This window comes from Nicotiana tabacum, chromosome 17 (assembly GCF_000715075.1).
Source record: "Nicotiana tabacum cultivar K326 chromosome 17, ASM71507v2, whole genome shotgun sequence".
NCBI classification, from domain to species: domain Eukaryota; kingdom Viridiplantae; phylum Streptophyta; class Magnoliopsida; order Solanales; family Solanaceae; genus Nicotiana; species Nicotiana tabacum.
In genome coordinates this window covers 125,760,800-125,832,591 of record NC_134096.1, presented here as the reverse complement: position 1 = coordinate 125,832,591, position 71,792 = coordinate 125,760,800, and the positions used below count along the sequence as shown (strand labels likewise).

The 71,792-nt window shown below is 36.8% G+C and overlaps 4 protein-coding genes across 7 annotated transcripts; all 4 read right to left on the bottom strand.

Annotated features, from left to right (window-relative positions):
• Positions 1-19,164: 19,164 nt before the first annotated feature.
• On the bottom strand, positions 19,165-43,676 carry LOC107794635 (oxoglutarate-dependent flavonoid 7-O-demethylase 1-like). Its single transcript, XM_075233800.1, has 5 exons — positions 43,302-43,676; positions 43,015-43,187; positions 36,881-37,223; positions 36,685-36,782; positions 19,165-19,330 (listed from the first exon to the last, which is right to left on the bottom strand). Exons 1-5 carry the CDS (start codon positions 43,557-43,559, stop codon positions 19,165-19,167), a joined length of 1,038 nt encoding a protein of 345 aa, XP_075089901.1. The 5' UTR covers positions 43,560-43,676.
• A 593-nt stretch (positions 43,677-44,269) lies between these two features.
• LOC107794633 (protein SRG1) lies at positions 44,270-47,549 on the bottom strand. 3 transcript variants are annotated; one of them, XM_016617145.2, is made up of 5 exons: positions 47,151-47,549; positions 45,978-46,219; positions 45,105-45,237; positions 44,913-45,014; positions 44,270-44,811 (listed from the first exon to the last, which is right to left on the bottom strand). In XM_016617145.2, the coding sequence occupies exons 1-5, from the start codon at positions 47,403-47,405 to the stop codon at positions 44,548-44,550; spliced, it is 996 nt and encodes a 331-aa protein (XP_016472631.1). In that variant the 5' UTR covers positions 47,406-47,549; the 3' UTR covers positions 44,270-44,547. The 3 variants fall into 3 exon arrangements, with proteins under 3 accessions (XP_016472631.1, XP_016472632.1, XP_016472630.1); XM_016617146.2 differs by having other exon boundaries at positions 44,913-45,237; positions 47,151-47,215; positions 47,308-47,444; XM_016617144.2 differs by having other exon boundaries at positions 44,913-45,237.
• A 63-nt stretch (positions 47,550-47,612) lies between these two features.
• Positions 47,613-54,378, bottom strand: LOC107794634 (protein SRG1). Of its 2 annotated transcripts, XM_075235040.1 has the most exons (5): positions 53,820-54,378; positions 53,257-53,533; positions 49,953-50,200; positions 48,860-49,184; positions 47,613-48,361 (listed from the first exon to the last, which is right to left on the bottom strand). In XM_075235040.1, exons 2-5 carry the CDS (start codon positions 53,512-53,514, stop codon positions 48,098-48,100), a joined length of 1,095 nt encoding a protein of 364 aa, XP_075091141.1. In that variant the 5' UTR covers positions 53,515-53,533; positions 53,820-54,378; the 3' UTR covers positions 47,613-48,097. The 2 variants fall into 2 exon arrangements, with proteins under 2 accessions (XP_075091141.1, XP_016472633.2); XM_016617147.2 differs by lacking the exon at positions 53,820-54,378 and having other exon boundaries at positions 53,257-53,782.
• A 281-nt stretch (positions 54,379-54,659) lies between these two features.
• Positions 54,660-61,378, bottom strand: LOC107794632 (transcription factor GTE12). The gene is made up of 11 exons (XM_016617143.2): positions 61,108-61,378; positions 59,094-60,019; positions 58,897-58,960; positions 58,716-58,814; positions 58,570-58,622; positions 58,418-58,478; positions 58,244-58,327; positions 58,023-58,141; positions 57,867-57,933; positions 55,345-55,466; positions 54,660-55,107 (listed from the first exon to the last, which is right to left on the bottom strand). The coding sequence occupies exons 2-11, from the start codon at positions 60,003-60,005 to the stop codon at positions 54,874-54,876; spliced, it is 1,815 nt and encodes a 604-aa protein (XP_016472629.1). The 5' UTR covers positions 60,006-60,019; positions 61,108-61,378; the 3' UTR covers positions 54,660-54,873.
• Positions 61,379-71,792: the final 10,414 nt, after the last annotated feature.

Here is a 71,792-nt window from a genome sequence, read left to right as displayed (position 1 = left end):
TAGACAAGAGGGGTTGCTCTGATGGTAAGCAACTTCCACTTCCAACCAAGAGGTTGTGAGTTCGAGTCACCCCAATAGCAAGGTGGGGAGTTCTTGGAGGGAAGGATGCCGAGGGTCTATTGAAAACAGTCTCTCTACCTCATGGTAGGGGTAAGGTCTGCGTACACACTACCCTCCCCAGATATATATATATATATATATATTTAAAATGGCACTTGACATATAAAATATATTTAGAATATACATTAAAAATACATCTTAAAATAAGATGGCACTTCACAAATAAATATACAAAAATTATATACATAAAAATACATTTTGAATTAAAGTGATACTTGATATACAAAGTATAAAAGACGTATAAATCAATACATCTTGAATTTAGGTGGCATTCACATATGCATCAGATTTTAAAAAATGGAGTGAATAAGATGAATGTTGGGCTTAATTTTTGTAATATGCTAATAATGAAAAACAAAGTGCTCTTTATGAAATAAATAATAAATAATACTATTTTTTTAAATAATAGTTAAAAAAGGATCGAGTGTGTAAAATTTTAAGCTCGAACACATGATCCCTTAAATCATGGGTCAGTTTTAAGAAATAAAGAATCTCATGGTAACGTATTATTTTAAATATGCTATATATGTAAATGAATCTGCTCTTTTTGAAATAAATCAAAAGTACTATTGTTTATATAATATTTGCTTACTAATTGCTCTACAGAGTAAAAATCTCAAAAAATAAATAAATTATACAACATTTAAGTATACAAGTATTCAGATTTATGTACTACTAGTTCTTGGGTGTACCCATGCTAATTAGTATAAATATAAATTATAATAAATGTGCGATGAGTTGTACAAAAATGAAGAGAAAAAATGCTAGCTCAAATTGATGAACGACGAGCCTATTCAATCGATATTTATTATTATTGAGGCACAATTAATCATACTGAAAAATTGTTATCAAATGAATTTCAATAGTAATATTCGACGACTTCAATTATGCAATTTTATAAAGTTTTTGTAATTTTTTTGCCTTCTTCAAGAAATTATTGTCGGATGAGAGTAGTCTTTCGTAGAAGCTATATATACATAAATTCGATGAATACACCTTCCTTCAGATGGCTAGTAGATCTTTATCAATTTTATAGTGTACACCTACGCATGAGTAGTACTTTATTTGTGATGGAGATGATAGTTAAAATATTTTATCGAAGTATATAAATCATAATTATGCGTTCATGTACCCTTTGTCTCTTTGTTTGATTCAAAATTATAAGTCCTTCCATCTGTGAATTTGACCCAAAAAATATAGGTATTGTATAAATATAACTGTATTATGAAAATTTGACACAATCATGTGTCAAATGATGACAATTTGATGTTTTACTACTTCATGAAAAATATAACACTCTATTATATCAAGAAAAATAATATCTTTTAATTTTAAATTTAATTTTTAATAATAAAAAAGAACCTGAAAAACAAAAAGGCATGAGAATTAATAATATTACAATATGTGTGTAATGAGTAACATGAAATTAAAAGGGTAAAATTACAAGCTTCAACTAAAAACAATAATAAAAACATGAAATACCTATATATAGAATCAGAAATAGTTAATTGGAGTGAATAAGGCAAAAGAAAATAAAAAACTATTAAAAAGTTACAGTCAAATTCAAAACGGTGATATAGAACCTCGGAAGAGTTTAAAGAGAGATCACAAATGAATATGACAAAATTGACACACCAAAAAAGGAAAGAAAACAAACCAAAAAGACTTCTAATAGTATATACGAAAATTACTAAAATTTCACACGCAGCTCGCAAATGTGAAGTTGATAAGGAATGTATTACATCTTGTTTCTCCATGCCTCAAAATTGTTGTATCCATCATTTTCTTATACGGTATCCAAAACGGTATCCAAAATTGTATTTTTGCATTAACTTTTAAAGTATTAGTAAAAGGACTTTCATTTTGTTTCCTTCGATTAAATAAAAATATGATGATATCATCTTTTCTAGCTGCATTGTGGAAGGACTTCATCCAAAAACGGCACATCAAGTTTGTTAATTTGATTACTGTGAAAACAGATTGGATTGAAGTAAGGATATTACTATCGAAAAAACTTATATGAGTTTTAAGATCACAAGTTTCAAAAGTTTCACGATAACACAAATGTTATGATTTATTTAAGATTACATATCTCAAAAGTCTTTCTTCTTTATTAAAGTTTATACTAAGTCAAACTAAGAAAATATTTTTGAAATAAATTAGATGTAATACTCCTATTAAATACCTAAATCTAATTAATTAATCTATTATGATCCAAAACGGACGGGTGGTGGATGGGCATCTGACAAGTCTGTCGACCACCGAGCGAACCTTTGACCCAATCGTAACATAATGATGCAATGGAATATCATGCGAATCACATAAAAAAAATGGGGCAACGGGCGACTCTGTACAATAGTTGAAAAAATAAAGCCATGGAAACGTGACCGCATGCTTTTTGAAGAATGAATCAAGGATTCATAGTGAGTGACTTGGTTAAGGGAACCACCAAAGCCGCGGAAAAAGCAGTTTTATAGGAAAAGTGGCTTGGTTAAGGGAACCCATCGGAGCGGCAGAAAAAGCAGTTTCATAGGGAAAGTGGCTTGGTTAAGGGAACCCAGCGGAACCGCAGAAAAAGCAGTTTCATAGGGAAATTATCATTGCTTATGAATTTGAACCTACGTGATCTACGCATGACCAGAATGAAGCTCGGGTGAAACTAAGTGGAGGTCCACAACGACTTATGTTGAAGAATTTTTCGTCCTTATCATTTTCTGGTTATGAATTATTGACGCCAAGATCGTACCCATTTTCTTATAGGTCCCCAAGGAAAAGGGAAGGGACCTTACTCCTAGTTCAAGAATTAATGGTACAATAGTTGATGGGCAAAGCTGGACCTTTTTCACTTATTTTATTTTAAGACCTCAGCATCATTGGAAAGATCAATGCGATTGTTATAGGGTTAACACTCTTCATCAGATGTATATAGATCAGTATTAGTCCTATCTTTTATACATATTAAATCATGAAAACTATTAGCGAAATTCCTAGTATTTGCCACTGGGTATCAAGGTGTGAGAAAGAGATAGTGAGGAGAAAGGCACCTGAGCTTCGGAGGCAACTTTTGGAACAAGTCCATTCTCCGATCCGCATATGAGGGGCCGGGGAAGAGTAGTTATGGCAAACATATCACTCCAATCGAGCTTCTGCTCCTCTGATACAACAAATAGTTGCCCGAAATCTGTCTCCCTGTTGCCATAGCTTCTTCTTTTTCTTCCATTGGAAGTTTGAACAATTTCATAGCTGTCTCCCTGTTGCCATAGCCCATAGCTTCTTCTTTTCTTCCATTGGAAGTTTGAACAATTCTGTAACCTCTCTCTTGAACTCCTCCACTACTGAAGGTGTCACTCCGTGTTTTATAACCTAAACATTCATCAGATGTGCTAGAAATTGCTCCAACATTTTCACAATAACAAAGCGTAGCTCTACTAGAAAAAAACAACAACAAAACATAGTAATATCATCTCACATGGAGTCTGGGGAGAGTAGAGAGGCAGCTCTACCAGAAAACAAGGTATAAATTTTTTAAGCTAATACTGATACGACAAGAAAGTGAGAAGGAAGTGAACATGCAACCTTATGCTGTTATGCATTTTAGACTCCATTTCTCTGATATTATGCTTTACTTTAGAAGTTAAATATAAGTCACTGTTTTGGAAAAAGAAAAAGTTGAAAATAAGTAGTATGGTCCATTTTTTAACATGAGCTAAATAGACTAAGATAATATTAAGAATCTTTACTCAATAAATAAAAATTTTAAATCAAACAAAAGATAGGGCAAAATATCAAGTTGGCCGATCGACCAAAACTAATTAATTCTCTAGCCAAAAGTGTATAAAATATATATTATAAGTATTTTTTTCGGCTATTATTTTCGGAAGCAGTTAAAAATATACATTTCTCCAACTAAAGGATACACTGATTTGAGGAACAAAGACGTGAGAAAAATTGGTGTAAACAAATAAATTTTTTACTCGATAAAAATTGAAAGGTTTTAAAATTAAAAAAAAAAATACCACATAACAGAAAAGGTAATAGCATCGGTTTCACTGATTGACAAAAAATAAAATATTACTTAATATTTTAAATAAGGGTTCAGGGTCTAGGAAGTTTGAAAGAAAACTCCAAATAAAATACTCCATGTCAAAACCTAGAAGCAAAGAATAGTTAAACAAATTATGAATGAAAAGCAAACCTGGAGGAAACCCCATTGTTGGCAGGCTAAGTGAAGCTTTTGAAGCTCAGAATCCATGGAATCCCCAGACATCAACATCTTAAGATCGATGATTGGGACTGTAGGACCCACCGTTCCGTCGGATATGGCCGGAGATTCCTGTTTTGGACGGACATACCTGGCCGGAATATTGGTAAGGTGCTGTTTGGCAAGCTCTTGAACACTCGGAACTAACAACAACAACAACAACCCAGTAAAATCCCACTAATGGGGTCTGGGGAGGGTAGTGTGTACGCAGGCCTTACCCCTACCCCAAAGGAGTAGAGAGGCTGTTTCCAAAAGACCCTCGGCTAAAAAAAAATAAAAAGACAAAAGGACAAAAAGGAGACAATATTAGTATCACAACAACAATCATATGATAAATAAAAACACCATGAAATCCAGAAGAAGGATGCAAAGCAAAGGGAAACAATATTAGTAAATATTAGTATCACCACAACAATCATAAGAACAATAGAAACACCATGAAATCTAGAAGAAAGATGCAAAGAAAAAGCGATAGCTAGTAAATAGGACATGCACTGAAAAGCGAAATAGTAAGCCACAACATTGCCATTAGCTATCTTAGACAAAAATCTTATATGGCTAGTCCCACAATGGTACGAAGTAAGGCACGACTCAAGTACCTCCTAACCTACAACCCTAATACTCGACTTCCACATCTTCATATCTAGTGTCATGTCCTCGGAAATCTGGAGTCTCGCCATATCTTGCCTGATTACCTCTCCCCAATACTTCTTAGGCCACCCTCTACCTCTTCTCGTGCCCTCCACAACCAGCTGCTCACACCTCCGTACCGGAACATCTAGGCTTCTCCTCTGAATATGTTTGAACCATCTAAGCCTCGCTTCCCGCATCTTGTCATCAATGGGAGCCACATGCACCTTCTCCCGAATATCATTATTCCTAATCTTATTTATCCTAGTGTGCCCGCACATCTTCATTTCTGCTACTTTCATCTTCTGGCTATGTGAGTTCTTAATGAGCCAACACTCAGCCCCATACATCATGGCCGGTCTAACCACCGCTTTATAAAACTTACCTTTGAGTATCGGTGGCACTCTCTTGTCACACAGGACTCCAGATGCTAACCTCTACTTCATCCATCCTACCCCAATACGGTGTGTGACATCCTCGTCGATCTCCCCTCCCCCTGGATAACCGAACCAAGATACTTGAAGCTGCCTCTTCTCGGGATGACCTGCGAATCAAGCCTCACATCCACGCCCACTTCTCCTGGCTCAGCACTGAACTTACACTCCATGTATTCCGTCTTCGTCCTGCTCAGCTTGAAACCCTTAGACTCAAGAGCCTGTCTCCAAACCTCCAGCCTCTCGTTAACACCGGCTCGCGACTCATCAATCAGAACTATGTCATCGGCGAATAGCATGCACCATGGCACATCCCCTTGAATATGGTGTGTTAACGCGTCCATCACCAGGGCGAATAAGAACGGACTGAGCGCAGAACCTTGGTGTAACCCCATTACAACCGGAAAATACTCAGAGTCGCCTCCTACTGTCCTAACCCGAGTCTTAGCCTCATTATATATGTCCTTAATCGCTATAATGTACGGAACCGACACACATTTTGCCTCCAGGCATCTCCAGAGAATTTCTCTAGGAACCTTGTCATACGCTTTCTCTAGGTCAATAAACACCATGTGCAGATCCTTCTTCCTCTCTCTGTATAGTTCCACCAACCTTCTAACAAGGTGTATAGCTTCTGTAGTCGAACGACCCGGTATGAACCCGAACTGGTTGTCGGGTACAGACACTGCCATCCTCACCCTCGCTTCAACCACCCTCTCCCACACTTTCATGGTATGACTCAGTAATTTGATACCCCTATAATTGTTACAACTCCGGATATCACCTTTGTTCTTATACAATGGAACCACCGTACTCCACCTCCACTTATCCGGCATCCTTTTCCTCTTAAAAATAATTTTAAACAACCTAGTCAACTACTCCCAACCTGCTCTCCCCACACACTTCCAAAATTTCACCCAAACCTGCTCTCCCCCCACACACTCGGAACTAACAAATTTCCAAATTTCAATTTTGCCGACGTTGACTCCATTCTCTCATGTTGTAGGGAAGCTGAATATATAAGGGTGGTTCATAAGAATAATGTTGAATATGTTGTATTAGTAATGCTAGCATTAGTTATAGTTGCGTTGGTTATGTTGATAGATTTTTTATTCATTATTTGGTTTGATGTATTATAGCTGGCCAAGTTACAAAAATCAGTTTATTTTGATAATTATTTTTTTTCAAAAGTGTTTTTTTCAAAAGTACGGTGAGAAGCAGTTTGTGTTTGGCTAATTTACTTAAAAAGCACTTCTGAGCACCAATTAGTGTTTGGTCAAACTTTTAAAAGTTGTTTCTTAGTGTATTTTTCTCAAAAGTATTTTTCAAAAAAGTGCTTTAAGAGATAATTTATTTTTTTCTGCTTCTCCAAAACTGCTTCTGCTTTTACTCAATAGCACTTTTTTTCTTCTAAAAGTTTGGCAAAACACTTCAATTTTTGGAAAAAAAGCACTTTTGAAAAAAAAAAGTATTTTTGGCTTGGAGAAGCTTGGTCAAATATGCTATTAGAGTATTACACAATTTTTAAAAGAATTATTTATTTACAAAAATACCTTCATAACCAGTCCATCACTTTATCTTTTTAAAAGAAATATATGTTGAGGAATATTTTTATATGAAAAAGATTTTAAAAAAAATAGTTGATTTGTTTACCTATATTGTACTATAGAACTGAATATTTTTTATTTTTTTAAAAAATATGCTAAGTATTTATTTATCTACTAGGGATACAATTTTATTTCTCACTTTCTTGAATTATTAGACAAAGAAAGTTTGGATTAAAAAAATAAAAGAAAAATGAGTTGATTACAAGTGTATTCTAGTACGTAGTAGTAGAGTACATATTTATAAATTTATAATAAAGGAATTGGCGGAGTATAGATATAAAAAATGGGAGTAATTTTAGTATGAAATTTTACATCAAACTTGCATTAATATAATAATATTTTTTAATTAAGCATAAATTTTGAAGGATAATTTTGTCTTTAACTAAGCTAATGCATGCATTAAATCTCATTGCATTGTTAATATCACAGTTTTCTATGCATTAATTATGCATAGGATAATACCAAATAGAATGTATAACTAACGGTTGTATAACTAATGATAGGTTCAAAAAGTATACCAACCAAGGTATTATATAAAGCTAATGCATCTATTATTTTATCTAATACATCTTACCAAATTACTCTAAATGTTTCAATGAACACAAACAACCCTAAATGTTTCAATGAACACAAACTGTAACGACCCAGCTAGTCGTTTTAAAAGTTGTAGCCCCATTCCCCTATTTACTGCTCATTCTGTACTTTATAACTGATATATGACTTGCCGAAGTAGTTGGTTTAGGCCCGGTGAGGTTTTGGAATGAATTGGAATACTTAGTCTCAAGTTTTAAAGCTTAAGTTCAAATAGTGATCGGATGTCGACTTATGTGCAAACGACCACGGAATAAAATTTTGATGATTTCAACAGCTCCGTATGGTAATTTTGGGCTTAGGAGTGTGTTCGGAATTTTATTTGAAAGTCCGTAGTTAAATTAGACTTGAAATGGCTAAAAATAGGAAATTTAAGTTTGGAAGTTTAACCGGGGAGTTTACTTTTTGATATCGGGATCGGAATCCAGTTCTGAAAATTTTTATAGCTCTGTTATGTCATTTATAACTTGTGCGCAAAATTTGAGGTCAATCAGACTTGATTTGATAGGATTCGACATCGAATGTGAAAGTTGAAAATTCTTAAGTTTCATTAAGCTTGAATTAGGGTGTGATTTGTGATTTTAGCGTTATTTGATATGATTTAAAGATTCGACTAAGTCTGTATGATGTTTTAGGACTTGTTGGTGTATTTGATTGAGGTCTCGAGGGCCTCGGGTGAGTTTTGGAAGGTTAATGGATCATTTTCAGACTTGGGAACAACTGAAGGATTTCTGGTGTCCAGCTCTGGTTTCCTTCTTCGCATTCGCAAGAGAGGTCTCGCGTTCGCGAAGAGGAAAGTTGGGCAAGCGAGAAATTTCTCTTCGCATTCGCAAAGAAGGGACCGCGTTCGCGAAGGGTGATGGCAGCGTTCATCGCGAATGCGTGAAGGCGTTCGCGTTCGCGTAGAAGGGCGAGGCCAGGCTTGGGGATTGGGCATTAAAGCTTCGCGTTCGCGAAGGAGGGATCGCGTTCGCGAAGGCCAAGTTTGGTAAGGCATCGCATTCGCGAAGAGGAAAGTTGGACAACATATTTTTGTGCTTCGCGAACGCGAGGCACTGACCGCGTTAGCGAAGAAGAGACCACTAGACAGAGAGTTTAAGTTCAGAAATTTTTGACGAATTGGAGCTCGGGGAGAGATGATTTTCGGGAAATTTTTATAAGAAATATTGGGGTAAGTGTTCTTAACTCAATTTTGGTTAGATTACCCGAATTCATCACTGTTTTTATCATTTAATTGGTGAATTAAGTTGGAAAAGTTTGAAAATCCTCTTGGATAAATTTGAAGATTTGAGGGCTGAATTGTTATCGGAATTTAGTAATTTTGGTATGGTTAGACTCGTGGTTAAATGAGCGTTCATATTTCGTAACTTTCGCCGGATTTCGAGACGTGGGCCCCACGGGCAATTTTTGAGTTAATTTCGGATTTTATAGAAAAATGTAATATTTTTTTATGAACTTAATTCCTATAATTTTTGTTGACTGTATCGAATTATTATGACTAGATTCGAGTCGATCGGAGTCGGAAAATCGAGGAAAAGGCATACTACTTGATTAAATTGGAGCAAATCGAGGTAAGTGACTTGTTTAACCTTGTATGGGGGAATTTCCCCTAGGATTGGTATTGGTGTGATAATTTTAATGTGATGAAAGTCATGTATACGATGTGACGAGTGTGTACACGGTATAAATGTGAAAAATTATATTTTTAAATTATGTAGATCACTATTGCATATTAATTAAATTATTAAATCTTGTTATATTCTCCCTCATTGATCTGATTTATATACTTTAAATTTGCTTGACTTTCTCCTCCTAATTATTTTTACCTGTTTAGCTGAAACTTGGTTTTTTTTATTCTGTGCATTATTTGAAGGTAAATTTTTTTTAATTTAAATATTATTAATATGAAGTATTTGATATTTTAAATTTGGAATTGTAACGACCCGACCGATCGTTTCGAGAGTTATAGCCTCGGTTCTCCCATTTCTGCTTCCTTTATGCTTTTAAGCTATATTATGATATACCGGGTAAGTTGGTTCGGGTCCGGAATAGTTTCGTAGTGGATTGAGACACTTAGTCTCCTATTTAGAAGTTTAAGCTGGAAAAGTCAACTGGATGCTGACCTATGTGTAAACGATCTCGGATTTGAATTTTTATGGTTCTGTTAGCTCCGTTAGGTGATTTTGGACTTAGGAATGCATCTGGAATGTGATTTGGAGGTCCGTAGTGGAATTAGGCTTGAATTGGCGAATTGAAAATTTGGCAATTTTCGGTCGGCAGTGAAAAATTTGATATCGGGGACGGAATAGATTTTCGAAAGTTGGAGTAGGTTCGTGGTGTCATTTGTGACGTGTTTGTAAAATATGAGGTCATTCGGACGTGGTTTGGTAAGTTTCGGCATTGTTTATGGAATTCATTCCATTAGTGTATATTATTGGTATTGTACTGATTGTGAATAGATTCAGAGCATTTGAAGGCCGAGTCGAGAGGTAAGAGCATCGCGGGGTAGAGATTTGACCGGTTTGAGGTAAGTAACTATTGTAAATCTAGTCCTGAGGGAATGAAACCCCGAATTTCGTATCATTTTACTATTTTAAGGTGACGCACATGCTAGGTGACGGGCGTGTGGGCGTGCACCGTTGGGGATTGTGACTTGGTCCGTCCCGTAGCAATTGTAAAGTTGCATATTTGGTTGAAACTATACGATACTTATGTGTTTTATAAAGAGTTTTCTGTAAATTGGGTTGAATGCCATGTTTGGGCCTTGTGCCAATGCTGTTTGGACCCTTAGGGGTCTTTTCTTACTATCCTCTCACTGTTTTTCGATTGAAAATCTATACTCAGTCATGGTTATACCTGTTTACTGCATAACACAGTTTTAATTACTTTGTTTTGATGCATATAAATATTATTTTGGGCTGAATACCCTTTTTTTTTATTGAGAGCCCGAGTGGCTTGAGAGGTTTATGACTGAGTGAGGCCGATGGCCTGATTTGTGAGGATATTTATGGGATCGGGTTGTACGCCGCAGCATGTTTGATATGGGCCGAGGGCCTGATTGATTTATGCCATGATTTGGCTTGATATAGCGCTTGGGCTGAAGGAGCCCCTCCGGAGTCTGTACACACCCCTAGTGAGCGCAGGTACCTACTGAGTGCGAGTGTCGAGTGCCGAGTGCTGAGTGACTGGGAGGCATGAGAGATGGTGAGGTATGCCCGATGGTCTGTTTACGAGTAATTGTGAGATATGCCCGAGGGGCTGTATACGAGTGATTGTGAGGTTTGCCCGAGAGGCTGTATATGAGTGATGTTGCCCGAGTGGCTGATTATGATTTCATTATTTTTCTCACATTTACATTAAGCCTTTGTTTGAAAAACTATTGAAAGATATCTTTAAATAATTTTACTGGAACTGGATTTAAAAGAGCTGATTTGATTCAAACCCTGATTTTAAAAGTATGTTGTGTCTTACTGAATTTTTGTGATATGAACTTTACTTGCATTACTACTCGTCACTAGTTCTCAGTCTTTATTTACTGTTGTTGCTTACTGAGTTGGCGTATTTACGTTACTCCCTGCACCTTGTGTGCAGATCAGGTGTAGCTGGACACGATAGTGGCTGTTGACTATTTCGGTTGCAGATTTTCTCGGGGATAGCAAGGTAGCTGCCTGGCGATCGCAGTCCTGCTCTTCTCCCTCTTATCTTCCTTTAGTTATATTTAGATATTTTTCAGACTATGTTAGTCTCGATATTATCAGACAAATTATAATAGATGCTCATGACTAGTGACACCCCGATGTCGGGCTTTTCTTTTTCGCACTTTTATTTTGATTTGAACTCCTTTACGAAGGTTTTTATGTTGAATAGCCTTGAAATTTTCTTTGAAATGAAAATATCGGTTTGTTTTGGAAATGAGTCGGCTTTCCTAGTTCCACGATAGGCGCCATCACGACAGAGCTAGTTTGGGTCATGACAGGAACTGAGGCAACGTATTCAAAATTTTTAAATATTATTTTTGCTGAGTTATTTAATTCCTGAATATTTTGTGAGATTTTTGTACTTATTGTGATTGAGTCGTGAGCTCCCTGTTGTGAAAAATATTATTGATGTTGTTATTTTGACAAATTGAAATATTTGGGCACTTGAAGTACAAATTGTGATATATTGTGATATTGATACGCATGCGGTGGTATAAGGTGTGGGTGCTGAAACGCATGCGGTGAGATAAGGGTGGCTTGATACGCGTGGCTAGTAGGGAAACTACTAGAAGTCATGCGGTGTGATAAGGGTGGCTAAAACGCGGGATGCTATTTCGGAAAAAATATTTTTCTTTAAAATTAAATGTGAAGGCTCCCGCGGTGATATAAGGAAATGAGATATTGTGAATTTATTTATGATTTGGGACTACGAGGCGGTACCTCGGGAGTGCCCTTGTTGATATTTATTTATGGCCGTAGTTGCCTTTGATTATTGTTGTGATTTTCTTAAAGTTGAAAAGAATTCTGTTTTGTTTCTACGGAGTATTATTTGCCATTATTTTGCGTAGTTAATTGGTGACATACTACTTACTTGATTCATTTTCATTCTCATTTTATTTTTATTATATTGTTAAACATTTCACCTTATCTTTTATTATTTCAGTAGGGCCTGACCTGACCTCGTCACTACTCTACCGTGATTAGGCTTGGCACTTACTGAGTACCGCTGTGGTGTACTCATACTACGCTTCTGCACATCTTTTTGTGCAGATCTAGGTACATCCTACCAGTCCAGACATGAGTGAGCTACCTGTGTACGGAGACTTCGAGGTATATCTGCCAGCGTCCGCAGACTCCGGAGTTCCCTTCTATTATTATTATGTTGGTTCCTTATTTTCCTTAGATCCTGATATATATAGATGCATTGAGGATAAATTCTTAGAAGCTTGTGACTTATTTCTACCGGGTTTTGGGAGTTGAAATTATATGAATTTGAAGATTATTTATTTCATATTTCTATTGTTATTCCGCATTGATAGGCTTACCTAGTATTAGAGATTAGGTACCATATCACGACATCCTATGGAGGGAATTTGGGGTCGTGACACAAACAGACCATACAAGACTTATAGAATCCTTTTAGCTATAGATTCCATGCTTTTTTTTAATCATTATCCAAATTCCAATGCCATTTATTCATTTTCTTTATTTTTTTTGGGTCGAAATGGAGGTCACATACGTGATCCAAAGTGAAAAAGAAGAACAATTTATAGTTTTCAAAAATTTCCGACGAATTGTCCGCCCCCACGTGCTATCTTCACAATTAGGGCATCCACATTTCACGTGTGTATATAAGTATATTATAGACCTATAATATAATTTATATATTTTTTGGCTAGCGAATTTAATTAGTTTTGATCGATCGGCCAATTTTATATTTTGGCCAAAAAGATACACAGATAGAAAATGATAAAAAAAAAAACAGGATAGGAAGAAAACTAGAAATCCAAGGTGGAAATGTCTAATAGGATATAAGGTGGAGCTAAATAGAAAAAATGGTAAATGGAAAAACATGTTTATAAAATAACTAGGGAATCCGTCCGCGCTTCGCGCGGCTTTGAAAAACTTAAATGAACTTATAGAAATGACTAATATTTTTTTGTGTATTTAGTCAAAACAGAAGAGACGGAAAGTTTCGTATATATGCATACAAAAGTTGAATTCTATGAATTGATAAAATAACAAATAGTAAGTATTATTTTTTCATTAGAATTAGAACAGTTCACATTGATGTTAGACAATAAAATATTTTAACATACAATCTTAGAAGTAATTAATTCTCGATAAATAACATATACTTAAAATATTTCCTTTTAAATTAAATTTCTTGTTTTTCTAAAAATTCAAAAATAAACTAAATCACAATGAATAAAAATAAAATAGCAAGAGAAAATATACCTACTCTTTCACTGAAAAATTACTAAAAATGTCTTCATCCATATTATGGAATTTATTCCACCACTAAAATTTACTACTCCGCTTTGTTACCTGTTGTTGGAAACTGAAAACACTTTTCTTATTGCATTAATAAGGAATATGAAAAGCTGGAATAGCAGCATTGGATACTTTTGGGCTTTAGAATGGGAAAAGTCGAGTAGTACTAATTAAGAACTCCACCACTAAAAGCTAATTTCGACGTGTAGTTGGAAACTTGAAGGATTATTTTTATTGCATACGCATTGATAAGAAATATGAGAAGTCGAAATAGTAATAATTAACACTTAGGCTTTATAATAGCAAAAAGGTCAGAACACGTAGTTTTAAATTAAGAATTGTGATTAGAAAAGTAATATTGATTAATAATTGTATTAATACAAAATAGGAGAAAAGGCACACATAAAAAGGAGGGAAAAGATAAATAACATTTTAATCTTTCCAAATTCCACCTTGAAGCTTACATGCAATAGCTCATGAATGAAAAAAATGAGGAAAATGATGGCACTATATTTTATCAAAAAATCCATCTGAAGAATACAGTATAAATGTGACTACCTTAGAAAAAGAGTAAGAATTGAAATACATCGAGCGAAGAGAAAACCAATAAGACAAAACAAATTTATAGTTTATTATCTTCTAACTCAACATATAGATGAACCAAGAAATGCTCCAATGTTTTGACATTTCAATCTAGTAGCTTCTTATAATGGCAATGTGACTTGGGGCTTTTTTTCATTCATAACTATATCTCATTACCTTTGTAATAGTTGAAATGATAACACTTAGGAGTCAAACTATCATCTTCTTCCCTTAATCTTGCCTTTACCTGAGCTTGAGCTTTTTTTCGGCCTTTTTCCTTTTGATTTTCTCATTTGATTCAACCTGTGCTAACATAAACACAAAAATCTAAATGTAAACACCATAAACTGAAAAGCAAAAAATAAATTTGACTAAATTTCATATACCTGAAAAATAAGACAAAACCGAAGAAAACACCATAATATACAAAAAGAGACATATATAATTCTTATCCAATTTAAAATACCCACATAATTATACACAAAGAAAAAAGTACAATTTGCAAAACAATTAGTTACCAAAAGAAGTTGATAATTGTTCCAATATAAGACACAAAATATTCAAGAAATATTATAATACACAAGCAAAAGTATATCGATTAGATTTTATATAACCCAATATTGGTTGTAGTAATCTAGGTACATATAGTGATTACAATGCGAAATGGAAATAAAAAAAAGTTTTGTTATGTTGAGATGATGACCTTTCATTGAGATATTGCACTTCATGGCAGAGGAAGATCACAACTTTTGATTGACAATCTGTAGGAATAAATATATGTGAATAGTTTCATCCCTCTAAAATTTAGTATGCATTCCTGTTAACACAACCCCAAATATTAGGATATTTATCTATTATTAAAAAGAGAGGAAAAGCTATCTCCTTAAGCCAAGTGACAGCCTAGAAAAAAGTCACATGGCATAAGTAGTTAATAATTAGTTACTGGTTAATATTTTTAAATTTAAATATCTATGAAGTAATAAAATAAAATATTTTATAATAAAAAATAAAAATTAAAAAAATACTTGTGCATTTAAATTGGAGAGTAGTCTCAAGTTGTAGTTTTTAAATTATTGTGAAATAAAAACTAAAATTACAAAAAAAAATAAAAAAATATCTTCTATTATATTATAAAAAGAAAGTAGTAGACAATAATATTAAACAAATTAATATGCTAATAAATCTTTTTGTTAACAATGTAAAAATACTAAATATTGGATAAGCATTATGTGATGACCCAAAATGTCATCTTTAAATTTAATAAGTAATTCTGTGTTCTAAGACCTCGAAAAGTACCATTTATCATTTCTCGACTTGCGTGCGCAGTCCGTACAATTTTCTGAAAAGTTTTTATGTGAAAAATGGATTAAAATGGGAAATAGAGCTTTAAAACTCAACTAAGTTGATTTTGGTCAACATTTTGAGCAAACGTATCTGGATCAGTATTTTGACAATTTTGGTAGGTCCGTATCGTGATTTGGGACCTGGGCGTATGCCCGAAATCGAATTCCGAGGTCCCTAACCCGAGATATGGAATTTTGATGAAAAAATAAAAGTTTGAAAGCTTAATTATTTCTAAGAAATTACTGATGTTGGATTTATTGACCTCGAGTCCGTATTTTGGTTTCGGAGCCCGGTATAGGTCAACTATAATATTTATGATTTGTCTGCCGAATTTGGTGAGAAACAGAGTTTATTTGACGTGATTGGGACGTCCAGTTGTAAAAATAAAGGTTTTAAAATTTTCTTGAAAATTTCCTTTGATTTGGTGTCCGATTCGTAGTTCTAGGTGTTAGTTTGGCGATTTGATCGTGCGAGTAAATTCGTATGATGTTTTAAGACTTGGGTGTATGTTTGGTTTGGAGCCCCGAGGGCTCGGGTGAGTTTCGGACTTAGGAAATCTGGTTTTCTGCAGACTTCAGTCTTCTAGTGTGTTCTTCTTCGCGTTCGCGAAGGTACTCTCGCGAACGCGAAGAGCAAATTGGGGCTGGCACGTTTTATGCTTCGCGTTCGCGACAGAGTGATCGCGTTCGCGAAGGCTTGAGGTTCAAAGCTTCGCGTTCGCGATCAAAGTCTCGCATTCGCGAAGGGAAAGAGGCTGGCCAGGATAATTGCCTTCGCGTTCGCGAAGGGCATCTCGCGTTCGCGAAGACCAAGCTAGGCAAGCTTCGCGTTCGTGAAGTAGACCTCGCGATCGCGAAGTGTAAAATGGAACATCACAAATTTGTGCTTCGCGAACGCGAGGCACTGACCGCGTTCGCGAAGGGTAAAAGTCCCAAAAACAGAACTTAAGTTCTGGAAAATGGGATTCGTCCCATTTTCAACCCTTTTCCATTTTTGAGCTCGGGTAAGGCGATATTTGGGCGATTTTTACGAAAAAATATTGGGTAAGTGTTCCTTATCCTATATTGATTATGTTTCATAATTTCATACTCATTTATATCATGAATCCGTGAATTTATGGAAGAAAAATCAGATTTTTATAAAATCTTTCAAAAACGAAAATTTAAGATTTGAAGGTCCATTTGACATCGGAATTGGATAATTTTTGTTTGGTTGGACTCGTCTCGGAATGGGTATTCGGATTTCGTAAGTTTTTTCGAGATTTGAGACGTGGGTCCTACTGCCGAATATTTTAATGAATTTCGTATTTTTATCCGAAAAATTAGTAAATTCATATGGAATCAATTCCTATTATTCGTATTGAATATATCGAATTGTTTGTGAATAGATTTGAAGCTTTTGGAGATAAATTTAAAAGGAAAAGTTGTGGTTGAGTAATTGATTGAAATTTACAAAGCGAGGTAAGTGGCGTGGTTAACTTTGACTTGAGGGAATAGAATCCTTAAATTATTGTTATGTGAATTGCATGTGAACGGCGTATAGGCGAGGTGACGAGTATCTATACGTCGTCAAATTAATTGTTTGCCTGCTTATAGCATATTAGGTGCCATCACGGTCCGAAGGAGGGAATTTCGGGTCATGACACATTATTAAAAAAAAATATATAGAACAAAAAAGTTATTCAATGAGTATACAAGTTTCTTTAATTTAATAGAGATTTTATTCATTAAAATTCAGACAATATAATTGAGAACATTAGAATAAAATTTCTAATATTAAACAAAGTCATATGCTAATAAAATTTTGTATTAACAATGAAAAATACTATATTTATATCTAAATCTATAAAACATTATCATCAATATATTATTAAAAGGAGAGGAAAAGCCTTCTCCTTAAGCCAAGTGACAGCCTAGAAAAAAGCCACATGGCATAAGTAGTTAATAATTAGTTATTGGTTATTATTTTTGAATTTAAATATATATAAAATATTTTATAATAAAAAATAAAAATTAAAAAAAAACTTTGCATTCAAATTCGAGAGTAGTTTCAAGTTGGAGTTTTTAATCTATCTATTATTTGAAGGAGAGGAAAAAGCCCTCTCATTAAGCCAAGTGGCAGCTTAGAAAAAAGTCACATGGCATAAGTAATTAATAATTAGTTATTTAGTTAATAATTAGTTATTGGTTATTATTTTTGAATTTAAATATCTATATAATAATAAAATAAAATATTTTATAATAATATTATTGACAACAACAGAATAAAATTTAAAATAAAAAATATTTCAAGGTTAATAAAATATATATCTTCTCTTATATTACAAAAAGAAAGCGAGCAGACAAAAATATTAAACATTATAATTTGCTAATAAAAATTTCTATTAACAATGTAAAAATACTAAACATTTGATAATAGAAACAAAAAAGTTATTCAATGACTATATAAGTTCCTTTAATTTAATAGAGATTTTATTATTGGGTATATCATATTGACAAATAAGATGACAATTGAAATTTATTAAAGTAATATGATCTAATATGTTCAAACCAGCCCGATCACAATTTATGTTAATTAATATTGATCGCGCATCGCGCGGGTACGACTACTAGTATATCATAAGGTGAATAGACAAAGATTTGAAGATTCAACAAAATTTATAAGAAAAACCTTATAGAAAGTTAAATAACAAAAGTTAGAAAATGAACTCTTTGCTTACCTTTTCATATCGAACAACTCCACATTAGCATGGAGGAAGATCTGAAAATATGAAATGAAACAAAACTTTAAAAAGGAAGAACATACAAAGGATAGAACCCATTAAAACGGTGTAACCGAAAACGCAATAAAGAAATAGGGGAAAGCAAATGGGCAAATGGTCAGCATTAATATTTCTTTAATAGACATTGCAGCCTTTTAATAAGTTGGATTGAATGAAAAGACTAAAAGAAAAAGAAAAAAATTCAAAAAAAAGGAGAAAAAAGATAAGTGTGTTTCTTGGCTAAAGAAATATGCAACATCATCTTTTCTAATCCCTCTTTTATATATATATATATATATATATATATATATATATATATATATATATGGCGTATAGTTTGAAGTGCATATATTCATGGATTTCACCATACTATATCGATTGTCACATAAAATTGATTTTTTCATTGTTACGTAACAATTGATTTAAAAATGCAGTACAATAAAACTTAAATAACAATCAAAACAAACATTAATTTTTAGAATATAATTTTAATACTATACGATACATAACGATACGATACGATGTAATACAATACAATACAATAAGAAGGGGTAACCAATAGCGGACCCAGGATTTTGTGCAAGCGGGTTCAATCTTAGAAGAACATAACTTTAGTCGTAAAATAGTTGTCAAGTGGGTTCAAATAAAATATTTATACAAAATTTATGCAGTTTTAATCGTAATTTATACATATATACAGTATTATTTTTTGACAAAATGGATTTAATTAAACCCGCTTTCCACCATGTGCGTCCGTCAGTACCGGGGGTAACAGCCATCCAAACAAGCTGGAAGTGTAACTCATAAAAAGCTTCATGTGTTATTGATAAGCTGATAAACAAAGTAGAGGATCAAATGCGACCTAGGATTCGTCATTCTTGGTCTCTAACTTCATGCAATCAATGAACGATTTTCCATCATGTTTTAGTGCAAACAAATCCTGCAAAAAATTTTCAACACGAACACTTCGGAATTTTGCAGGATTATGTGGTCCAATGAGGCTGTGTGAAGGACCTAATTCAGAGTCGGGGTTAAATGTCACGATCCAATTTCATCTATAGGTCGTGATGGCGCCTAACACTACAGCTAGGCAAGCTAACTTAATAAATTAAGTATATATTGATAAAATTTAAAACCAAGAAAAATAATAAAACTCAAATTCTACTATTTTGCGTGCCAAGACCTGGTGTCACAAGTGTATGAGCATCTAGTAGATTATATAAAACCCCAAATACTGTCTGAAATAAAATAGACAGAATGAAAAAAATACAAAGAGAGACACTAGTAGCTGCAGAACGGATTAGAGAAACAGCTCACCACTATGCCCATGGATAACGTGAGTGTAAGACGATAGATCCCTCACTAGTACTTGCCTCAGTTCCTGCACAAAAAGTGCAGCAAGTGTAGATGGGTACGTAAACAACGTGTACCCAGTAAGTATCAAGCCTAATCTCGAAGTGGTAGACACGACATAACCGACTTTGACACTCACTATGGGTCAATAATAATAATTTAAAATACAACTAGGATATTTAAATCAGCATGATTTACAGAATTTAAAATAATTTATTAAATCAGCAAAAATAATTAAATTTCTTCAATTCAAATAATTTCTAATTTATCAATTAAATATCATTTACAAGAATAACAATTAATTCTTTAACAAGCAAGAATAATAATTCATCAAATTCCAAGGATTTTTCAATTTATCAATTAGCTTCGCAAGCTGAAATAAGCTATTAAAGTATCGTGTAATTATTATTATTATTATTAAGCACGATTTCTGTCGAGGACTTACGGCCCGATCTAGAGTATCGTGTACACTGCCGAGAGACGTGCGGCGCGATCCATAGATGCATCTATCCTGCCAAGGCGTTCGGCCCGCTCCATAAGAAAGGAGGACATTTTTATATGTACCTCCGGAAGGAGAATATATTTATTATGAGATAAATCGGGAGGAGAATAATTTCTTTTAACAATTAATTGATTTAAACAGAAAAATCAAACATATGAGATTTTCATCCTTTAATAACTTTATCTAACAATTCACAATATATTTATATATATTAATTAATATTAACTAATCAAAGGATATAATTTACACAAGTAATTCATGCTTTAAGTCCTAAACTACCCGAACTTTAGCATTTGTAGTAGCTACACACGGACTCTAGTCACCTCGTGCGTACGTAGCCCCCGCAATTAGCAATAATTATTCAATTTAATCCCTATGGGGCAATTTTTCCCTCACAAGATTAGACAAGAGACTTACCTCGTCTCAAAGTCCACTTTCCGATTATCGCGTCGCGTAAAATTCTCGATTCAATGCCGAAAAAATTCTGAAACTATCCAAAAGTTATATAAAATAATTAATATATGTTCAATAATTCGAAATTCATCTATTAATTAAATTACTCTATCCAAAATAGTAAAATTCTTAAAATTTACCCCAGGCCAACGTGCCCGGATTCCGAAAATTTTCGGAGGAAACGTTACCCATAATCTTAAGAACTCAAATATATAATTTCTACCCAATTCCATAACTATTTTCGTTGTTAAAATCTCATTTTTATAAAAATTTAGGTTTTTCACCTAAACCCTTGATTTTTAAGATTTACTAGTTATAATCTACCTATAATCTAGGTATTTAACTCAAAGGGTGTAGAATTAATTTACCTCAAAGTTGTTAGTTGAAATCTCCTCTCAAAAAGCTCCAAAATCGCCCAAGTATGGAAGAAAATTGGCAAAAATAGTGAATTCCTATTCTTTTAAGCTTTCTGCCAAATAGGTCTTTCGCACCTGTGGAAGTTGGAACGTACCTGCGGCTCCGCACCTGCGGAAAAATCCTCGCAGGTGCGAGTTTCACTTGCCTGGCCAATTCTCGCATTTGCGCACAAAGCTTCGCACCTGCGCGTTCGCAGGTACGCAAATTGTCTACATTTGCGGTGGATTGCCCCTTCCCTTTTCCGCTTCTGCGCTCAAAATCTCGCATATGCGATGCCGCTCCTACGAGCTTCTGTCGCATCTGCGAATGTCGCACCTGCGACTGGCCAAGCACAGGTGCGATTCTGACAGTAGCTGGGAGCTTCAGTTTTGGCTCCCAACTTTCAACTTGGTCCGAGCCTCGTCTGATTAACACTCGGGGTCCCCGGGACCCTGCCCGAACATACCAATAGGTTTGAAATCATAAAACGGATTCGCTCGAACTCTCGAAACGCCTAAAACAACATCAAATCTAAGAATCATACCCTAAACCAAATTGATTCAAACTTAAGAATTTTAAGTTCTTCAATTTACTTCCAATGCGCCGAAATATACTTAAACTACTCGGAATGACACGAAATTTTGCGTGCAAATCTTAAATCACTATACGGAACTATTCTCAAACTCGAAATTCCAAACAGACTTCAATTACTCAAAATCCTACTCCAAACCAAATTTAAAGAAGTTTAAATCTTCAAATAGTTGATTTTTACTATTAAGTGTCAAAACGCTCACGGGTTATCCAAAACCCGATTCGGACATACGCTCAAGTCCAAAATTATCATACGAACCTATTGGGACTGTTAAATCCCAATTTCGGGGTCGTTTTCTTAAAATATTGACCGAAGTCAAACTTGTCCATTTAAAGCTAACTTAAGGAACCAAGTGTTCCGATTTCAACCCAAACGCTTCCAAATCCCGAACCAACCATCCCCGCAAGTCATAAATTAATAAAAGCATATTCGGAAAGTTTTATTTTAGGGAACGGGTTTCTAAAAGTTAAAATGACCGGTTAGATCATTACATTCTTCACCTCTTAAACAAACGTTCGTACTCGAACGGGTTTAGAATAATACCTTGAGTGCTAAATAAGTGTGGATATGTCACGCCCCAAACTCAGGGAGCGCGACCGGCGCTCAATCGAGAGAATCCGGCCGAGTAAGCCTATTAGACTTCCTTCTACCCAAACTCATCCATGAATAAAGAGGAGATGTACTCCATTAATCAATCACTGAAAAGATTTTATTAACAACTTCCTTTTCATTCCCATTAGTAGCTTCATTCATAATTTTCAAAACATTACGAGTTTATAGAATTAATAAAAAATATAATTTTCAAATACCAACATTTCTAGTTCAATCCCCGACATCAACCATAACCCACAACCTGTCTACGGAGCCTCTAAGTACAATAGAAGATTAATATGGAAATGCCGGCAATAAGGTCCTGGCTATACCTCAAAACACTATACATGAGAAACAAAAGATACATGACCCCGAAATGAAGTGGGGCTCACCAAATCAGCTGAAAAGAGTGTACTGCTATCACTGATCAATGCCGCCTGCTGAAGAACCACCTGCATCCATTAAAGATGCAGCGCCCCCGGCAAAAGGGACGTTAGTACTGTCGAATAGCACTAGTATGTATAGCTAAAAATCCTCTTTCAAAATAGAATACCCATATAAGAAAAGGCAACACATTGAAACAGCAAGTCACAATCAACAATATCCAAACGTCCAGTTAAAACATAATTTTCAAAATACGAACTTCATATATAATTTTGGTTGGGAGATCATTAGCACCGATATACCACCGTCTTTGTTAGCACGGAGTCCGATCACGCCCGATCGGCTAGGCCATCTCCCCACGAACAATGTGGTTTGACATGTGATGCGAAAGAAAGTTGTTACCAAGAGTAGTACCACCATATGCGCAATATGGCGTCTGATCTCCACCCGATCAGCTAGGCCGCCTTCCCACATATGCCGTGCGGGTTGACTTTTCCAATCTACAAAGGTTCCAGTTTCATCCCAATTAAGGGGAATAATATCACAATCCACTCTTACACCGGCACGTGTAGTTTCAGGTGTGGGCCTTTTGACCCATCCTTCCTCGGTATTGCTAATGATGCTCCCAAAAATAGTTTTGATTTGATTTGCAAACAGAAATATCATAAATACAATTGTACTCACCTCAACATCTTTCACATTTTATGAATTCTCATTAGTATTTCCAGTCATTCATAACGACAATATTTCCTTGGCTCATTAGGCCATTCACAAGATTCTTCATTCCTGGCAAGATGGCCGTATTTCATATTCCACACTTTCACCTCTTTCAATTTCAAAGATCACCATCAAGTATCAACATATAGGATATTTTAGAAATCATATACTTCAAATCCATTTGAAATGGAAACTTCAAACACAAATGGTTTCTTCCCAAAGAATGAAGCATACCAACCAACAAAAGAAACATACATGAAAAATCATAAACAGTCAATACACCATTTACTCTTGCAATACTCTCTCCCAGAAATGACAATGTACAATACATGAGTATATAGAACTCGAATCACACTGGATATATTTATAAATCAAAGCATTAGTTAAAGCAGACACTAATGGGCATGAATTTAGTACAAAAGCTTTTAGATAATTCTATCTTTCATTGAAACACGACTCAAAGCCATAACCTTTTAATACGTAACCCACACTTTGAAACTTACAGAAACATTATGGAATTCAATTCCAAGAGAGAAAGTTTAGCCAACATACCTCAATCGTGCTTCTTTAGACTCTACAATTATCCGAAACCCTTAGCAACCTCAATCTATTTTAGCAATATACAAATTGAACCCAAAATTAGGAAAACGTTCATGGTTCTAGTTCACTTTTTATTTTTCCCACACTCTTTATCACATACCCATGAAGTATCACACTAATACCCCATTATAGCTATGTTTAAAATTAAGAGCTGGGGTGATGAAGCCTTACCTTTTAGGGTGAAGAATTTTGGTGCTCTACTTGAATATTTCCAAGGCTTTGAGTGATGGTTGAAGATCAATTGATGAAAATTAGGCCCTCCCTCTAAAAGCCCCTCTTTCTCACACTAGAAATATCAGAAATGAGCTTCAAAATAGACTAAGATTGTATTTTAACGGAATGGGGGTCGGGTTTTAAATTAAGAAAATGGGTGCCCCGACACAGGTCTGCGGTCACATATGCGACCGCATAGGCTATGCAGTCCGCAAAGTGACCGCAGAAATGGCCCTCAGGGGCCTGAACTTTAGGCCCAGGTATGCGACCAATATGCGGTGCACATACTCGTTCTGCGGTCGCATAATGCACCGCAGAACTCCCTCCGCAAAAATGCAAGAGGGATTATGCGACCGATATGTGGTTCGCATATCGATTATGCAGTCGCATAATCGATCGCAAAACGGACCTCAAGTTGGCCAAACTTACTGCTTCACTCTACGGCCATTATGCGGCCCGCAGAGTGATTATGCGGCCGCATAAATGCGCTTTTTTGCCAAAAATTTTCTTTTACTTTTCGGTGCATTGTTCAGCCCAAAAAGTCTGAACTGCGGTGAGCTGGCGAGCCGCAAAGATCTTATACCATCCTCAAACACGTAAGCCTACTCTGGCACCACGAAAACTTGAATTTACTTGCAAAAATTACGGGGCTTTACACTGAAATACTTCAAAATTTTTCGAGGTTTACATTCTCCCCCGCTTAGGATCATTCGTCCTCGAATGAGGGTAAAAATTCGTCGTTAGCATTCAATGTGGTTCAACTATTAGTTCACACACACCAGTAGTTTCAAAATTTGGCTAACTCCCTAAATTTCCAAAAACAATTTCGCTAGAGTCTCCCATGTAACTGGGCCTATCCACCTGCCAGAGTAACACCAAAACAATTCCTAACAATACATCCGCAACTTGACAAAACATCACCATGTATAACAACGTCACTAATCTCATCATCACAGGTATTATACTATCAAGAGTGGTATCTGGACATGAGCTGCACATATTTAAATCATTACACACAGAAGTACCTTTCAAATCACAATCATTTAACTATACACTCAAGCGGTAACATTTTATTTCTTTAACACTTTTTGTTTTCCTCCATGTGGTCTCCTCAACTTACAGACTTCGCCATAACACATTAACGGAGATAATCTCAACTCCCGGACTTTCCTAACAAGGATAACAAATAGTTGCTCCTTACAATCCCATTATCCGTTATCTTCACCTTATTAGACATAGACACATGAAACACCGGGTACACGAAGAACAATAATAGGGAAACATCATACTCATAGTTTAGCCTATTTCCTTTCAAAATTTCATAAGGCCTAATGTGACTTCACATACTTTACCTTTATTGACAATACACATAGCATCCTCATGTAGAAAATATTTAGAATAACCCATTCACTTTCTTCAACTCTAAATCTCCACACCGAACACCCAAACTAAACCTTTGGCAACCTCCAACAATTTCTCTAAGATGTGCTAGCTTGACTATGACCATAAAATTTCTTATCCCATATATTTGATCATGGGATGATGCTTCTTGTTTGACATGCCTGAACCTACAATACTCAATAGATTTGCTACAAACATGAACAGCGAGGTTCGAGATTTCGCTGGAACTATTCAAGAATCCATCAATGTGCTGAGCACGGCATTTCAGGAGGTTATATCCTAAGAGACATGAAGGTCACTACCAATAGCACTGACATGGTGATTCGTTGTGGTGACACCATCGGTTCAACAAACGAGTCATAGAGTTAACTAGTAGGCATAGATAATGTAGGGATCAGGTTCATGATTAGGAGATTTAAATAAATGAGTCATTTTAGACGTGTGACATGTGGGAGGCATGGTTTGGAGGATAAAGACATTAGCGTCAGTTATTCTTGGAATACTATGAGCCAGGAAAAGGATAACAACAATTGTTTCATTCCATACGGCATGGCAATAGTGGTCCTCAAAGAGAGATAGCACTTATGTGACACCAGTCGGCTCTTGGAATGTAGGGAAAATCAGTTTAACTTGAAATGAGAATATTCTAGCACCCTGAATATGATATGGGTTTCAAGATACCCAAAGTTGCATTACACTCTTAACAGTAACTAGCACAAGGAATCTATGCCACAAGCTTACGAGGATGAAAAGAAGTTGAACACTTGTGAGATTATTATCATTCCCACAGCTTAACCTTTGCCAATATTTGATCCTATGTGAGAGGACTAGAGATACGATGAGTTTGTCTTTCAATTCAATATGCTCATCATAAGGCTGCTTAACTTTCAATCTCACACAAGTGGAATCATGTAACTAGGACATCTTAATGTTGGATGAAATCATGTATTAGTTAGAGAGAATGAACACTTTGCCGTGAGCTAGACATGTTTTTGCCATAACAACTCTCAAGTTGCCATATCAGGCCAATTCACGGGCAACCACAATACTAGGAACAAGGTGAGTTACTCACTGATGCATGATCTAGGTGGACATGAAAGTCATACCGAGATGGGTAAACAACAAGACCTCCCTGTGATTAATTTGTGATAAATATCAAGTTGCTCAGAAACTTTTATGTGGATAAGTGGCCCCTTTCAATTGGCATGTACGCACATGATAGGTGCTAATATATACTCTCATGTTACTAGACAATGAAAAGGATTCATGATACTATTCATAAATGAGTAGAATAATTGTTCCAACCATAGAAGTCACATATACCGGAGAGGAAAACAGTGACTTAAGAAGGATCTCAACACTAGGCTGCTTTCCATTGGATATGATACCGCATAGGTAAATATTATGGTGATGTATGTATAGGCACAAATGAGCAGATGTTATCCATTTGAATCAAAAGATTCTGTACGAAATTCATCAAGTATTGTCCCTTGTTGAGAATTTAGGGAAGTAGTGGAAAGTATTAACCTAGGGTTATAACGCAATTCAAGGAACCCATTATAGAACTCAATTTCTCAAGAGGTTGTAAATATAAGGAATTGTGATAAAAAGGCTTCACGAATACTGTGCCCCATTCTAAGAGTAGATATAGAGAACGACTCATAAAGTTATTTCGGTTCTATCCCAACTTCCATAGTAACATAAGAGGTGACATATGACAAAGTGGAACCAGGATCAATAAGAACATACACATCATGAGATCGGACAGTCAATATACCTGTAACCGCATCAGGAGAAGCCTTAAACTTTTGACGTCTCCTCATAGCATAAAACTTGTTGGGCCCTCCCGAGCTCTGAATACCACCCCTAGTTGTTCCACGCCCTGCAAGCGTTATAGTGCTTCTAGCTGGGGGAGGCGTTGTGGATGTAGTAGCTATAGAACTGGCTGGCTGTGCCATACCCTTGCCCATGCTCTGGCGAGACAAATAACAATCTCTTTGAAAGTGGCCCGTCATACCACACTTGTAGCATACTTTTGTACCATAGTAACACACTCTTGGATAGCATCTCCCACACTTCACATAACGGGGATGAGGTCCGCTGAACTGACTCGTCTCACTGACCTGATATTTACCCTTTTTGCATACATCATAAGCATACCCCTTATCCTTCCTCCAAGCTTCCAATGCGGGATTAACAATTCCAGCACCGGATTGTTGTGTGGGTGTGATGACCCAAAATGTCATCTTTAAATTTAATAATTAATTATGTGTTTTAAGACCTCGAAAAGTACTATTTATCATTCCTTGACTTGCGTGCACAATCCGTAAAATTTTATGGAAAGTTTTTATGTGAAAAATAGATTTAAAATGTGGATTATAGCTTTAAAAACTCAATTGAGTTGACTTTGGTCAATATTTTGAGCAAACAGACTCGGATCAGTGTTTTGACAGTTCCGGTAGGTCCGTATCATGATTTGGGACTTGGGCATATGTCCGAAATCAAATTCCGCGGTCCCTAGCCTGAGATATGGAATTTTGAAGAAACAAATTAAAATGTTTAAGTTTGAATAGTGATCGGATATCTAATTCTGTGAAAATGACCCCGGAATAGAAATTTGATGATTCCAACAGCTCCGTATGGTAATTTTGGACTTAGGAGCGTGTTCGGAATTTTATTTGGAAGTCCGTGGTTAAATTAGGCTTGAAATGGCTAAAAATAAGAATTTAAGTTTGGAAGTTTGACCGATGAGTTGACTTTTTGATACCCGAGTCGGAATCCAGTTCCGAAAATTTTCATAGCTCTGTTATGTCATTTATGCCTTGTGTGTAAAATTTAAGGTCAATCGGAGTTGATTTGATAGATTCCGACATCGATTGTAGAAGTTGAAAACTCATAGTTTCATTAAGCTTGAATTGGGGTATGATTCATGGTTTTAGCATTGTTTGATGTGATTTAGAGGTTTGACTAAGTTCGTATGATGTTTTAGGACTTTTTGGTATATTTAGTTGAGGTCCCGAGGGCCTCGGGTGAGTTTCGGATGGTTACCGGATCAAAAATTGGACTTAAAAGTTGATGCAGTGTTTCCTCTTCTGTTGGATATTCTGAGTTGATATTGAGCCCAGGTATCGAGCCCAAGGTTGATGAGGCTTAGGCTCGAGCTTGAGATCAAAGCCACGATCGAAGGTCCAGCTCGAGGACATGATCGAAGGTAAGGATCGAGGGCTAGGATCGAGACCCATGCTCGATGCCCTGATCGAAGCCCGATGCTCGATGCCCTGATCGAAGGCACATGCTCGATGCCCTGATCGAAGGCCCAGCCTCGATGTCCTGATCGAAGGCAGGCCATGACCGAGGTCCAGGCTCGAGCCTGTTATCGAAGCCGCGATCGAGGCCCAGTTCGAGGACCAGTTCCGAAGGCTGCTAGGCAGTTTTATAAAAAGAGGGCATTCGTCCCGTTTGCCATTTTTGACGAACTTGAGTTTGAGCAGAGGTAACTTTTGGCAGATTTTCAAGGGAAAAATATTGGGGTAAGTGATTCTAACTCGGATTTGGTCAATATATACAAGTATATCAATGTTTTCACCATAAATTAGTGTTTTGAGATTTAAATTTGGGAAATATTATTAGAAATCTCATAGAAACGAATTTTTGAGATTTCGGTATAGATTCGGAGTCGAATTTGAGTGAAACTGGTATCATTGGACTCGTAATTGAATGGGTTGTCGGATTTCATAACTTTTGTTGGATTTCGAGATGTGGGTCCCACGGACGAAGTTTTAATTAATTTCGGGATTTCTATTAAAAATATAGTATTTTCTTATAGAATTGATCCCTATAATTTTTAGTGATTATATCAAATTATTTTGGCTAGATTCGAGCCAGACAGAGTTGGATTATCGTGGAAAAGGCCTTCTAGTGGATTAAATTGGAGCAAATTGAAGTAAGTCTCTTGCCTAATCTTGTGAAGGGGAAATTTACCCCATAGGTGATTAAATTAAATATATTTTTGCTAAATTGCAGGGGCTACGTACGCACGAGGTGACGAGAGTCCGTGCGTAGCTACTATTAATTCTAAAGTCCGGGTAATTTAGGACTCAAAGCATGAATTACTTGTGTGAATTGTATTCTTTATTAATTAAAATAATTGATGTATATATTGTAAATTGTTATGAAAAGTAGAAAAAATATGAAATTTTCATATGCTTAATTTTTGTTTAAATAAATTAATTGTTAAAAGAAATTGTTCTCCTCCCAAATTTATCTTATAATAAATATACTCTCCTTCCGAAGGCACATAAGAAAATGTCCTCCTTTCTTGTGGAGCGGGCCGAACGCCTCGGCAGGATAGTGTCAAAGTCGGCCATCTCGTCTCTACCACTTCGAGATTAGGCTTGATACTTACTGGGTACACGTTGTTTACGTACTCATACTACACTTGCTGCATTTTTTGTGCAGGATCTGAGACAGGTACTAGTGGAGGACCTATCATCACATACCCACGTCATCCCGAGGCATAGTGGTGAGCTGCCTTTCTGAGCCGTTCTGCAGCTACCAGTGTCTCTTCTTATATTTATATTCTGTCTATTTCATTTCAGACAGTATTTGGAGTTTTGTATAATCTACTAGATGCTCATGCACTTGTGACACCGGGTCTTGGCACACACATTGGTAGAAGTTGATATTTTATTATTTTCTTGGAATAAAATTTTAACCAATGTACGTTTGACTTATTAGTTAGCTTGCCTAGCTGTAGTGTTGGGCGCCATCACGACTTATAGGTGAAATTGGGTCGTGACAACATGGTATCAGAGCACTTGGTTCACGTAGGTCTCACAAGTTATGAGCAGACCTAATAGAGTCTTGCGGATCGGTATGGAGACGTCTGTACTTATCTTCGAGAGGCTATATGGTGTTAGGAAACTACCTTTCTTTATATTCCATCGTGCAATTGATGTAGTACTAAATATCCTTCTCTTATTCTCTCACAGATGGTGAGAACACGCTCTAATGAGATTCCAGACCAGGGAAGAGCTACTCCCTCAGTTGCTAGAGGCCGAGGCAGAGGCTGAGGGAGGGCTCCAGGCCGTGGTAGAGGGCGAGGACGTCCCAGGACCATTCCAGTTATGCCGCCAATGGATCCAGCAGAGAATCCCATTATTGAGGAGCAGGGTGAGGTGCCTGTGGCAGAGCCAGCTCCGGTGGACTTCACATCTGCACCGGGATTTCAGGATGTCATGGGTCGTATGCTGCGATTCATAGACAATATGACTCAGGCCGGTTTATTTTCGGCAGACCCAGCCACATCTCAGGCGGGCGGGGGAGCACAGACCCCTACCGCGCAGGCTCATGGACAGGCAGCTGCTGTATATTAGACTCAGGGTGCACTACCCGTGGGTGGAGTCCAGCCAGTGGCAGCAGCTACACCTGAGCCCAGGCCAGCTGTAGCCGCTGATCCTCAGAAACTATTGGACAGATGGACTAGACTACATCCTCCTATCTTCGGGGGTGAGCGACATGAGGATCCACAGGATTTCATTGATCGTTGCAAGGATAGACTGTACAACATGAGGATATTGGAATCCAATGGGGTTGATTTCGCTACTTTTCAGCTAGAGGGTAGAGCCCGTAGATGGTGGCAGTCTTATGCTCTTGGCAGACCAGTAGATTCTTTTCCTATGACTTGGGACAGGGTCGCCCGTATCTTCTTGGACAGGTATATTCCATCCTCCCAGAGGGAAGAGTTGCGGTTTCAGTTTGAGCAGCTCCAGCAGGGTCAGATGTCAGTGACTGATTATGAGGCGAGGTTTTCTGAATTATCTCACCATGAACTAATGATACTCCCTACTGAGGCGGAGAGAGTGCGAAGGTTTGTAGCCGGTTTACATACTGTATTCAGGCCACTATGGCTCGAGAGGTTGAGATGGGTACTTCTTATGAGCGAGTTGTGGAGATAGCCCGGAGGATTGAGGGTGTACGTCAGCGGAGCTGAGAGCAGATTATGAGAGATAAGCGGTTCAGGTACTCTGGAGAGTTCAGAGGTGCTCCGTCCGGGGGCAGAGGTCAGTTTGTGAGGGGGCAGTCCAGCAGACCCCCATATCCAGCACCACCACCTCCTCGAGGTGCTCCAGTACGACCTTATTTCAGTGATATACCAGAGAGTTCTTATCGCCCACCAACTATTCAGGGTTCTTTTCGTGGGTATTCAGGTCCCCAGGGCCAGACACTTAGTCAACAGCCCATCGCACCGAAGAGTTGTTACGAGTGCGGGGATCTCAGTCACATGCGGAGGTTTTGCCCCAGGCTTTGAGGTAGACCAGTACAGCAGGATCAGCAGCCTATGCTTACCGGACCAGTTGCTCCACCAGTATTTCGACCACCGAGAGGCGGAGGACAGGTGGGTAGGGGCCATCCTAAAGGTGGAGGTTAGCCAGGCGGAGGCCAGACAGTTGGGGCTCCAGCTCGGTTCTATGCTTTTCCGGCTAGACCAGATGCAGAGGCCTCAGATGTCGTGATTACATGTATTATTTTTGTTTGTGGCAAAGATGCCTCAGTATTATTTGATCCAGGATCTACGTATTCATATGTGTCATAACCACGGATCCAGGATCCAGGAGATCTGCTCTAGTTTCATAACCACAGAATGTAATAATACAGGACCGGTAGATCCGGTTATGACACATATGAATACGTGGATCCTGGATCAAATAATATTGAGGCATCTTTGCCGCAAACAGAAATAATACTTGTAATCACAGCATCTGAGGCCTCTGCATCTGGTCTAGCCGGAAAAGCATAGAATCGAGCTGGAACGCCAACTGGCTGGCCTCCGCCTGGCTGACCTCTACCTCTAGGACGGCCCTTACCCACTTGTCCTCCACCTCTTGGTGGTCGGACTACTGGTGGAGTAACTGGTCCGGTAAGCATAGGCTAATGACCCCGCTGTACTGGTCTACCCCGAAGCCTGGGGCAAAACCTCCGCATGTGACTGGGATCCCCGCACTCGTAACAACTCTTCGGTGCAATGGGCTGCTGACTAAGTGTCTGGCCCTGGGGAACTGAATACCCACTGGGAGGACCCTGAATAGCTGGTGAGCGGTAGGAACTCCCTAGTATAGCACTGAGATAAGGTCGCACTACAGCACCTCGAGGAGGTGGTGGTGCTGGAAATGGGGGTCTGCTGGACTGCCCCCTCACAAACTGACCTCTGCCCCCGGACGGAGCACCTTTGAACTCTCCAGAGTACCTGAACCGCTTATCTCTCATAATCTGCTCTCGGCTCCGCTGATGAACACCCTCAATCCTCCGGGCTATCTCCACAACTTGCTCATAAGAAGTACCCATCTCAACCTCTCGAGCCATAATGGCCTGAATACCAGTATGTAAACCGGATACAAACCTCCGCACTCTCTCCGCCTCAGTAGGGAGTATCATAAGTGCATGGCAAGATAATTCAGAAAACCTCGCCTCATAATCAGTTACTGACATGTGACCCTGCTGGAGCTGCTCAAACTGAAACCGCAACTCTTCCCTCTGGGAGGGTGGAATATACCTGTCCAGGAAGATATGGGTGAACCTGTCCCAAGTTATGGGAGGAGAATTTGTTGGTCTGCCAAGAACATAAGACTGCCACCATCTACGGGCTCTGCCCTCTAGCTGAAAAGTAGCAAAGTCTACCCCATAAGACTCCAATATCCTCATGTTGTACAGTCTATCCTTGCATCGATCAATGAAGTCTTGTGGATCCTCATGTCGCTCACCCCCAAAGACAGGAGGATATAGTCTAGTCCATCTGTCTAATAATTTCTGAGGATCGGCGGCTACAGCTGGCCTGGGCTCAGGTGTAGCTATTGCCACTGGCTGGGCTCCACCCACGGGTAGTACACCCTGGGTCTTATATACAGTAATTGCCTGTCCATGAGCCTGTACAGTAGGGGTCTGTGCTCCCCCGCCCGCCTGAGATGTGGCCGGGTCTGCCAAAAATAAACTGGCCTGAGTCATATTGTCCATGAACCGCAGCATACGACCCATGACATTCTGAAATCCTAGTGCAGATGTGAAATCCATCGGAACTGGCTCTGCCACAGGCACCTTACCCTACTCCTCTATAATGGGATTTTCTGCTGGACCGACTGGCGGCATAACTGGCACAGTCCTGGGACGTCCTCGCCCTCTACCATGGGCTGGAGCCCTTCCTCAGCCTCTGCCTCTAGCAGCTGGGGGAGTAGCTCTTCCCTGGTCTGGAACCTCGTTCGAACGCGTTCTCACTATCTGAGAGAGAATAAGAGAAGGATATTTAGAACTACATCAATTGCACGATGGAATATGAAGAAAAGAAGTTTCCTAACCCCTATAGCCTCTCGAAGATAAGTACAAACGTCTTCGTACCGATCCGCAAGACTCTATTAGGTCTGCTAATAACTTGTGAGACCTACGTGAACCTAGTGCTCTGATACCATGTTGTCACGACCCAATTTCACCTATAGGTCGTGATGGCGCCCAACACTACAGCTAGGTAAGCCAACTCAATAAATTAAGAATATATTGACAAAATTTAAAATCAAGAAAAATAATAAAATCCAAATTCTACCATTTTGTGTGCCAAGACCTGGTGTCACAAGTGTATGAGCATCTAGTAGATTATACAAAACCTCAAATACTGTCTGAGATAAAATAGACAGAATGAAAAAAATACAAAGAGAGACACTAGTAGCTACAGAACGGATCATAGAAACAGCTCACCACTATGCCCCTGGATAACGTGGGTATAAAATGATAGGTCCCCCACTAGTACTTGCCTCAGTTCCTACACAAAAAGTGCAGCAAGTGTAGTATGAGTACGAAAATAACGCGTACCCAGTAAGTATCAAGCCTAATCTCGAAGTGGTAGAGACGAGATGGCCGACTTTGACACTCACTATGGGTCAATAATAATAATTTAAAATACAACTAGGATATTTAAATCAGCATGATTTATAGAATTTAAAATACTTTATTAAATCAGCGGAAATAATCAAATTCCTTCAATTCAAATAATTTTTAATTTATCAATTAAGTATCATTTACAGGAATAACAATTAATTCTTTAACAAGCAAGAATAATAATTCATTAAATTCCAAGAATTTTTCAATTTATCAATTAGCTTTGCAAGCTGAAATAAGCTATTAAAGTATCGTGTAATTATTATTATTATTAAGCACGATTTCTGACGAGGACGTACGGCCCGATCCAGAGTGTCGTGTACACTGTCGAGGGACGTGCGGTGCGATCCATAGATCCATCTATCCTGCCAAGGCGTTCGGCCCGCTGCACAAGAAAGGAGGACATTTTTATATGTACCTCCGGAAGGAGAGTATATTTATTATGAGATAAATTCGGGAAGAGAATAATTTCTTTGAATAATTAATTGATTTAAACAGAAAATCAAACATATGAGATTTTCATCCTTTAATAACTTTATCTAACAATTCACAATATATTCATATATATCAATTAATATTAATTAATCAAGGAATATAATTTACACAAGTAATTCATGCTTTGAGTCCTAAACTACCCGAACTTTAGCATTTATAGTAGCTACGCACGGACTCTCGTCACCTCGTGCATACGTAGCCCCCGCAATTAGCAACAATTATTTAATTTAATCCCTATGGGGTAATTTTCCCTTCACAAGATTAGACAAGAGACTTACCTCATCTCAAAGTCCACTTTCCGATTATCGCGTCGCGTAAAATTCTCGATTCAATGCCGAAAAATCCGAAACTATCCAAAAGTTATATAAAATAATTAATATATGTTCAATAATTCAAAATTCATCTATTAATTAAATTACTCTATCCAAAATAGTAAAATTTTTAAAATTTACCCGAGGCCCATGTGCCCGGATTCCGAAAATTTTCGGAAGAAAACGTTACACAAAATCTCAAGAACTCAAATATATAATTTCTACCCAATTCCATAACTATTTTCGTGGTTAAAATCTCATTTTTATAAAAATCTAGGTTTTTCACCTAAACCCTTGATTTCTAAGATTTACTAGTTATAATCTACCCATAATCTAGGTATTTAACTCAAAGGGTGTAGAATTAATTTACCTCAAAGTTGTTAGTTGAAATCTCCTCTCAAAAAGCTCTAAAATCGCCCGAGTATGGAAGAAAATTGGCAAAAATGGTGAATTCCCGTTCTTTTAAGCTTTCTACCAAATAGGTCTTTCATACCTGTGGAAGTTGGAACGCACCTGCGGAAAAATCCTCGCAGGTGCGAGTTTCACTTGCCTGGCCAATTCTCGCATTTGCGCACAAAGCTTCGCACCTGCGCGTTCGCAAGTGCGCAAATCGTCCGCATCTGCGGTGGATTGCCCCCTTCCCTTTTCCGCTTCTGCGCTCAAAATCTCGCATATGCGAGTCCCGCTCCTGCGAGCTTCTGTTGCATCTGCGACTGGCCAAGCGCAGGTGCGATTCTGACAGTAGCTGGGAGTTTCAGTTTTGGCTCCCAACTTCCAACTTGGTCCGAGCTTCGTCCGATTGACACTCGGAGTCTCCGGGACCCCGTCCGAATATACCAACAGGTTTGAAATCACAAAACGGACTCGCTCGAACTCTTGCAACGCCTAAAACAACATCAAATCTAAGAATCATACCCTAAACCAAATTGATTCAAACTTAAGAATTTCAAGTTCTTCAATTTACTTCCAATGCGCCAAAATATACTTAAACTACTCGGAATGACACGAAATTTTGCATGCAAGTCTTAAATCACTATACGGAACTATTCCCAAACTCGGAATTCCAAACGGACTTCAATTACTCAAAATCCTACTCCAAACCAAATTTAAAGAAGTTTAAACCTTCAAATAGTTAATTTTTACTATTAAGCGTCAAAACGCTCCCGGGTTATCCAAAACCCTATTCAGACATACGCTCAAGTCCAAAATCATCATACGAACCTATTGGAACCGTCAAATCCCGATTCCGGGATCGTTTTCTCAAAATGTTGACCGAAGTCATACTTGTTCATTTAAAGCTAACTTAAGGAACCAAGTGTTCCGATTTCAACCCAAACGCTTCCAAATCCCGAATCAACCATCCCCGCAAGTCATAAATTAATAAAAGTATATTCGAAAATTTTTATTTTAGGGAACGAATTTCTAAAAGTTAAAATGACCGGTTGGGTCATTACATTAAAGATATAGAATGTTGCAAGAGATAGCCTCTCTTTGTTTGAGTTAACAACTTCTCTGTGCTCAATGCTCCTATAAACACCATTGATCACTATCTGCCAAATCAATTTACACACTTCCAAGAAAATTTAGAAGTTTGAATATCTGAAGTAAGAGATGACAGGGAAAATAAAAGCAAGACTTAACATATAACAAGGAAAATCTTATTTATCTCCATCATATCGCCCACGTTGACAATCAAAGCATTTGGGAGGGGTTTTACAGGAACCCAAATACCGTCTTTTCGAACTTGGAGACCTTCAGTTTCATTAAGCTGGAGAAGGATGGTGAGGGCATCAGCATCAGAATGAGGACTTAAGCCAATGGTTTTGTGTGGCTCAGGGCAAGGAGGATAATAATTCATCCTTATTGACTGCATACCATCTGTGAACAGATCTTTCATTTCCTTTTCATCCATCTTTAAAGCCTTTGCCAATTGACAAAGGATGCTTATTGCTACGCTCTTGAATTCTTGGCAGTGTGCTTCCATGATTTCCCTGCATTTCCAAAATATCCAATCATATCATACAAACTGTTGGTGTTATATATGTGCATTTTAATATTAAAATTATAATACTAAAGTGTATTATTTCTTGTGAGGCAGTGGTTATAAATGGGCAAGAAAGTGATCATTACTTTGGTCGTGTAACTCATGAAACCACTAATACCATGATCTACCACTAATTACCCATAAAAGATTAAATTTTGTAACCACCAACCATGTTCTACGATTTTATTATCCAATTACTTTATTAATTATTATATGAAAGAAATTGTACACCTATAAATAGTGGTGTTGCGTCCTTGTGTTTGGTATGGGAAAATATTATATTGTAGTGTGCATGAAAAAAGTGAAATTGGTGCAGTGAAAAGGAGAGTTAAGAGAAGTAGAAAATCTAAGTCTCCAACTTATTCTCTACAAAAAAGAATATTATTTTGTTGAAGGAAGGTGTTCATTTTGGTAGAGGTTTGGACTCAACAACTTGTCCAGAGTTTGTTCAAGTCATACAACGTTGTCGGACTGTTATATCCTGGAGGGGACAAGTCAAGAATATTACTGTTGGACTGGTGAAGATACTACCGTAGTTGGCTTGAATCTCCTTAAAGAGAGCGAGATATCCGCGTCTCAGCCTAAAGAATATTTATTTATTTATTTATTTTTCTTCATCTTATTTTTTAACTGTAATTACTTGTAATTTCACCAATACAAACATTGAAAGAGAGGAAGAGAGTGAAGATCAGGGCACAAGTTAGAATATACATCTAAGCTTAAGCTACATAAGTAAAACCTCTCTAGAGCAACATTGTTTGTTCCGATATTTTCAGGCTTTTATAGTGAATGATTGCTATATACCTATAATGGCATTTGACGTTTAAACATTTTCAGGTTGTTATAGATAAAAATTATTTTAAAAATTAATCTTTTATTCCTTTTTAATGTTATATATAAAAGATAAAAAATTATTCAAATCTAAAATCTCAAATGGTATACGTATTTCACTAATTAATTATTAAAGACAGCTAATACATTATTAATTAATTCACAACTAAATGTACAAAAAATTAAACTCTAAGACACACCTTTTAAAGCTACTAAAAAATTAAATTCTTTCAAGATTGATGGAAGAGCTCTAAAAAAGATATATGCAAATCTTTGAATCTTATGCATTATACAAGATGGAAACTTTATTCAATGAAAAAGATTATATGTGCAGAGATATTCAAATATTAGGCATTGTGCATAATAGAATCTTTTGTGCACTAGAATGAAAATATACCAGTATATTTTTTAATCGAATTAGTTAAAATCTTTAATATTATAGAAGTGCATAATTTTTTAAAAAATTGATCAAATTAAAATATTTAGGCTTATTATTGGTAATCTTAGAAATCTACATGGCCATTATAGTGGGGTAATTTTACAAAAAATATACTATTATAAAGATGTATGTTGTTGTTATAAGTAAAAAGTTGTTATAGAGAGCTAATATAACATTAAAAATCAGTTCCGAGAAAAATATGATTTTCATAATAAATGACTGTTATATCAGGATGTATATAGTTGAGCACTAAGTCAATCAGATATGTATTCAGATTCAGATATCTTAATCTTAATACAACATCTTAATTCAGATGTGTATTCAGACTCAAATATCTTAACCATAGGAAAAACAAATGGGGTCTTACAATATAGCGGCTATGTCACGGGGTCGTTTTTCTGGCAACCCGTGAGGGCAGCAAGATAGCCTGACTACTACTCTTGCTTCAGCCCTAAACAACAAATAAGTACAATATCGTGCTTGGAACCAAGGCAATCACACAAACTCAAAGGTTGGAGGGATAACGAAATGAAAGACACACAAAGATGAGAGGTCAAGGCCAATTTTCGGAGTTTAATTCATATACAAAAGAAGGAAATACAAGTAAAGAGATCTGCCTTCTAACAAGGCCTAAGCATTCCTATATATGCAACAAATGTCCACAGGCAGCTAGGCTGGCTGTGGACCCGCCCAGCTGTGTTGCACTGCTTTGGTGCTTAACTTCATGTGATCTCCATGAATGTGTTGGTAGCCCATGTGCCAATTGTCTTGTCCAACTGTTGTGCCCCAGTTCTTGCTGGAAGATAGATGCTCCCATGTTCACCCAGACAGGAAATGGCCCTACCCAGCTGTGCAGCACATGCCCTTGCTGGCAGTGAGATGCTTCCATGATTGTCCTGGCAAACTGTGATTCTGCCCAGTTGTGCTGCATGTGACTTTGCTGGCGGAATGTGGCCCCTAGGAGGGCCCGGACAGCCTGTCGCATTGTTGCCTCCATGTGCAAAGACCTTCTGGTCTTTGCCAGCCAAGTTTGGCTCGTTTTGCAGCCCTTTAGGCGGCAAATTTGGGCGAAAAATATGCGGGTGAGTGCACTCTCCCCCACTTGAAATGGCGACGACCGCGGTGCCACAACGGTTCAAATAATCGTGAACTTGATCTTTGAACAGCCATAACGCCTCATATTTTTCCCATGATACCTCCCCTGGCGGTTGCCCCTTCCAACGGACAAGAAATTGGGCGCTTGAATTGCCCCAACCTACTCCTTGTATCACCCGATGGTTGATAATGGCCTCAACTTTCTTGTCGACGATCGGAGGGGTTACGAAAATAGTTGGTTGCCTGGATTGTCTCCGCTCCCTATCACCCTTGTCTCTACAAGGTTCCTCTGATGGACTGACATGCATCGACCCAAGCAACTTTTTCGGTTGCTTCCTTGAATCCTCCAACTTTGGAGGTGCCATGTACGGACCCATGGCAGGAGGCTTCGCCCACGGTATGAAGTCCTTCCCCTTAAGGACTCGCTGTTCACAAGGAGTCAAGGCCCCGTCCACCTTGACCTCCTTAGTCTTTGTCCCGACTGCCAAAACCGTTGCTCCCTTCTCCTTGAAGCCATTCACGATTTGAATCGCGGACAACTGACTAACAACTTGCTGCACCTGAACTGTCGGTACCACACATGGACTCCTCGGGTCATAAATGTAGATCTTATTGAGATATGTCTCACTTCATCCCAATAGTCCATCCCCAATACCAGATCAAACGCATCCAGGGAAGCGACAAAGAAACTCACGTTTCTTGCCAAGCTCCTAAGTTGAACTGCATATTGCGGGCAACACCTTTCACGTTGGTGGGTTTGGCGTTTACCATCTTCAGCACCGAATTGCTAGGACCAAATGCAAAGCCAAGTGAATTAGCCTTTGCTTCGGGTACAAAGTTGTGTGTTGCGCCGGTGTCTACCATGATACGGACAGATTATCCATTCAATCGTGCATCCACGAACAATGATCCTGGCTCTCTTGATTGGCGCTCCTTGCCAATCACATCGTTGCCTAATGCGTGAACTAGTTTGACAATGTCATGCTTCCCTTGGGCGGCTTGATTCAAAGCAGGCTTTTTGGCTACTACTGCACCCAGTATCATGTTGCCAAGATGAGCTACGCACGGCGGTTGTTGAACTTCTGCTTCGACTTGTTCATCAGCTTGGATTCTTTCCTATGTTAGCCTCCGCTCTGCCGCAATTATGGCACCGAGTTTCTTCAAAGAAGGACAATCCTTGTAGCCATGACTAGTGTCCTTGCAGATGTAACAATCATTGGGGGGAGAAGCTTCCTTCTTCCTTTGGTTGTACCGGTCGTGCCAGTACGCCTTGTTGCCTTGTTCTCTGGAATCGCGGTCAGGGGCAGCAACTTGCTTGCCCTTGTCCCGATATCCATGGTCTTTATCCGGTTGGAAGTTGGTGTCCCTCGCCTTTGTGGCTTCTGTCATATAATCATTTAAGGACTCAGCCACCGCGATAGCTTCATCGACGTCTTGGACTTGACGTCGCTGTAGTTCCTGTCTGTCCCAGTCTTGAAGGCCATCAATGAAAGTGAATAGTAAGTCATCGCTTGCCAGGTTCGGAATCTGCAGGATGAGTTTAGTGAATTCCTTCACGTACTCACTTATGGAAGTTGTTTGCCTGAGCTCTCTCAACTTCCTACGTGCCTCATTGACAACGTTTTGGGGGTAGAACTGGCGCTTTTGTTCGAACTTGAATTGTTCCCAGCTCTTGATGGAGCAAGTTCCCTTCTCCATGTTGGCTTTCTTCCTTCTCCACCAAAGCATGGCGGTATCGGCAAGATACATCGTTGCTGCCCGGATCTTGGTAGCCTCATCAACGATGCAAAGGTGCTCAAAGTAGTCTTCCATCTTCCAGATGAAGTTCTCTACTTCTTGAGCGTCTCATTTGCCCATAAACTCCTTCGGTGTTGGGCCCTCGATCTTGGTTTCGCGCACTGTTATATGTCCAGTGCCACCAGCTAACTTTACTGCCTTCAGTTGCTGCTTTAGGGACTCAATTTCCCCGTGCAATGCCGATACAACCTTGGTCGGCTTAAGCTCAAGGTTGGTCAGTCCTTCCTTGTGCTCATAAATCGATTGATCTATCGTTTCTTTGACTTCATCAAGTCCATCTAGAGTAGTAGACTCAAGCGAGCGGAAGTTGTGTTCAACATCTCCCGTGTGCCGATTTAAAGCATCTAAACCAGCTTCTATGAGATCCATTCTCACGCTTAAGAGATTTGAGGTAGAAGCCTCACAATCTTCACCACGGCTAACCTGTTGTGGGGGCAGCACTAAAGCTGGTGCCTCACTTGTTACGACTATAGCAGGATCTCGCACTTTGCTTGTTCCTCTCTTCTTTGGTTTCTGCCGTTTTGTTGGTGACTCGTCTCTTCCAAGAATGTTTTCTAAATTAACGTTATCTCCATCAGTTGCCATGGTCGATTAACCTCGCTCTGATACCAGTTGTCACGGGGTCGTTTTTTTGGCAACCCGTGAGGGCAGCAAGATAGCCTGACTACTACTCTTGCTTCAGCCTTAAACAACAAATAAGTACAATATCGTGCTTGGAACCAAGGCAATCACACAAACTCAAAGGTTGGAGGGATAACGAAATGTAAGACATACAAAGATGAGAGGTCAAGGCCAATTTTCGGAGTTTAATTCATATACAAAAGAAGGAAATACAAGTAAAGAGATCTGCCTTCTAACAAGGCCTAAGCATTCCTATATATACAACAAATGTCCACAGGCAGCTAGGCTGGCTGTGGACCTGCCCAGCTGTGTTGCACTGCTTTGTGCTGGCTTCATGTGATCTCCATGAATGTGTTGGCAGCCCATGTGCCAATTGTCTTGTCCAACTGTTGTGCCCCAGTTCTTGCTGGAAGATAGATGCTCCCATGTTCACCCAGACAGGAAATGGCCCTACCCAGCTGTGCAGCACATGCCGTTGCTGGCAGTGAGATGCTTTCATGATTGTCCTGGCAGACTGTGATCCTGCCCAGTTGTGTTGCATGTGACTTTGCTGGCAGAATGTGGCCCCCAGGAGGGTTCGGACAGCCTGTCGTATTGTTGCCTCCATGTGCAAAGACCTTCTGGTCTTTGCCAGCCAAGTTTGGCTCGTTTTGCAGCCCTTTAGGCGGCAAATTTGGGCGAAAAATAAGCGGGTCGGTGCAGGCTAGCTGTTTATAAAACTTTATTTTCCAAAAGATCTTAAATGGTCACTGCAGAAGCAAAATATAACTGGCAAAATAGTATGTATACCTTGTGTAATTTTTTCATGTTTCATTTTTCTTTTGATTTCGTATTCTCTTGTAACTCTCTTTTGTTTTGTAACTCAGAATTTTGTGACTTATTAGAGAGAGAGAGGGGGAGCTTTGGGAATAAGTGAGGTTTTCTCAAATGGGTAGGGAGAGTGGTCATGTAAAACATATCTGCCCAGTCTAATTTTTGCTCTTCAGAAAAAACAAAGTTTTGTCCATATCCTTCAACATCCCCTTCTACTTGCTCAAACTTCTTCTCTTCCAGTGGTAGATCGAAAAATGCTCGGATTTCCGACTTCACTTTCTCCACTAATGATGAGCTCACTCCATGATTCACCAACTGCAAGAAAGATTGTTAAATTTTGTTGTAACATAACTAACTATATTATGTATAAATAATTTATCCAGATAACCAAACAAGATTATGCTTATTTGATCATTGAAATATATGTACCCGGAAAAATCCCCATTCTTTGCAAGCAAAATGAAGCCTCTGAAGCTCTGAATCATCATTTCCAATTGCGAGCAGTTTTTCCATGTCAATGACTGGAACTTGAGGCAATATGGAAGAGGAATTGGATGTCAAAACAGGCGTTTCGATATCATCACGAATATATCGTGGCGGAACGGCTAGTTGTTGCTTTGCCAGCTCTTGAACTCTAGGTACTTTCAAACTGCTACCTATCTTTCTCGAGCTTGCAGCTTCTTCCATCAATTAATGAGGTTTTTTCTAAGAGAACTTGTTTCATATAGATAGTAAACGTATAGAGGTCGATCTGAAATTGTAAGTGTGCTCGTAAAATATATACACATGTTGATACTGCATTGACCCTGTTGAGTTCCTTCTTTTTTAAGAATGGTAACAATATTATATATGTACAAAGGATTGTTCTAGGCCATCTTTACAGTTGACAATATTATATACTTAGCTTTTTCCTAGCTCCTACTACAGAAATTCTTTAAATTTTTGCCGGCGTTAATAGACAATGACAAATTGAGGTAGTGATACGTGATCCAAAGAAAGAAAACAATTTTTTGTAGTTTTCAAAAAATTCTAGTTGACATCTTCACAACTAGGTTACTTGCCAACTTTCAAAAACCATTTGCAGCATAATACCACTCCAATTTCCAAACCATGAAGCGGCACTACAAATAAATCTACCAGTGCAACACTCAATTCTCCGGCAAAATTGTCTTAGATTTTTGTTACTCTGGATCAAATTCCTTGTTTGAAAATTAAAACAGTTAGAAATTGAAAATCCAAACATGACAGATATTGTTCATAACAAGGAATGCAATTTCATCATACATAGAGTCAGTCACTTAAATAACTACTCTAAAAGTAAACGAAAAGATTATTCCAAATCTAAGCACTCTATATATTTATACTACTCTGTTTCCATTTGCGCAAATCTCAAAATGTTTGGCATTATACAACTTGCAATATTTTATAACAACTTTTAAATTTATATACTATTCAAAATTTAATACTGCAATGCTTCTCAATCAAACTGACTGTTCGACTATTGTTTTAATATTTTCTTCCATCACGCCAATATAATACAACAGTCAAATTAATTTTTCTACTTTATTACAGTCATCAAAGAGTGAAACTCCAAATTACAATAGCAAGAGTAACTTGTAAAAATATTTCACGGGATATAGATAAGCTAATATCCAACTAAAGTACCAAATGCTGCCTAGGATTCGTCATCCCTCGTCTCTACCTTCATGAAATCAACATATGATTTTCCTTCAAGTTTTCGCGCAAAAAAGTCCTTAATATATTTTTCCACGGGAACTCTTCGGAAAACTGCTGGATTATTTGGTCCAATAAGACTGTGTGCAGGTCCTAGTTCGGAGTCAAGGTTGGCGGTATAGAATGTTGCAACAGATAGCCTCACTTCGTTTGAATTTACAACTGCTCTGTGCTCAACGCTCCTATAAACACCATTGCTCACTATCTGCCAAGTCAAATAATACATTTACACAAAATTATAACTTGCTATCACTATGTTACCATCCTTTGAAAAATCAGTTACTCAAGAAGGAAATTCTTATTTACCTCCATCATGTCGCCAATATTCACAATCAACGCATTTGGGAGTGGTTTTACAGGCACCCAGATACCATCTTTCCGGACTTGGAGGCCTTCAGTTTCATTTAGCTGAAAAAGGATGGTAAGGGCACCGGCATCAGAATGAGGGCTGAAGCCAATGGTCTTATCTGGCTCAGGACAAGGAGGATAATAATTCACCCTTATTGACTGCATACCATCACCGAATAGATCTCTCATTTCCTTTTCATCCATCCTTAAAGTCTGCGCCAGTTGACAAAGGATGATTATTGCTAGGCTCTTGATTTCTTTGCAGTATGCTTCCATTATGTCCCTGCATCTCCAGAGTAGCATAGCCATAACCATGTTGCAACTTTTACCACATCTAAATCAAATTTATGATCTAAACCGTAGCACCACAATGTTAACACATCCTTCCATGCGATAGAAAAATCAGCTTTAAGATTATCGGCGGAGTGTGTTAGAATAATCTTATATCTAACCATAAGTATATTAGAGTTTAGTTCTATGCTGACAGTATACAAATATTACACATTCAGGTTACTTTAAAGTTTTAAGGTAATTACAAGTAAATCCCTATGATAGACATCGATTCATAACTTGGTAACTTTATGGCTATCAATGCATTGTCCATATCAAGAGACGTTCCAAATACTATTCAAAGGGATCTTGGTCCCTCCTCCACTACAACAATGCGTAAAGTATCAATCATATTATATAAAACATTTAGAGAGTAGTAGAGTGAAGATCAATTCACACGCACTCAGAATACAAGTTCTACGAAAGAGTATATAATAATAAGTTCGGTTATTCTCAAGCAACATTAAGGCACAAGAATATTATGACTCAAGTTACATATTCGGCCTTCGCATTTTGTGTTTGTAAATTATTAACTTACAGATCTTACAACCTATTTTCTTACAGGTCCCAGGAGGATAAAAGAAAGGCACCTTACTCCTGTTCAAGAATGGTCCAACCGTTTAAGGGATTTGAACTTTTTCCCTTTATTATATTAAGACCTCAGTAGAAAGATGGAGAGGAAAGATCCGGCACCTGAGCTTTAAAGGCAACTTTTGAAACAAGTTCCGGATATGCGGGGGAAGAGTGGTTATGCCAAACATATCGCTCCAATCAAGCTTTTGCTCCTCTGATACAACATTTAGCTGCCCAAACCCCTCATAGCTGTCTTCGTGTTGCCATAGCTTCTTCTTTTCTGCCATTGGAAGTTTGAACAATTCTGTGACCTCTCTCTTGAAGTCCTCCAGTGTTGAAGGTGTCAGTCCGTGGTTTATAACCTAACTTCAACAAATAAATGCTCGGAAATTTTACAACCTTTACACAGTTAAAGCTTAGCTCTACCAGAAACAAAGTCAAAATGAGAAGGAAGGGAGCATGGAGTCTTATGCATTTTAGACTCCATTATTGTGATATTATGCTTAATCCTTGAGAAGTTGAATAGAAGTCCCCATTAAGGAAAAGGGAAAAGGGAAAAGTTGAAGATGAGTGTTACGGTCCAAGTTTCATTGCATTTAGACTCCACTACTATGATATTATGCTTAATCCTTGAGAAGCTGAATAGAAGTCCCTTTGGGGAAATGAGAAAAGTTGAAGATAAGTGTTACGCTCCAAGTTTTTATCATGTCTGGGATGTTGAACTCGAGCAAAATAGATGAAAATTATGTTAAGAATCTTAATAGAAAAGTGGAAAAGGACTGAATGCAACTAAAAAAATTATATTGATGTCAAGAAAGTGTACTTAATATTTGTCATAAAATTAAAAATATTTTAGGCTTGTTTGTCCTGTAATTAATGAAAAAGCAATAATTTCAAAACTAATACAATACGATAAATATTGTAGTAAAATCTATATTTTAATAGCTTGATGGATTAGAATTCTTGAAACTAGTTAGAGTTGCATATTACTAGTGTTGAATATATTAAAAGGCTTTAAATTTATAAAATACCACATAGTTGAGACAGAAAAGGTAATATCAGTTTCACTGATTGACAAAGGAAAGTATTTTTACTCAGGTTTTAGGAACTAAGAGAAAATCCAAATCAGTATTTTTACAAACCCCACAAGCCTCAATTTATGGATACAAGAGGCCGCGAAAAGCTAAGAATAATTGAATAAGTAAACAACTTAATTATTAGGAAGGGCAAACCTGGAGGAAACCCCATTCTTGACAGAATAAGTAAACAACTTAATTATTAGGAAGGGCAAACCTGGAGGAAACCCCATTCTTGACAAGCTGAGTGAAGCTTTTGAAGCTCGGAATCCATGGAATCCCCTGAAATCAATTTTTTAAGATCGATAACAGGGACAGCAGGAACCACTGCTCCGTCAGATATGACCAGAGATTCTTGTTCTGGGCGGACATACCTGGCTGGAATCTTGGTTAGGTGCTCTGTGGCAAGCTCTTGAACACTTGGCACTAACAGAGATTTCCCAAAGTTCACTACGGCCAGTGGTGACTCCATTGGCTCACACAATCCTGTTGAGCTCTTGGAAACTTGAATGTATTAATGTGTCAATGAAAACAAACAGCCAAAACCAAATCTGCAGAATCCTTTTAGCTATAGATTCCATTTAGCTTTGGGTTTATCAATTTCTTCCAAGGCCATTTATTTATTAAGTAATTATAAATATAATATATGTCTTTGGAATCATCATCAACTACCAGTTTTACATAGCCATCGGTGTACCGCAACTCTATTTGATTCTCTAAAACAATGAGAATTGGAAGTCTTGTACGTAATCACATGTAAGAAAACAATTTCTATAGTTCTCAAATTTCCTCCGAGAAATTCTTCAGTGTTCGTTGCCATCTTCACAATTAGGTTCGAATTTCACATGTACCTGCAACTATCAAAACCATTGGCAGCATACCACTGTGAACCATGAAGCAACGTTAAAGCCTCTGCCTCCATATATGTTTTCAGGCAAAGAGAACTACAATGCAAGACTGAATGCTCCGGCAGTATTATCTTAGATTTATGTTAAAATATAAGTCAAAGTCGTCATATAATGAAACAAAGAGTATAATATTTTTCTTCTTCTTTATTACTGTTATCAAACAGTGGAACTCCAAATTACAATAGCAACAGTAACTTGTAAGAATATTTCACTGGATATAAATAAGCTAATAACCAACCAAAATATCAACTGCTACCTAGGATTTGTCATCCCTCACCTCTTCCTTCATGAAATCAATGTACGATTTTCCATCAATTTTTCGTGCAAAAAAATCCTTGAAATATTTTTCCACGGGAACTCTTCGGAAAATTGCTGGACTACTTGGTCCAATGAGGCTGTGTGCAGGTCCCAATTCGGAGTCAAGGTTGGAGCTATAGAATGTTGCAACAGATAGCCTCTCTTTGTTTGAGTTTACAACTGCTCTGTGCTCAATGCTCCTATAAACACCATTGCTCACTATCTGCCAAGTCAAACAACACATGCACAGAATTAAAACTTATACTTTCACTAATATCCTTTTTGAAAATGAGCTCTTTATTTCCAAAGATTATAAGATTCTACATCCAAGTAAACAGATTAGTAATATTTATTATATTTAATCGACATGTCTTGAGCTGATTCCAATTTGTATGACTTCCAATTTGTTCAAAACGGGAAAGTTTTTGACTTAATCAAATAAAATGAAGATGTTAAGACTGCCCTACTTCACCTCCCTCAAAAGCATCTTCTTCTCTTTGCAGAGAACGGGTAAATACTTTAAATCATGTGTAATTTTATTAACTCGCAAAACCAATGGTCTGAATTAAGTCCTTTCAAGATTTTAAAAGAGTTAATATATGAAGCATGATAACACGGTGAATAAACCAAAGTTAACCAATAGATTGCACACCAAAATTGCAATTCACTACGTTACCAACCTTTGAGAAATTGGTTACTCAACAAGAATGTTTTTATTTACCTCCATAATATCGCCAATATTCACAATTAAAGCATTTGGGAGGGGTTTTATAGGCACCCAAATGCCGTCTTTTCGAACTTGGAGGCCTTCCGTTTCATTTAGCTGGAAAAGGATTGTGAGAGCATCAGCATCAGAATGAGGACTGAAGCCAATGGTTTTGTCTGGCTCAGGGCAAGGAGGATAATAATTCATCCTTATTGACTGCACACCATCGCTGAATAGCTCTCTCATTTCCTTTTCATCCATGCTTAAAGCCTTTGCCAATTGACTTAGGATGATCATTGCTAGGCTCTTGATTTCTTTGCAGTATGCTTCCATGATATCCCTGCATTTTGGAATTATCAACCATGATAACCTTGAACCTATACAACCTTCGAACCACATTTATCATCTAAAAAATAGTAACACAATGTTTGCATTCCACATGACAGAAAGATGAGTACCAAGATTACATGCAGATTGTGTTAGAATCATATCTTATATCTAACCATTAGTATACTAACAAAATACGCATAAAAGTAAATAAGTACAGAATAGGATAGGACATAACCATTCGGCAAAAATAACTTCTAAGTAACGAAAGCTTCAAATCTTAATACACCACTTTTCAGATGGTGTTTTTTCTGAAAGTGTGGGACACTTAGAGCCCGTTTGGACATAAAAAATATTTCACTTTTTTCCGAAATCAGTGGCCATAAAATTTTCAATTTTCACTTGAAGATGAATTTTGGAATTTTTCGAAAATTTGAAAAACTCCAAAAAGCTATTTTTCAAAATTCACTCAAATCACTCACAAAACTTCAAAACAACCCAAAATAATACATGTCCAGACACAACTCTAATTTTCAAATACCATTTTCACTTGAAAATATTTTTCACTTTTTTTTGAAATTTTACAATTCTTATGTCCAAACGCCCACTTAATATGTTTTTTAAATACAAATGTATTTATCTCTTTGCATCTTCCCTTCAAAGATGTAACTCCAGTAAACATATGCTTTATTATACATCAGATATAAGTGAAATAAGACATGGATGTGTTAACGGTTTATGGGTATTGCAGTGTACACACGACTTCGGGGTAGAGGCCTACCTGAGGTTTGAGGGCAATTTTTGGAACAAGTCCATTTGCCGGATATGAGGGGGAAGAGTAGTTAAGTAAAACATATCACTCCAATCAAGTTTCTGCTCATCTGATACAACAAATAGCTGCCCAAATCCTTCATGGTTGTCTTCCTGTTGCCATAGCTTCTTCTTTTCTTCCATTGGGAGTCTGAACAATTGGATAACCTCTCTCTTGAAGTTCTCCAGTATTGAAGGTGTCACTCCATGGTTTATAACCTACATTTTCAAGAGAAGCGGTAAAAATGTATTGATCAACCAATAAATGAGAAGGAAGAAAACATGGAATCTTATGCATTTCAGATTCTATTACTGTGATATTACGCTTCATTCCTGAGAAAATTGTAACACTCCGTAAATTCGGACTAGGTGTGGACATGTTAAATGAGTATTAAGATGGCATCTTAGACATATGAAGTCCTATCGGGATGAGTATGGGTGAAAAGAGTTGTTTTGGAATCAAGACGGAGAGTGCGGTGTATAAGATTCGATAAAATCGACTAAGTTTATGGAAGGTCTGTCTTCTAGAAGGATTTCGTAAATATCAGTTGGGAATTTGGGAAAACGTAAAACATAAAAATTGTAGCCGTTTGAAATATCTTTCCAACTATATATTGTGGAGCCCGAACAGATTTCTGAGCAAAATGTTATGTGCGTTTTACTGGACAATGCGCAGTATGCGCGCCTAGATGGTCTCGTGCGTGGCCGCGCACTTGTGGCAGTGCTGCTGCCCTGCTGCGCGTCCAGGTGCGCGGTTGGGCCTTCAGGTGCGCGGGAGTGCACCCGGGGGTCATTTTTAAATCCCTACTTCGTCCCCCACACCCCAAAACACAAAAACTTGCTCTAGAAAGGGAAGCTCTCAAGAACCTAACTCATTCAAGGTCCCTCCACCATCTAAGGTAAGTTCTAATGGTGATTCTAAGGTAATTTCAATTCTCCAACATCTTATTAACATGGGTAAACCCTCCAAATCATTAGATATTCGATTGGGAGATCAGTTTTGAGAGACAAAACCCTAAAACTCGAATTCAAGAAGATTGAACGTCAAGAAGGTAATATCTTCACCCTCTAATTGATTATAGCATTGGATTAATGATTATAGACTACAAGTTCATGAGATATGGGTTGATGGTTTTGATAGAAAAGCATGAACGATTATAGGTTTGGGTTGTTGATTGTTGATTATTTATTAAGGGTATTTTTTATCTTATGGGTGATGAAGAATGGTATTGATTATAGCAAATTGAGATTTTAGAATTTATCTATGAGCAAGAGAATGGGTTGTTGGGTGTAGAAACACCATTAATAAGGGTTATGAAGCTTTATGCCCACCAAGTGTTTGAGAAAATGCCTAAGTGACCAAAACATGAGTATTATAGCTAATATGGAATTCCATTTGACTTGTAGTGATATAGATTAAAGTTGGAAGGGTTGGCGAATGTTGTATTACACTCAAGAGCAGGAAGTTAAGGTATGTGAGGCTAACTCTCTATGTTTGGGAATGTTAATGATTCTCCTTACACTACGTTTCTTTTACGACATTACTAATTGCCTCAGAAGTATAGTTAAGCCTAGCTCCTTGAATAGTTACAGAACTTCTATTATCTAGCTTCATAACTCGTTCATGACTTTTATTCCGAACGTTGTGAGCTCAGTGCGTAATCAATATAGACTTGTGTTTGATGCCCATGAGTCTCAGTCTTGATTACTCAGCATGTCATCAACAGTTGAAGTTTTAGTTTTCATAATCAGTTCATGAATACATGTCTCAGTCTAGCTCTATTCAGCATTTAAGTATCATGTAACTCAGTATGGTTCAATATTTCTGTATCATGTATTTCAGTATGATTCTCAATTCCTGATTTTTAATCCCTAAATGTTGAACACCTGTATTTGGGCCTGAGGCCGTAGTTTATGCTTTGTGCATCTTTGGGCCTAAGGCCGCAGTTTATGCTTTATGCATCTTTGGGCTTGAGGCCGCAGTTTATGCTTTATGCATCTTTCGGCATGAGGCCGCAGTTATGTATACGTATACTTGGGCCCGAGGCCGCAGTTTGTGCACAGATATATTGGGCCTGAGGCCGCAGTTTAATATACAGATAAACAGGTTGTTCATCATTCAGAAGAGGGAATATCCTTACTTCCTTTGTTCAGTTTCAGTTATCAGTTATCATTTCAGTTATCAGTTATCATTTCAGTTTCAGTTTCAACAATTATCATTTCAGTTGTCAATTATCAATTCTCAGTTATCAGCTCAGTATCAGTTCCAGCATTTAAAGTTCTTTCTTTCAGTTGCATTACATACCAGTGCAATTCAAATGTCCCGGGGCCTCCATCTCACGATGCAGGTAATGATTTACAGGTTGACGATTCAGAGCGCTAGGATTCTCGTACCAGCTATTTGGCAAGCCCCAGTTCTTTCGGGGCATTACCATTACTTTATAGTCTTTCAGTATTTACGGACAGTCAGTGTTCTAGTACTTCATTAGAAGCTTTATAGACTAGAGTAACAGTTAGACATAGTCGCAAGCTTTTCATGTTAAGCAATGTTTGCTACATATATGTTCCAGAATTATATTAGTGTTTCCGCCTTTTGATTTATATCATTTAGACTTTCAGTATATCAACATGTGCTAGTTTATCTTACGCATTCAGTATGTTATGATATCACATGTTGATTCAGCCAACCAGTTGGTTCGCTTGGTCACATGTAGTCAGGCACCAGATGCCGTGTTACGTCTAGGCCCAGGTTCGGGGCGTGACAAAAATGAATATATAAGTCTCTTCCAAAAAAGGAAAAAAGGAAAAGGAAAAGTTGACTCTAATGGAGATCCAATTGAAGTATAATCAAGCGCTATCCTAAATCATAGTCCCAAATAGAGAGATAAATTTAGACCTTTTTCCCGAAATATTTTAGTACAATACAATAAATTGTACTAAGAGTTAAATTCTAATTTGCTAAGTGAATTTATAATTTTAAAACTAGATAGAGTTGAGCATTATTACTGCCAAAGATTTTAGAAAGCTTTAAATTGAAAAATAAATACCACATAGATTGAGACAAAAATAAAGTACACTATCAGTTTCAGTGGCTGACAAAGCAAAGGAGTTTTAATTCATTTTAATTTTATAAGGGTTCAGGGTTTAGGAACTAAGAAAGGAAACTCCTAATCAAAAAGTTTACAACCCCATAAGCCCCAATTTATGAATATAAAGAAACCATGGAAAGCAAAGAATAATTGAATAATTAAACAAATTATGAATGAAAATTAAACCTGGAGGAAACCCCATTGTTGGCAGGTTGAGTGAAGTTTTTGAAGCTCAGAATCCATGGAATCCCCAGATATCAACTTTTTCAGATCGATGACTGGGACTATAGGACCCACCGCTTCGTCGGATATGGCCTGAGATTCCTGTTCTGGACGTACATACCTTGCCGGAATATTAGTAAGGTGCTCGTTGGCAAGCTCTTGAACACTTGGAACTAACAGAGATTTCCCAAAGTTCACCACTTCCGGCGGCGACTCATCCATTGCCTCAGTCAACTGGCCTCTTCAATGAAAACAAACAAAACCAATAGATTCCGCTTAGCTTTCTTTCTCTCTTCTTTTTAATCGTTTTGCTTATTCAATTCCTTGAACTGCTCAATGATTTGAATTATATATGTATATATATTGGTCTTTTTTCCCAAGTGGAACCACCAAACCTCCAGCGTGAATCTATAGATAAACGTTTTATTTTGGAAAAAATAATTAAGGAGGGGTTCCAACTTCCAAGTTGTAATTGAAATTGAAAGAGGATAGATACTATCCACATTACATGGCAAAAATAAACTTACTCTGTAAGCAGTGATCAATATAATAAGAAGCACAATCTTGCCTAGCAAAATTGTACTAAAGCTAATCGATATGAAGCTCTCAAGATTGAAAGTTTAATTGTCTGCGTACTAGCCAGTTAGCTACAAGTTTTACATCGCCACCGGACTCTGTTTGATCCTGTAGAACACTTAGAAATGGAGGTCGCGTACGTCATCCAAGTTAAAAAAGAACAATTTTTATAGTTTTCAAAAATTTCGGGGAATTGTCCGCTGCCTCGATGCCATCTTCACAACTAGGGCATTCGATTTTCACATATACCTGCGAATTTTAAAAATCGATTTGCAGCATACTATTCCAAAACATGAAGCAACTCTAGAGCTTCTGCCTCCATATTTAATTTCCAGTAAAGAAGACTACCATGCAAGATTCTGAATTCTCCCGCCCTAGGATTAGCCATTTAGCGCGTGAACAATATAACATGGAAATTAATATTGAGTAAACTAGGAACAGGGAAGGATCTAATTTTGTATCATGTTAAGCATTTCGGCAATGAGTTCTGTCACTTCTTGCACTGATGTTTGAATGTTCGTACAGAGAATTATTCTCTTGTTTGCAGGCTGCAGCTGAAAAATTGATTGCTTTACTATTGGCATGAGGAGTGCTTTGCTAGCGGTTTATTGGAGAAATTGGCTGCAGTTGGCAATTTTGGTTTGTTTTGTTATCTATCATACTTATCTGAATATATTTCATTAAAGGATAAATGCACCAGCAAAAGCAGTAAACCATGGGATCCTTGCCACAGTTTTCTTGTCTGACCGTATCTCTGGGACATGTGGAGATGGATATGCTTAACTGGAACGTTGAAATCAAAGACTCATGCGATTGAGTCCATCTTTCTCTACTTAGTATATCACAAGCTGGAATACTTCACATATATGCAGTTAAATACATTATTGCACTATGAACAAATAAAGGGTGGGATAAAAACTGATGTATTTACACATAGAGCAGTCTACTATGGACAACAGTTAAGGAACAAGAAAAGTTCCACAAAAATGTGCGGAGGCACCGCCTCTAGCACGAGATCTCCCCATCTTCCCAGTCTCCATTCAATATTTCATCTTCATCATCATTTAAGTAATCCTCTTTGATGCATAAGCCAAGCCTTTCCAGAGGGTTGTCCCCCAATATGATAGTGAATCCATCTCCATTACCAGTTAGATTCTCAGCATCTGAGCAGCATTTACATAGTTTTTCTAGATCTCTTAGTATCTTCAAATTGTCTTCAAAATCAACGGTCCTTTCCATCTGTTCAGGCAGAAAAAAGATTTTCAGTACTTGAGGACTACAATTAGGATAAAGAAAATGTCATTCAGTTATTCTAATCGGTTCCGGGATATATTTTCTTCATTTGTTATTTCTACTCTCGCTTCATCCTTACTTTTTTTTCTGGAAAAAGGGGGTTATTGGTGGTTGGGGAGGGATGTGTAAAGAGTGGGTTGGGCGCGGAGGGGAGGAGGGATAGCTTCAAAAGTAACAGCAGACCTGCTGTAGAGCAATCCGGGCAGCTTCCCGTTGTCTCTCCCGCTGCATCTTTAAATCAGACTCTGCCTTCCTTCGAGAGGCAACTTCCGCAGCTTTAAGTTCTGCCTCAATGCGGGCTTTCTCTGCACACACCCAATGTTCTGTTAGAGAAACAGCACACATAAAATAAAGAAAACCATGTACAGTTAACTTGAGATGTAACCACTTAATACAGATACTTATTGAGTAGACAGCCTCAAAAGAGATATAATGAAAAAAGGCCATCAACTACTTCAGCCTCACAACACTAGATTCATTCCAAGGTAGGTGTGTGCATTACAAATAACCAAACCATAAAAATTTTGATTATTTGATTTGATTGTTCCGTTATATTTTTTGGTTTGGTTTCAGATGAATTTAAAACCAAAAAACCGCAGTGGCTTTCTATTTTTCTTTAGCATTTAAATATCTCACGTTCTTAGAATTACAGTGTTATCAAAGGCGAAAAGCGCAAAAAAGCTCTAAGGTCTATTGGGGCTTTAAGCGCAAATAAAGCGTGAGCTTTAATGAAGAAAAGCACAACCGGAGAAAAACTATAAATATGTATGTGTAGTCTAAGACTAATATCTGTAAGCGTGAATACAAAATATGTGGACAAAGAATTTGAAGAAAATTTATGATAAAGTGAAATATAAATTTGTTAGTGTCGCCTCTTCAGGATTACGCTTATTGGCAAGGAAAAGTATGTCTTAGAACGAAGCGCCCGCTAAGTGAGGCGAAGCGCTCAACTTGTTTTGAGCCTCATTTCAGGGCTTAAGCGCGCCTTTGATAACAAAGCTTAGAAAGTTAGGATTTTGCAACTTCACTTAAGCTTCACAAAAACTTCCTGCTTTCTCGGTCTTTCTAGTTTCTCACTTTTACAACCAAAGGGCACTAAACATTTGGATTCGAAGCATGTGACTCGCGCAAAAGATAACTTAATGGATCATCAGATAGTATCTATTTGCTTTATCTGTCACTTTGTATTGAGCATCAAGACTTTTCAGTTGTTTAATATGTCATTTTTGTGAGTGAAATTAACCATCCTAAGTGAGGCGAAGCGCTCAACTTGTTTTGAGCCTCATTTCAGGGCTTAAGCGCGCGCGCGCTTAAAATAACAAAGCTTAGAAAGTTAGGATTTTGCAACTTCACTTAAGCTTCACAAAAACTTCCTGCTTTCTCGGTCTTTCTAGTTTCTCACTCTTACAACCAAAGGGCACTAAACATTTGGATTCGAAGCATGTGACTCGCGCAAAAGATAACTTAATGGATCATCAGATAGTATCTATTTGCTTTATCTGTCACTTTTTATTGAGCATCAAGACTTTTCAGTTGTTTAATATGTCATTTTTGTGAGTGAAATTAACCATCCTGATGCTATTGTTTCCTATTTGTCATAGTGAGAGCTTTAGAACAAACATTTCAGTATATAAGATTACTTTTGTGTTATGTGTTTGTACGATAAATGTTAGTTTAAGTTTCTCTTCCCTCAGAAAGATTTTGTGGAAAAAAATCTACATTTTGTTGTTTATGAAACTATCTCTATCTGCAGAAAACATGCTAAAATCTAGATATGAGCCCACAGGGATTAGCTCACTTGGCAAAGGTTGAGAGATTTGAGGCTTAGGTCACAAGTTCGATCCCTAAGCCAAACAAACTAAGCCTAGTATTTAAACGGAGAAAGATAGAGAGGCCAGCCCATCATCTCCGAGTTTCGGAGGCTGCAGTTGGTCCTAAGTTGGCTCCAGATTTCTCAGGATAAAAAATAAGAAATGCTTAAGATCTAATTTAGTTTGAAATTACTAATGTCCATTTAATATACCGATGCGATATGTTGAAAGTTTGCAATACACATTAATTCGCTAAATCTCATAGCTAATGAAGAGGAGAAGGCAACAAATATAAAACTCTGAAAAAGCAATCCAGGATAAAACAAACCGAGAAGGAAAAAATCCAATCAACCTGAGCTTACTTTGGTTTGAATTGGTTTTTTAAATCAAATCCAAACACTACAAGACCAAACAGGAAAAACTTAATACACGCCTTAGAGGACTTGTTTTGGGCTCAGATAGTTTGAAGCTTCTGTCCATTCAGCTACTATAGCCTATTTTAATCCAGGGCACTCTAGAAGATTAATTAACATCACATTAAGAGCTTTCTAGAATCCATGGCAGGACTAGAAATGGTGACAGTGCATAAAGCATCAGTTGGCTATTAAAAAAGTTAATGAAAATATCCTTCTGCCTTATATAATTTTGTTTTGTTTTATAAGTAAGCAATCCTCTATTTTATCTGCATCAATATTGATAACAAGCCAGATAGAGATTGTGATTCCATGTTAGTGTATTGAAATTACTTAAGAGATTTTTTATATAAGTAAAATTGCTTGAGTTTATTATCCCAATTCCATTTGAGCTACTACCATAAGAAGAAGTCAATCAATCAATCACAACATAAACCATCTTACCTTCGATTATAAAAATAAATAAATAAAACCATCTTACCTTCAAGCTGCTGCTTTTCTAGTTGGGCTCTTTCCTGCTGCATTCTATGCAGATCAGCCTTATCACCCTGATTCAGCAATAAACAGCTGTCTCAAACCAAACAACTTAAATAGTGTATGTTATATGTTCTCTCAAGAGGAAAAGGCAAGGAATTACATCAACTGGAAGCGATTTCTGTTTCGCTTTGATGATGGTGTCAGCAAATCGGCTCTTCAGCATTGCAGCACGTAGTGCTTTAGTCGGGGAAAGATCAATGTTCATTAGAGGATCCCAGCCTATTTCCAGAAAATAGTCATCAGCAGATTAGGCTTCAGTTCATTGGCCTTCTCGGGTACAAAAAGAAAAAATGATAGAAAGAGTGCAAGCAACATACTCACCTTCACCATATGTAGTAGTGGAAGCACAGGTTGATCTACTTGGACTGGAACAAGAATTTTCTTCATAAAGTACTCCTAGACCACCTGCATATTGTCGGCAACAGCATGTCAGTAAGAAGATTAATATTTTTTTATGCATGCTATTGAACAAATATAAGAGTGTTTTGCAATCACCATGAGAGTTCAGATCAGTTCTACATGAAGCTGATGCCAAGGAGTTTGTCACCTCTCTGTCCTGAAAATGCATACAGGGTGTCAGTTGCCAGGAAAGGAATGGCAAACGCCCTAAATCTATTCAAAGATATTTTTAACATCAAGACACCGACCCTTTTAGCAACACCCGAATGATCTTGTTCTAGCTTTCTTTCTGTAGGAAAATCTGAATCGCAAACAGAAGTACAACTCGTTTATTAGCAATTGAAGATTTGAGCTCCAAAGCGGCTGAAGAAAGAAGGGGGCAGAACAAACTTACTCCTGGGACGAGCATGGGTATCAACACCTTGAAGGTGGCAAGCAATAGTGTTTGCTTGTTGCTTGGTATTGGCAGAGCAAATAAAACCTGTGCTACTATCTGTGCCCAAAAAGACACATCTCCAATCAGCCCCTGGAAAAGATCCATAAGAGCAGAAATTTTATACCCGGCCTTTTCATACCTTTTTGGACAGTCTCCTGGGACGACAGATGCCCACCACTTTGTTTTACACTAGCGGGCTCTGCCTGTAAAAAAAGAGCACCAATTAGATAACATTTTAAGAGTTACAAAAAAAGATAACAGTTTAAAGTTTCCTTCGCAATAAACAGTTATTGTACCAGTTGAAGTTCAATCATGTGACTAAGATAAACGTCTTACCTTTTCTGTAGCTAAATTGGAATAAGCTCTAACCACCCTCTTCAATTCCAATAGTGTGTCATCATCATACTTATCTAGGTCCAGGCTAAGCTTCTCTTCTTTAAGACCCACCAACCCAAACTTTTGGAGAGCATTCTGCATTTTCTTAATTACATTTCCCCTAAGTAAATCAACAAGTTCTTTCTTCAGCTTTTGCTTCTCCTCCAAAGGCATTAGCCTGTTGCTCAGACCATTAGCATGAGGTGCAGATTTCTTAAAGGAAGTCTCCCTTGTATTCTTAAAGCCATTTCTTTTATCACTTGAAACACAATCCTGGCTGAATTTTTTGCTCTCAGATTTCCACTTTCCTTCCAGCAACTTCCACCTCTGATTAAAAATATTATCTAATCTATTAGCCATGAGATGAAAATCATTATTAGGAGGATTATACTTCATTGCATTTGCAAACGTCAACCTCACATCAGCGGCAAATGCATCAACATCGAAGTACACATTGCCATCCAATTTAGCTTTGACTGTCCCGAAATCCATTGGTCTTGTAATTATAGTGAAGTAGTCAGGAATATTATATTGGACTGGATCCACTGGTACAAGGAAGGGCCACCCACTAGGATGAGCCATTAAGCCTTTCAGAATGTTACAGCATTGTTGCTTTACATTCCGATCCATTTTCCGCCTTTTCTCTCTTTCATTGTCCAGCACTAACTCAGGTGCACGTTTATTAGAGTCAGATGGCATAGGTAGTCTCACCTTTATATTCATCTCAGAGCCTCCCACAGATTCAGCCCGCACCCCCTTGGAAGAAATTTTTATTTTCAGCTTCTTCGTTACCATGCTATCACAAACGTTCATGGTGGGCAACTCCAGGAGCTGAAGAGAACTGTTCACTTTCGGAGATTGAGCAGTAACCATTGAACATACAGACCCTGGAATATATAGAGTAACGGAAAGGAATTAAAAGGGAAACCAGACGGCAACTTTGATAGAAATTTTTGAGATACAACTTTGATACGAGTAGAAAGAAAACTTAAAAAATACAACACTCGCCCAGCAAAAAAAAGAGATGATTAAAAAACCAAAAATGTCCTTGATATCAAGACTCAGTTTATTTCTTGCAAGTCACCAAAATCCCATGAGAGAGAGAGAGAGAGAGAGAGAGAGAGAGAACAAAACATAGAAATTGTTATATACTCCTAAAACAGGGACTTTAAAAAGTTAGCATAAGCTCTTAGTTAATGTACTACACTTATTTCATTATTAAGATCTTCAACATGATTTGATTAACCCCCACCCACCCCTAGTTACCAAATTCTTTTTTTTAAGCATGAAATTTAGATGGCAACTAAAGTGTATGATCTCATCATCAAACTAAGAACTGATCAATATTGATGGAAAATTTGATGGATGAATAATTTTTCCCCGAATTATAAAGTATACAGAAAAGTTGCCTAAAAGGGAAAAAACTGAAGGAGAAAAAAATAACTTTTTGAGAAATTAAAAAACAAAATTTCAGAGAGTTGAAGCAAAAGATGAATTTAAAAAAAAAGAAAACATCCTTTATGTTCCCCCATGACTTATATACAAAATTCAAACAAAACTATAAATTCCAAAAACATATGAATAGTTTTCCCCAAATTAAACGCATGCATAAGGAAGGAAGTTGAACCAAATAACGAATTCTCAAAAGCATCATGCTTGTTTTTCCCCAAAGAAGCACAAGACAATGATTTCAAAACATAATCCCATAATCTTTCTGCCCCTAAAAATCACACAGAAAGAACCAACAGAGTTGAATCAAACCAAATCAGTTCACACAAAAAGACCTATGATTTTATTTATCCTACATCACACATAGAATCGACAAAATTGAACCTAAACGACAAATTCCCCCAAAACACAAAGACCACGATCAAGCAAAGAACTATGATATTCAACAAAAGAGAAAAAAGAAAAAAAGACCCACAATTTATTTAACCTAAATTCGCACAAAGAAACAAACTTCATACTGAATTACCTGAAATTCAAATCAAAACCCCATTCAAGCCGAAATCAGTTTTCTTCCGAAAGTTAAAAGTTCTTAACAACAGAACTAAGAGAAGAGAAGACGGGCTCTGAGAGCCCTCTCCCCGATGCAGCAGGTGAAAGTTTTGGGGGAGTAGAAGAAACAAACTGCTATGAGTAGAAGCGTGCTGTTTATAGAGAGAGAGTGATGAGCGAGCGAGCGAGTCTCTGAGGTTTTAGGGTTTTTATCAATTCTTCTTGCCCTTGTTTCCTTGTCTCCCTAGTATGAGCCGCCTTTGATATTAAAGGGAAAAAGACCCTTTAACCCTTTGAAGGAATTTGGAATATTCCTGCTTTTATTTATTTTATTTTATTTTGCTTGAGCCCCAAGTTTAGGTTTAATAGTGTTTACTTACTAAGTAATTAGTGAATGACATCAGTAAATTTAGAAATAAAATTAGTGCTAGTTCTAGCATATAAAAATTAATTCTTATAAAATTATAAATATTTTTGTTAGAATTAAATCTAAGATGAACTGTATTTTCTATTGTCCGCTTTTCGTTATAGATAATATTGAGGTTTTACTTTGTAATTATTTATGTGTTACTAGTTTTAGGGTACGTGTGTTGCGCGTGTATTCTGTGTCAATGAGTAAAAACGTGTATAAAATATAAAATAAGAATAAATTATGTGTAGAAGCAATTATGTCGAGATAGACGCAATAATCATTTAAATAGAAAATAAATATTATTGCATTGATGCTATAGTTTAATTTAAAGTAATTCATTATCGCCTGTAAAGACGGAGATTTTAGGTAAGTTAGTTATATAATATTTATAATTATAGATATTTTGTTGTATTAATGGTAGGTTATGTGGTGATCATATGAGTAATGGACTCATATATATCTATATCTATCTATCTATCTATCTATCTATTTATCTATATCTATATCTATATCTATCTATATTATATAAGTATGAATACAATGTCGGTTTACGAAAATAACCTTGTAATATTAAGTATAATAACTTATAATAAAATGACATAACTGAAATTTTAGATATTAGCCTTATAATCCTATTAGTTTTAGCACATAATACTACACGTTAGGAATCCTACATGATTACTTTTAGGAATCCTATTAGTATAATTACTTTCGGGCTATCTAATTCATATAAAATTGAACAAGTAAATATCTTTAGTTATGTAATCCTATTACTTTTAGGATATACTTCTTAAAAATTTCTATTACTAATTTAATTCGAAAACGTATTATAATGTCCTATTACTAATTTAATTTGAGAATGTATTATATTGTCCAAATCCATTTAGAAAAAGGAGAGCCTATTTTATTATAAAAGCATAAATACAATATTAATATACCAAAATAGCCCAAAAATATTAAGCGGAAGAACTCATAGGGAAATGACATAACTGCAATAACCTATTTTTGGATTACTACAATATCTTATTTGCATATTTTTAATATTTAAGATTTTAAAATTAATAAATTTTAATATATTAAATTCTTATTAAAAATATGTAGGAAAGTTTAATAAAATCAATTTCATAAGAATCTGCTGTATTGGCAATACATTACCACTCCATACTGAAACTAAGGAATATCCTTTTAAATTTGTGTGAAAATAATTTTTATTATGTGTCACGACCCCAAATTCCCTCAGTAGGATGTCGTGATGGCACCTAGTCTCTAAGACTAGGTAAGCCTATCAATGCGGAATAATAATAAATATCTGAAATAAATAAACTACAATTCAAACAATTTTAACTCCCAAAATCCAGTAGAAATAAGTCACAAGCTTCTAAGAATTTATTCTCTATGTCTCTATACATCAGAGTCTAAAGCAAGTAAGGAAGACAACATAGTAAGATAGAAGGGAACTCCGGAGTCTGCGGACGCTGGCAGATATACCTCAAAGTCTCCTCGTACAGCTAGTTTACTGATGCATGGTCTGATAAGATGTACCTGGATCTGCACAAAAAGATGTGCAGAAGCGTAGTATGAGTACACCACAGTGGTACCCAGTAAGTACCAAGCCTAATCTCGGTAGAGTAGTGACGAGGTCAGGTCAGGCCCTACTGGAGAATAAATAATGGCATGGTAAAATGTTTAAACAATATTATAAGATAAAATGACAATGGAAATGAATCAAGTAGTATGTCATATTTAATTACATCAAATAATGGCAAATAAATACCTCGTGGAAACAAAACAGAATTCTTTTCAACTTTAAGAAAATCACAACAATAATCAAAGGCAACTGCGGCCATAAATCAATATCAACAAGGGCACTCCCGAGGTACCGCCTTGTAGTCCCAAATCATAAATAAATTCACAATATCTCATTTCCTTATCTCACCGCGGGAGCCTTCACAATTTATTTTAAAGAAAATATTTTTTTCCCGAAATAGCATCCCACGTTTTAGCCATCCTTATCACACCGCATGATTTCTAGTAGTTCCCTCTACTAGCCACGCGTATCAAGCCACTCTTATCTCATCGCATGCGTTTCAATACCCAGACCTTATACCACCGCATGTGTATCAATATCACAATATATCACAATTTGCACCTCATGTGCTCAAATAATTTAACTTGCCAAAATAATTCATCTAAAATATTGTTCCACAATAAAGAGTTCACGACTCATGTCAAAATAACTCAACAATAATATTTTTTCACAATAAAGAGCTCACGGCTCATGTCAAAATAATTCAACAATAATATTTTTTCACAATAAAGAGCCCACTGCTCCATCACAATGAGTACAAAAATCTTACAAAAAAGAGCTTACGGCTCATGTCAAAATAATTCTACAATAATATTTTTTCACAATAAAGAGCTCACTGCTCTATCACAATGAGTACGAAAATCTTACAAAAAAGAGCTCACGGCTCATGTCAAAATAATTCAACAATAATATTTTTTCACAATAAAGAGCTCACGGCTCATGTCAAAATAACTCAACAATAATATTTTTTCACAATAAAGAGCCCACGGCTCATATCAAAATAATTCAACAATAATATTTTTCCACAATAAAGAGCTCACTGCTCTATCACAATGAGTACGAAAATCTTACAAAAATATTCAGGAGTAAATAATTCAGGAAAATAATATTTCAAAATCTTTAATACGTTGCTTCAATATCAAGTTTAAAAATATAAAATATTTCATATTAATAATATTTAATTTAAATAAAATCAACCTTCAAATAATGCACAGAATAAAAGAAATCAAGTTCCAACTAAACAGATAAAACAATTAGCAGGAAAAGGTCAAGCAAATTTAAAAATATAAACATTAAATCAATAATGAAGAATACAACAAAATAAAATAATTTAATTAATGCACAACAATGATCTACACAATTTAAAACATAATCTTTCACATTTAGCCCGTGTACACACTCGTCACCTCGTGTACATGACTTTCCACACATTACAATTATCAATCCTAGGGGAATTTCCCCCACACAAAGTTAGACAAGTCACTTACCTCGACTTGCTCCAATTTAACCAAGTATTATATTTTTTCCTCGTTTTTTGCAACTCCGATCGACTCGTATCTAGTCATAATTAATTCGATACAGTCAACAAAAATAATAGTAATCAATTTCATAAGAAAATATTAAATTTTTTCAATAAAATCCGAAATTAGCTCAAAATTTGCTCGTGGGGCCCACATCTCGGAATCCGGCGAAACTTAAAAAATCCGACAACCCATTCAATTACGAGTCCACTCATACCAATTTTACCAAAATTCGATAACAACTCGACCTCCAAATCTTAAATTTTTATTTTTGGAAGATTTTGCAAAAATCTTGATTTTTCTTCCATAAATTCACGGATTCATGATGTAAATGAGTATGGAATCATGAAATATAATCAATATAAGATAAGGAACACTTGCCCCAATATTTTTCCGTGAAAATCGCCCAAGAACTGTGCTCCAAAAATCCAAAACGAAATGAATGAAATGACTATTTTTGGTCCTTAAGTTTCCGCCAATCCGTCACTAAAAGTCCATTTTCGTCACTAAAAGTCCACCAGAAACTGCTCTACCAGCTTTCCTTCAATCGATCATAACTTTATGTAAAAAATATCCAAATGCTGAATGGTTTAACTTTCTGAAAACTAGAATCAAACGACTACAACTTTCATGTTTGAAAATTTTCCGATTCCTTATGAATTTCGAAATATAAGCTTCCAAAGTCGGCTCCACACATCAGAAATTTCTGGCGAAACTGCTCTACCAGCCTTCATTTAATCCATCATAACATTTTGTACAAATGTCCAAATAATGAATGATTTAACTTTCTGGAAACTAGAATCAAAGAGCTAAAACTTTCATATTTTGAAATGTTTCCGATTCCTTATAGCTTGCGAGATATAAGCTTCCAAATTTGGCTCCACGCACCAAATATTTCTGGCGAAATTTCTGCACTGCAGCCTTCTTTGTCCGAAATCTATTCCGTTTACTTTCCGAAATTCACCCGAGACCCTCGGGACCTTAACCAATTATACCAACATGTCCCAAAGTACAATACGAACTTATTCGAGGCTTCAAACCACATCAAACAACATCAAAACGACGAATCACACTTCAAATCAAAATTTATAAACTTTGAACTTTCAAATTCTATATCTTGTGCCGAAACACATCAAATCAATTCGGAATGATTTCAAATTTTGCACACAAGTTATAAATGACATAACAGACCTATTCCAATTTCCAGAATCGGATTTCGACCTCGATATCAAAAAGTCAACCCCCCGGCCAAACTTCCCAAAAATTCAACTTTTGGCATTTCAAGCCTAATTCTACTACGGACTTCCAAATGAAATTCCGATCACGCTCCTAAATCCAAAATCACCATACGGAGTTGTTGGAATCATCAAAATTCTATTCCAGGGTCGTTTGCACATAATTTGACATCCGGTCACTATTTGAACTTAAACTTTTAATTTTTTATCAAAATTCCATATCTCGGGCTAGGGACCTCGGAATATGATTCTGGGCATACGCCTAAGTCCCAAATCACGATGCAGACCTACCAGAACAGTCAAAACACTGATCCGAGTCCGTTTGCTTAAAATGTTGACCAAAGTCAACTCAGTTGAGTTTTAAAGCTCTAATTCACATTTTAATCCATTTTTCACCTGAAAACTTTTCAAAAAATTTTGTGGACTGTACACGCAAGTCGAGGAATGACAAATAGTGCTTTTCGAGGTCTTAGAATACAAAATTAATTATTAAATTTAAAGATGACATTTTTGGTCATCACAATTGCATAAAGAGTTGAAAATGAGAAAAAAAATACCCCCACGATAATATATTTTTATATTATATTTGAACTATTTTCCCACTCAAATAATATTTTTAATCAATTTTTTGTGTAATATTGAAAAATACCCAATTATTAAACAACAACTAAAAATATATTTAAAATATAAATATGTGAGAAAGAGAAAAAAAAATGATTGGTAAAAGTCAATACCACTAATGATTCTACAAACATAAAGATCTAAAGGTGAAATGTTATATCAATTTTTTACTCTTTGAAAATAAAATTTATAGTGGATAAAATTATAATTAAGATTAAATATTCAAAACAAGAGATGAACTAATATTAAGATCTGAATTAACATAGAATAAATTATTTTTTATCCTAAAACCAAATAATTAAAAATTTTAATTAATTATTTAGCAAGATAATACAATTCAATTATTTTTTAAATTCATTATATGAGTAAAATTCTTATTCAAGTTAAAAAAAATCTTAGGATACATAAATTTATTCCATAAAAAAAAGCTTATAACACAAAGTAAAAAGGTTAGTATATTATTAAGAATCAAAATTCTATACAAGTGAGTGAAGAAGCACAATCAAAGCTAAATCTTAATAAAAAAATAAGCTTTCAAGACTATATTATAAAGAGTCGACTCTGTTATAATGGGATTATTCTTTGTAGATGCCTCCGGAGGAATCAGAATAAAATTTTTATGTCATGCATTACTTGCAAATATCATATTAAGGGGCATGACAGTGTTATCAATAATAGCAAGTGGTGTACCAACAACTATTTTATTATGAGGCCACCCACTTTATATTTGATATACATCTTCAAACAACTTAAATAACCATCACAAATATATCAAAGCAGAGCAATGTTGCTAAATTTATAAGGAAAGCAAAATTGATAATATGGGATGAAGAACTTATGGCAAAGTGTCAAACGATCGAAATAATTGTCCGAATTTCTTATCAATGAACTGTTTGGTAGAAAATTAATGGTTTGGGATGTGATTTATGTCAAGTACTACCAGTAGTTCCAAAATCGACAAAAGTAGAGACTGTAAATGTCACGATCCAATTTCACCTATAGGTCGTGATGGCGCCCAACACTACCGCTAGGCAAGCCAAGTTAATAAATTAAGCATATATTGACAAAATTTAAAACCAAGAAAATAATAAAATCCAAATTCTATCAATGTGTGTGCCAAGACCTGGTATCACAAGTGTATGAGTATCTAGTAGATTATACAAAACCTCAAATACTGTCTGAAATAAAATAGACATAATGAAAAACACAAGGAGAGACATTAGTAGTTGTAGAACGGCTCAGAAATGCAGCTCATTACTATGCCCCTGGATAGCGTGGTGTAAGACAATAGGTCCTCCACTAGTACTTGCCTCAGGTCCTGCACAAAAAGTGCAGCAAGTGTAGTATGAGTACGTAAAAAACGTGTACCCAGTAAGTATCAAGCCTAATCTCGAAGTGGTAAAGACGAGATGGCCGACTTTGACACTCACTATGGGTCAATAATAATAATGGAAATACAACTAGGATATTTAAACGAGCATGATTTACAAAATTTAAAATAATTTATTTAATCAGCGGAAATAATCAAATTCCTTCAAATGCAACAATCTTCAGTATATTAATTAAATTCCTCCAATTCAAATAATTTTCAATTTATCAATTAAATATCATTTACAGGAATAACAATTAATTCTTTACCAAGCAAAAATAATAATTCATTAAATTCCAAGGATTTTCCAATTTATCAATTAGCTTCGCAAGATGAAATAACTATTAAAGTATCGTATAATTATTATTATTAAGCACGATTTCTGCCGAGGATGTACGACTCGATCCAGAGTGTCGTGTACATTGCCGAGGGATGTGCGACGCTGTAACGACCCAACCGGTCGTTTTAACTTTTAGAACTTTATTCCCTTAAATAAAACTTTTCGTATGTACTTTAATGATTTATGACTTGTGGGGATAGTTGGTTCGGGATTTGGAAGTGTTTGGGTTAACATCGGAACACTTGGTTCCTTAAGTTGACTTTAAAAGGCTAAGTTTGACTTTTATCAATATTTTGAGCAAACAAACTCGGATCAGTGTTTTGGCAGTTTCGGTAGAACCATATCGTGATTTGGGACTTGGGCGTATGCCCGGAATTAAATTCCGAGGTCCCTAGCCCGAGATATGAAATTTTGATAAAAAATTAAAGTTTAAGTTCAAATAGTGACCGGATGTCAAATTATGTGCAAACGGCCCCGAAATAGAATTTTGATGATTCCAACAGCTCTGTATGTTGATTTTGGACTTAGGAGCGTGATCGGAATTTTATTTGAAAGTCTGTAGTGAAATTAGGCTTGAAATGGCTAAAATAGAAATTTAAAGTTTGGAAGTTTGACCGGGGAGTTGACTTTTTGATATCGGGGTCGGAATCCAGTTCTGAAATTCACAGCTCCGTTATGTCATTTATGACTTGTGTGTAAAATTTAAGGTCAATCGGACTTGATTTGATAGGTTCCGGCATCGAATGTAGAAGTTGAAAATTCTTAGTTTCATTAAGCTTGGATTGGGGTATGATTCGTGGTTTTTAGCGTTGTTTGATGTGATTTAGAGGTTCGACTAAGTTCGTATGATGTTTTAGGACTTGTTGGTATATTTGGTTGAGGTCCCGAGTACCTCAGGTGAGTTTCGGATGGTTAACGGATCAAAAATTGGACTTAAACAGCTGCCGCAATATTTCTCTTCTGGAAATTCTGGGCTGTGATCGAGCCCAAGATCGAGGCCCAAAATCGAGCTCCCAATATCGAGCTCCCCGAGATCGAGCTCCCGAAATCGAGCTTCCGAGATCGAGCTCCCAAGATCGAGCTCCCAAGATCGAGCTCCCAAGATCGAACTAGACAGATCTGTAAGTTATAAAATTAGAGGCATTCAACCCATTTGCCATTTTTGACAAACTTGAGCTTGAACAAAGGCGACTTTTGATAGATTTTCAAGGAAAGACATTTGGGGTAAGTGATTCCAACTCGGATTTGGTCTATATACACAAATATATAATTGTTTTCACCATTTAATTAGTGTTTTGAGATTGAAATTTGGAAAATTTTAGAAATCTCATAGAAATGAATTTTTGAGATTTCGGTATCGATTCGGAGTCGGATTTGAGTGAAATTGGTATGGTTGGACTCGTAATTGAATGGGTTGTCGGATTTCATAACTTTCGCCGGATTCCGGGATGTGGGCCCCACGGACGAATTTTAATTAATTTCGAGATTTTTATTGAAAATGTAGTATTTTCTTATATAATTAATTCCTATAATTTTTAGTGATTGTATCGAATTATTTATGGTTAGATTTGAGCCAATAAAAGTTGGATAATCGAGGAAAGGCCCTTCTAGTGGATTAAATTGGAGCAAGTTGAGGTAAGTCTCTTGTCTAATCTTGTGAAGGGAAAATTTACCCCATAAATGATTAAATTAGATAATTGTTGCTAATTGCGGGGACTACGTACGCACGAGGTGACGAGAGTCCGTGCGTAACTACTATTAATGCTAAAGTCCGGGTAGTTTAGGACTCAAAGCATGAATTACTTGTGTAAATTATATTCTTTATTAATTAATAATATATATATATATATATATATATATATATATATATATATATATATATATATATATATATATATATATATATATATATATATATATATATATATTGTGAATTGTTAGATAAAAATATTAAAGGATGGAAATCTCATATACTTGAATTTTTTTTTCTGTTTAAATTAATTAATTGTTAAGAGAAATTGTTCTTCCTCCTGCATTTATCTTATAACAAATATACTCTCATTCCAGAGGTACATAAGAAAATGTCCTTCTTTCTTGTGAAGCGGGCCGAACGCCTCAGCAGGATAGATGCATCTATTGATCGTGCCGCACGTCCCTCGGCAGTGTACACGATACTCTGGATCGGGCCGTACGTCCTCGGCAGATATCGTGCTTAATAATAATAATAATTATACGATACTTGGACAGTTTATTGCAGCTTGTAAAGCTATTTGATAAATTGAAATTTTTATTGAAATTGAAGGATTTAATTAATAGATTAAAAATTATTTGAATTGAAGGAATTTAATTAATATATTTAGAATTATTGGAATTGAAGGAATTTAATTACTTCTGCTGGTTCAATAAAATTATTGTTAACTCTGTGAATCACATTGATATAAATATTTCTATTTTCATGATTATTTAATATTATTGACCCATAGTGAGTGTCATAGTCGGCCATCTCGTCTCTACCTCTTCGAGATTAGGCTTGATACTTATTGGGTACACGTTATTTTTCGTACTCATACTGCACTTGCTGCACATTTTATTATGCAGGTACATATATGTATAGCGGCCTTGTGAGCGCAGAGGTGTGGTTAATAATTGTGGGGATATTGGTGAGCTTCATTCTATATTACGATCCGCAACTAACAGAATCTCCTTCAGAGTTATTATATTTTCTTATCTAATTTGTATTCTGGACATATGATGTATTTTATTTTAATTCCCTAGTAAATGCTCATGCACTTGTGACACCGAATTTTGGGAATGGTTGTGAATTGTTTAGAAATTTAGCTGCAAAAATATTTATCATTTAATCTATAAGTTTTATCTCTACAATTTTATTAAAGAAATTTTTATTTCAAAAATACTAAAATGGGTAATTAAGTTAATTGATTATGGTTGGCTTGCCTGACAGTGGTGTCCGGCGCCATCACAGCCTTTTTGGATTTTGGGCCATGACAAATGATATCAGAGCCCTAGGTTCACTTAGGTCTCACGAGTCATGATCAAGTCTAGTAGAGTCTTGCGTATCGGTACGGAGACGTCTGTACTTATCTTCGAGAGGCTACAGGGTTGTTAGGAATACTTCCTTTTTTGATTCCTCATCGTGCGATTCGATTCCTTTGAGGCTTATGCCTTCATTTCCCTCTTATTTAATCTTATGCGACGCGAAGCGCTTGTTATAAATTGGGGATCGAGGAAATTTTAATGATACTACAGATGTAGTGCAGGATACTTCTCCCTGCACAATTAATTGGGCTATTGTTGTCGCCTTACGAAAGGTCGCTCTGTCGTTTCAAATTAAGTATCAGTACTACTTAAGGTTTCGAGATTTGGCATTGATTGTTATGATAATTCGTGCGTTGTTATCGTACAGTATTTATGAAATGGTAAAATGCCCCGTCTATGTGTCAGGGCAGTAACCGACTTGAAAGAAGGTTTTCTCAGTACATGATTCAGAGGTTCCATGTTTTAATTCCAGCGGAGGAAAAGCAATCGGACTATGAATGTTCAGGTTTGGGGATTGATG

Coding starts and splice junctions, on each gene's coding strand:
- LOC107794633 (XM_016617144.2), bottom strand. CDS start 47,405: ATGGAGTCACCACTGGCCGTAGTGAACTTTGGGAAATCTCTGTTAGTG. Junction 45,238..45,977: donor AAGTTGCCTTTAAAGCTCAG/GTGCCGGATCTT, acceptor CTGGAGATGCAG/GGACATAATGGAAGCATACT. Junction 44,812..44,912: donor ATATTGGCGACATGATGGAG/GTAAATAAGAAT, acceptor TTGACTTGGCAG/ATAGTGAGCAATGGTGTTTA.
- LOC107794635 (XM_075233800.1), bottom strand. CDS start 43,559: ATGGAAGAAGCTGCAAGCTCGAGAAAGATAGGTAGCAGTTTGAAAGTA. Junction 37,224..43,014: donor AAATTAGACTGGGCAGATAT/GTTTTACATGAC, acceptor TTGGAAATGCAG/GGAAATCATGGAAGCACACT. Junction 36,783..36,880: donor AGATAAATAAGATTTTCCTT/GTTATATGTTAA, acceptor TTGATTTGGCAG/ATAGTGATCAATGGTGTTTA.
- LOC107794632 (XM_016617143.2), bottom strand. CDS start 60,005: ATGGTTACTGCTCAATCTCCGAAAGTGAACAGTTCTCTTCAGCTCCTG. Junction 58,961..59,093: donor CCAATTTAGCTACAGAAAAG/GTAAGACGTTTA, acceptor CTTTTTTTACAG/GCAGAGCCCGCTAGTGTAAA. Junction 58,328..58,417: donor AACTGATCTGAACTCTCATG/GTGATTGCAAAA, acceptor GACAATATGCAG/GTGGTCTAGGAGTACTTTAT.
- LOC107794634 (XM_075235040.1), bottom strand. CDS start 53,514: ATGGATGAGTCGCCGCCGGAAGTGGTGAACTTTGGGAAATCTCTGTTA. Junction 50,201..53,256: donor AACAATGGGGTTTCCTCCAG/GTTTAATTTTCA, acceptor TTGAAAATGTAG/GTTATAAACCATGGAGTGAC. Junction 49,185..49,952: donor AAATTGCCCTCAAACCTCAG/GTAGGCCTCTAC, acceptor TCCAAAATGCAG/GGATATCATGGAAGCATACT.